Here is a 72,089-nt window from a genome sequence, read left to right as displayed (position 1 = left end):
ACTCAAACAATGCCCATATAAAAAAATAGACAACCACGTGGCCTAGCAAAACAGGTTGACACCACATTACGCAACTCTTACAGACACGCTTACGAATCGTGAGATAAAAGTAATCCAACTGGATATGCACTCGACGCGGCAAACGGACGCGTGTAAAACAGATTAAATAAAGACATATGGAATTGTAAATATGACAAAATACATGATAAAATCAATACAATTGTATATAAGAGAGTAACGTCATCAGACAATACGCAAACGAACGACATTGCTGTCAATACCTGCTCTTAAAATGAGATAACTTTGCACTACGAAAAAACGGATTTCCATCTCGGATGTTCAATTTTTGTTCTCTTTCAGCAAAAAATGACATTTTAAAACGACCGTCTGATCGCAGAATTTATTTGTTTACATTCATTGGTGTGTAAATTACATGGCACGTCGATCTTTACAATACACCAATAAATGAAAAACAGACAGAGAATGTATCTTACTCAATGTACAGTTTCCAGTATAGACCTCTATGTACAGCGCCAAAACTACTTCCGCTTTTACATTAACAATGTTTTTTTTCCCTCTTCTTCTTTTTTTCGTACTCAGATTTTGGCTCTATTTTCCTCTAGACGGTTGACATCAATGTTTAATTGTTTAACCAATTGAGCTCCTTTTGAATGAACGTATTTTGTTTCAATTATTAACTAGAAACTATCTGTACCCCACTAAACTTATATAATATACAGATTCGGGTTGTGAATCAGACACGGTTCCTCAAACTTCATATTTACAACTCTAGGTTTAGGGGCAGTTTTTGTTTGGTCCCCATTATAAGCTTATTGGGAAATATTCTATTTCCTTGTGGGATATGAAGGTAGTTGTGTATGGTAAAAAATTACTCATTAGTATGCCGTGTTGATTCAGTTTATCTGGAAGTTTTTCCATGATGCACGAAAATTCAAGAGTTGTCACTAAATAAATTAAGAATTTCTCATGTTATTCCTGATTTAGAATCAAAACAGGAAGATTTTTATATTTCTTTCGATCAATTTTAATTATTACTCAATTGCTTTGGTTCCAAATGTTACCATCACTGTCGAGTTATAAAAGGACGAAACAGCTGTATGATGTAATTTAATTATTTTACTGGACTGAGTAGATTGTACAAAACAACACACAAATAAATAGCGTCATTTCATTAAATTACACTAAAGACAAACAATTAATTAAACTGCATCATGCAGCTGTTCGTCCTTCTATGATTCATCAGTGATGCCAAGGACCTGAAATAATTTGGCTGAATTGAGTCTAAATCTAACTGAAAGGTATTCAAATGTATGTCTTTGAACAATCATTATCACTACGGCGGTTCCGTTCGCCTTTCAACACAGCTTCCTGTTTTATTTCTCCTTGGGGCAAACTACACGGTGCGGCATAGCTGTTTACCATAAAAATATTGTTTTCTATTTCCAGTTTCATTTCCTTATGCAACTTTAAAGAAAACAAGACGTCAATGACATCCGCAAAACAGCTCCTGTTTCCTTTCCTCCTTGTGTATTCTAAGAGGTCTTCTACACAATTTAATTTGTAATCCATAAAACCTGTTGTATTAGAGCAAGCATTCATAAGACTTTGCTCGGTTATATATTTCTCTTCCTGTTGATTAACGTTTGCTTCTCAATCACGTTTATAAATCTGTCTCAATCTGCGGTTGGTATTGATTTGTTACTTAAATTAAAAAAAAAAAAAAAAAACAAAAAAGAACAAAAAACTGAAGCGTTTATAAACATCATCTCCAGAGTTTCGTGTTGGAATCCAGATGTAATAAGTATATCCATCATTGATTAATATCTAGACATGATTTTAATAGTGGATGGCCTTCACAATCATTATGTACTGAATTAAGGTCACATCATGTAAAACAATTGTTTTCTATAATATATTAAATATAGAGAAGAATTAATTAATTTGGTTTCGATTCCTGCAGAGTCTATTTTAACAGTAATTTTTCTATGCAATAATAAATACCGAACTTTAGAACATTGAATCTAGGTGTCATTGCATTAGGAAAAAAAGAATTGAATGAAAAATGAAAATAACAGACATGTTCGAATTGGCAATTGTAACAGAGTTATAATTTCAAACATTATTGAAAATGATAATCTGGTCACAATAATCACACAACATATGCCACGCTTAACCTTTGGAAACTTAGGTAAGCTTAAAACAAAATATATCTAAAAAAATTAAGGTCAACATCCAACTGTTGTCCACGGAACGAGAAAAGACTCGGTTATATTAAATGCTATCTTCAATGATATGTATACCACATACCATGAAATGGGCCAATTTTATTTTTTAAATAGCATTAAATTGTTATGATAACGGCCAGTCAACACATTAAAGGTCATTAGGGCCATCAACACGTGAAAGATACAGCGACCCAAAAGGAAATAACAAATAACTAAAAGGTAAAAACCAAATGCTAAAATCTTAAATGGTTATAATATCACAAAAGATTAAAATGCTAAGTCAGTCTATATATAGACCAACATCTTTCAGGTATCCTAGAATTTTGTAATTGCATCAAAACTTACAATAATCGAAAGTTTCATATTCTAAAAACAAGTAAAAACATTGAACAAAACAAGCAACGCTGTTGTTACTATTGTATCCATTTAAGGACAAAATCTATTGAAGTGGAAACAATAAATACGTTAAAACGTTTATCTCGAACCTTATCATTGACGTTTAATGATATTTTGTTGTTCCAGTTTATAAACAATATTTTATCTATATCATGTTGCCGATTACATCCTGTTTATGTGTATGTTATTTTAGACGACTATCAACGGCTTAATGTCATTATTTGAATGACCTGTTTTGGTGTTTAAGATATATATATATGTTATCATGCAATGCTCACATAACATTGCTCATGGATTGTGGTGGTTTAAATGCTGTCGTCAACATGTGATAATGGGACGGAAGGCATGCCATTAAACTACATTCTATGAGCTGGGGGATTCACACCTTTACCACAAAGTTAAAAGCATAACGTTAATTCTTCTGACGTGCTCCGGTCTTCCTGTCAGATACACCTTATGTATATTTCTATATTCACGGTGCATCATTAAGTTTACAACTACATACATAAGAATTTGTGTTTGTTTGAATTGCTGTCTTTAAAAAAATTTGCAATGAAACCAATAAATGATGTAATTATTTGTGAAGTTGTTGCAATAAAAGTGTTTGTATTGTTTGTTTCATTCATGAGCATATATAACACTACAGCACCGACATCAGCTGATATATAACTACGACACGCTTTAAGATGATATTGCGAAATTTGAATCCTTACTCGAGAATTTTCTTAACGTAACGTTACAACTCTGAAACCATTTTTGAAGCTGATGAGATTTGTAAAATTCAAGGGTATCTGAAATATGTTGATTCATATTATAGAATATGACCTACCATGTAAATCCGTTGTGATAATTAATCATTTACGATTTTTAGCATATGGCTTTTAGTTTGGATGTTATTTCCTTTTGGGTAGCTGTGTGTTTCACCGGTTGATGGCCCTAATGACATTTTATGTGCTGGCGGGCCTTTAAGATAGTGGTAATAACAATAATAATATCCAGCATTTCAATTTCTACTTTTTGATTACAATTTACAGAAAATCGAAGTGTGCACACTAACTTAATAATTTTGAATTGATTTGATTTAATTTTCCTACTCATTTAATGATAATTAACCCTAAATGGATGTCAAGTCGGAGAAGAGAACCTATCAATTAAACCAAAAATATTCACACTTAATTAACAACGACTATAACTTGTGTGTCATGGATATCCCGCGAAAAGATTTGTTGTGTTGATTTATCTCCACAATAAGCAAACAGACTTCATTTTAAAAAAAATGTTTTTTTGGAATTATCTACAAAATACCTAGGTTGATATCAGATTATTTTTGGCGAGGGACAGTCTTCGTAATCTTCGAGGTAAATAGGAGTATCTGGTGCGATTATCTGCACAGACCCAGAGTGGCATAAAGCTCTATCTGGTGCCAACTATCATGTAAATAATGTATGACACGACGATGTGACTGCAGCAAAAGTACATCTTGATGTTGTTCAACCCTTAAGTTTCATTAACACTGCTCAAAGTGAAGTGTAGCAAACTACACATCATAAATTGTTCCTTATGGCTTGCACTTTTCTTCACGATGTATATAGACGTAGTCTGTATGAGAAAATGGTGATTACAAAATAAACAAAATGGAAGTATATATAACAAAATTAACTAACAAAGCAGAATGGCAGAAAAAAAATAAAATGTTAAGATAAAATGGAAAGACCAGAATAAATGGAAGAAGTGTCTCGCTCTCATAACAATACACTAGCAATGAAAATACCAGACATATTGTTCAATATCATCATAATGTCTCATTTCATTTGCCCTTCTGTGCCGCGCTGAAATTTTAATAATATTACCAATAGTCTTCACCTACCTGTACTGCATCTGTCGAAGACCTGTGTTGCACGTTTTTCTGTCAACATATAACATGACATTTGTGTTATTTCATATGAACTAGATATACTTACAATAGATATTCGTTACATAAGAATCTATCGCTATTTTTTTCGTGCCTAATTTGATTTAAAGCAGACTGTACAGATGATATTTCAGATTTTATGTGATTAATGTACTGTATATGTGACACTTATTGTGATTTAAAAAAAAATTAATATTAAACGTTAACGAATTCATTACCGTTAATGCAGTTTGACTTTCGTTCCTGTTTATTTGAACAAAAAGAATATTATCCTTAGTTTTTCATTGTACACAAAGCAAACAAAAGGTACACATTTATAGGAGTAGATTTCCAAGTCTATTTGCATATTGCATTACCTCCTCGTCCGGAATATACAATATTACAATTGAAATGTATCCGTGTTTGATAGTACTAAAATATCAGAGAAAAGATCGGTTAAAGATTTGTAAGTTTGTTTATAGATTTGCGTTACTGTATCTCTATCATATTCAGTTAATGCCATCAATTTTACAACGTGTAGTGAAGCATGATTATTTAGAATACCAACTTTGGACAGACGTGTAGCAATTCCATGGGTTTAGGAAGGATTTGATAACGTGTAGCGTTTCCGTGGGTTTAGGAAGGATTTGATAACGTGTAGCGTTTCCGTGGGTTTAGGAAGGATTTGATAACGTGTAGCGTTTCCGTGGGTTTAGGAAGGATTTGATAACGTGTAGCGTTTCCGTGGGTTTAGGAAGGATTTGATAACGTGTAGCGTTTCCGTGGGTTTAGAAAGGATTTGATAACGTGTAGCGTTTCCGTGGGTTTAGGAAGGATTTAATAACGTGTAGCGTTTCCCTGGGTTTAGGAAGGATTTAATAACGTGTAGCGTTTCCCTGGGTTTAGGAAGGATTTGATAACGATGGAATCTGATAGACTGCATGCGGAAATCTAGAGAGCGAAATAATTAAAACCGGGCAGAACGGATGCTAAGATACAAATGGAGAGGTGTATTTACATCGAAACTCATTCAGTAAATTGTTATCATAGCGTTAAATCATAACAACGCCACGTGAATGAGTATGTTTTTTAGCCATGCAATATATCATTAGAATGTAAAACTTGGAATACTGGCTTTTAGTAAACGTATCATGCATCAACAGAGTCTTCAGGTACGTTTCATTTTTTTATTTCCATCTGTATTGGCCCTAAGCATCACTGACGAGTCATAGAGGGACGGAATAGCTGTATCAAGCAGTGGAATTGATATGGCTCTATCATATCTTATTGAAATTTGCATTGAAGGGTGGTATTCATTTAAGCAGCTTTTCTACAATACGCAAGTGAATGACACCTGCTTGTTTTTTTACATAAAATCTATTCGATGTGAAATTTTAACGGATGTACACTTGCTCCATATGTCCATCCTAGCCGTTTCTATCGTCCATTGCTGACAATAAATTTAGCTGAAACTTTCCTTCCACTTTGTGGGAAATTTTCATAACGAGACCTCAACCTCAAGTCATCAACAAAAGCTTTACTATGAACAATTCTTCATACGTGTTTCTCATATCCCAGCAAGATCTTCCGCATGTGTTATATATATACTGAATTTAAATAACAAAAGTAGGTCCCATAATTGAATCTTAAATATGGGCGTGCATTCATTAAAAAGAACAGGAAAGTTTAGCTTGTCTTCTGTATAATCTACGACAACTTCTATTTACATTTAAGTAATAAGTTATATCAGGTCATAATACAACCAAATTGTTGACAAAGAAACTAACATGAAAGTATAGCGGTTCATATCACACATGGGAATATATTTTTAGATGAGGCCATCACTATGAGTAATTGTGGATAGGGTTATTAATGATACTGTCATGAGAGGTTGTCATTCCTGTTGGGTGTGTCATCAACGAAACCAGTATGTGCTTCAACAGCTGAATATAGGTAATCGTATCAATTGCGATACCGTGACCTATGTTCACTATTGTGCATGTAATCAATTGCATTTACATGAACAAATCTCCAATTGTCTTTATCTGTCAGTATTCCGTCTCAATAGTCAAATGTTAGTGGTTTTACGTTTTTAATATTTATGATCAGAACTTATCATGAAAACTCGATGATAAGTCAAATGTCATCAATTTAGCACAATGTACAAAGATCTCGCAAGTGAATGACACTTTTTAATGCAAATTTAGTATTAAAAGCAAGACATACCATGTACAGAGTTAGACATCATACTGACATTTCGCCCTCGTGCGACTGGTATGTGTTATTAGGGCCCAAATATAGAGCATATCTAAAATATTGAAAAGGTTAATGCATTACATGTAATCGATTTGTCCGATACTGGTCTGTCCTTGCACACATTTTGAAAACGTTACATTTCCCCCGTTTTGATTGTGATATAGAAGCATTACACTGAAGGCAATTAGAATTAATTCAGATAGACATAGGAAGTCCTCGTGTATCTGCTAAAGCAATGTTAAAGAATGAAATCTTACAGAAGTGTGTTTGCTTTTAAAACAAAAAGGTAATAACATAAAACTCATATTAATTAATGCTATTGGACTTTAAATGGAAACAAAATTGACAAATAGGACCATTCAATACGGTGTACGTTGTGCACCAGATTAAATATTGGCCCTTGACATAATTGACGAGTCCTACAAGGACAGAACAGATTTGTGTTGCAGTTTATCTCATTGTCTGGCTCTAAATTGTATTTAAAGGTGCTATTCACTTGTGTGTCTGTTGTACTAAGAATCTACAAATTTCCATTTTTCATCGACTCTTTCTGATTGCGGATTTCAAATCAAATTTCTTTCCGTCAAATATAAACTAGATTTTTCGCATACATAAGAATATTCAGGATTCAAAACAGCCCATAAAACACGACTGGATGTGTTCACATTTCTAAAAACAATAGTGTTTGTCATTCGACATGTCTACCTGGAATTCATTTCATAATGAAATTTGTTCGTTATAAGCAATACGATTGCTATGCTCTTTGTATTATAGTGAACTACGATAAAACAGACGTTTTCAGTATACAGGCTAGGTACACAAACCGCTGTAATTCGAGCATTTGAGATCCCCAAAATGTTTAACAATGATCTGTTCAGTGGACTCATTCTGTTTCATAGTTTCATAGAGAACGTGACATTACTTACTTGGATTGACCAAGGTTTACATGGCGGGTGTCGTCGATAAAGCAGAAGTCGCTGATTCGTCCGGAACACCTGGTCTTATTTTCGTTGTACTTTTCCGGGAATCTTCAATTTTTTTCACAGTTTTATTTAAGTTTGAGTCATGCTTATGTTGACATAATATTTTTCTTCAAACCATAAATCTTCGAACAATTTATTATTCATCAACAAAACTGTTCACCTATCAACATATTGGCGTTTAAGTTAAATTTCTCTACAACCAATAACGTCTTAAAATTTACCTCAAAAAACCATGACATATCTCACATTAAGAAAACGTTTTTCTAACGAATACGTGTATTTGATACATGTACGTAAGTTGACACAACGATATATAATCTAACTTGTTATCCATCCATCGGAATTCTTAATAATGATATACATTGTCCTAGATCAATAAAACGAAGATGAGATAGGTGATTTGTCTAGCAATCTCACGTCGTACACATTTCGATAACATTGATTTGATATGGGCTATGTAATACCGACATCGTCATTACGTTGTACTACTTGTTATTTCGTTTTATTAGATACTTGATTGCATTCTACATGTAATTGTTATTTTCTATCCATCAAAACTGCATCGAAGATATGTTTAACCATATAACAGCAGAAACGACACGTGTTTAGATTTTTAAAAGGACGCCACGCGCTTGCATCAACAAGATTGTACAAAAGACACACAAGTGGTATAGCACCATTTCATAATTTAGAGTGAGATACCGAAGCTAAAATCACAAGGCATATTACTAGATGTACTGTTCACCTGTGTGTCGTTTGTACAATCCTCTGTACATATGCTTAATTCACTTAACATGTGTGCCATCAACTATACAGACTTTAAGGCTTCTACAGAAACATTTAGATATACTTTTCATATCCTGAACATGTTGTACTAGTGATGATTCGTTCTCTCAAGCTGAAAAATATAAAGAGATATTACAAAGTGCTCTGCACAGAACCTTTCCATACTAAAGAATGAAAACTAGAAGAAAATACATTATGACCTAAAGTGTTGAAACCTAGGAGGTAGGAGGAGATTAAGAAAAACTGAAATCTGTCTACATGAATGTGGAAATGGGAAGGTACACTGTTGTCGGGTTTGTATTCTTTGTCGTTATGTCTGGAATATTCCAGATGACTATCAGAAATACTTGTTTATAACCCTGCTTTTTCTTATTAACCGTATCAACTACAACGAGATAACCTATCACAGAACTGGAATTGCTTGCAACAAGCTGAGTTTTTTTTGTAAAAATGTTAGTATATAAGAGTTTAGCAAAATGTGGATCAATGTATATCTATCTGGGCAACTTTCTGTATACTATTAATGAGGAAAATCTGGAACTCTGTCACACTGTTGTTTTTCCTGTTAAGAAACTCATCAAAGCAGAAGATTCTACGCTCAACTGAATTCTACACAATTCAAATTTAATGTATTTGGTCCATCAATCCGTCAACACAAGATAATGGCCGTTTAACGCGAACATGGAAATAAAGGTGTGAGGCATAAAGATCCAGGTAAAAATAATAAATAATTTGACAAAATTAAATTTATTCTGCTTTTTTAAAATACACATCAGGATATCATATAATTCCGCTGACACGAAGTAGAGGGGGCTGAGTTAGCGGAACCTAATGTTTATTCATTGTGTAGGTACTTCTAATGATACTTTCAATCTGGGGGCTGAGTTAGCGGAACCTAATGTTTATTGATTGTGTAGGTACTTCTAATGATACTTTCAATCTGAGGGCTGAGTTAGCGGAACCTAATGTTTATTCATTGTGTAGGTACTTCTAATGATACTTTCAATCTGGGGGCTGAGTTAGCGGAACCTAATGTTTATTAATTGTGTAGGTACTTCTAATGATACTTTCAATCTGTGGGCTGAGTTAGCGGAACCTAATGTTTATTCATTGTGTAGGTACTTCTAATGATACTTTCAATCTGGGGGCTGAGTAAGCGGAACCTAATGTTTATTGATTGTGTAGGTACTTCTAAAGATACTCTCAATCTGAGGGCTGAGTTAGCGGAACCTAATGTTTATTCATTGTGTAGGTACTTCTAAAGATACTCTCAATCTGGGGGCTGAGTTAGCGGAACCTAATGTTTATTCATTGTGTAGGTACTTCTAATGATACTCTCAATCTGGGGGCTGAGTTAGCGGAACCTAATGTTTATTCATTGTGTAGGTACTTCTAATGATACTTTCAATCTGAGGGCTGAGTTAGCGGAACCTAATGTTTATTCATTGTGTAGGTACTTCTAATGATACTTTCAATCTGGGGGCTGAGTTAGCGGAACCTAATGTTTATTCATTGTGTAGGTACTTCTAATGATACTTTCAATCTGGGGGCTGAGTTAGCGGAACCTAATGTTTAATCATTGTGTAGGTACTTCTAATGATACTTTCAATCTGGGGTCTGAGTTAGCGGAACCTAATGTTTATTAATTGTGTAGGTACTTCTAATGATACTTTCAATCTGATTCATGGTTTCTCAGATATTCGGTTTTTATATTATCTGTAGATTTCCCCCTCTTGTATCTACTTAACTTGATAGTGTTGTATTATATTTGTACATCACTCAGCTGATCGAAAACATGGTATATGAAACCCCTATAAGATATATCGATCTCCCCCGTCATCCATCCTGGACATTCAATTTAATAATGTTGAAAACCTAGTTAGAAATATAACACACGAATACAACAATGAATGCACCATCAGGTACACTCTGTCTGTGATAGCTCGCTATATACGTGAGAGCTACAAGTCAGATAGGGGAATCACTTGACAACACTGTTATGACAAACGTGTTCACAACCATTTTTTTCTCATCACTCTTCGCTATCAGTTTGGAATTTAAAGTGAGGCCATCTACCACAAGCGCTCAGCCTTCTGTGACAGGCATGCATACGCATGCATACCCGTCACTTTCACTTTCATCTGTCTACACAAGATAAGGGAATGACAAAAACAAATTCTGTGGGCAAATGACAAACAAGACAATAATACCTTTATATACAGCATGAGATACAACAGAGCAAACTATTTACTCAGCAGCGTCCTGAAGTCGTTTCGACTTCCTTTGACTGTTCAGTGATGTGACGTAAAGGATGTGATGTGCTGAAACCTAGAAGGCGGCTGAAGAATTTCAGAGTTGGTCACACAAAGCTTCGATAGAGGACATTGAACAGCGAACGATTTGCCCTATTTAAAAAGATATGTGCCAGGAAGTGGTCCATTGCTCCTTCCGATACACAATTAATAGTAAAAGCTGAGAAAAAGTTGTTGATCTATATCAACACTAGTCCATGAAAAACTGCAATGCTGTCATCTGAATGACAGAAAATATCTGTGTACTGATACACAGAACAGGGTTATGATAGGGGTACACATAGGGTAGTGGTACATATGGTACAGGGTGGTGGGACACAGAACTGATACACATAGGGTAGTGGTACATATGGTACAAGGTGGTGGGACACAGTACTGATACACATAGGTTAGTAGTACATATTGTACATGGTGCTGGGACACAGTACTGATACACATAGGGTAGTGGTACATATGGTACAGGGTGGTGGGACACAGTACTGATACACATAGGGTAGTGGTACATATGGTACAGGGTGCCGGGACACATTACTGGTACACATAGGGTAGTGGTACATATTGTACATGGTGCTGGGACACAGTACTGATACACATAGGGTGGTGGTATATATGATACAGGGTGATGGGACAGTACAGGTACTGATACATATAAGGTAGTAGTAAATATGGTACAGGGTGGTGGGACACACTACAGGTACTGATACACATAGGATAGTGGTACATATGGTACAGGGTGCTGGGACACAGTACTGATACACATAGGGTAGTAGTACATATTGTACATGGTGCTGGGACACAGTACTGATACACATAGGGTAGTGGTACATATGGTACAGGGTGGTGGGACACAGTACTGATACACATAGGGTAGTGGTACATATAGTACAGGGTGGTGGGACACAGTACTGATACACATAGGGTAGTGGTACGTATGGTACAGGGTGCTGGGACACAGTACAGTGTACTTGTGACAGGGTGCTGTGTTTTGACAAAGTATTGTATACTGTAGACATCATTAAGGAGATGTTACATCTAGGTATATATACTCGGCGTCAATGAAAACGCAACACCTTTAAATTACTGTCAAAATTTACCAGTTATAGTTTTGAATACAATATTTAATAAAATACCTAAAAGTTGATTATGTCCATAACAAAATTCACTCAATGCAGTCAGCACTACATCATGGGAATACTCTGATTTCCGGTAACTAATGTCCATACCCCCAAAATCAAAATTACCACGTTCAATATCTAATGTGGCCACCATTTGCAGCGACACAAGCGCGGCATCTTCGAGGCATTGACCGAATAAGGCGTTGAAATTTGATTTGAGGAATGTTCCTCCACTCTTCCTGAAGAGCGATTTCAAGCTGCCGACGCGTCTGGGGCTGTTGTGGTCGCTCTCTCACAGCTCTACCCAATTGGTCCCAAAGATGCTCGATCGGACTAAGATCCGGGGAAAACGCTGGCCACGGAAGGGTTGCGATGTTCTGATGTTGAAGGTAGTCTGTAGTGATACGAGCGGTATGTGGTCGTGCATTGTCCTGTTGTAATAACGCTACGTTTGGGTGTCCAGCAAAGAATGGAACAACAGCAAGAGTTGAGACCCCGTTGATGTAGCGCTGTGCTGTTAGATTGCCGTCAATAATTACTAGAGGGGTACGGTATGCAAAAGAGATACCTCCCCACACCATCACACTGCCCCCGCCCCACCTATCCGTTTCCGTTACACAGCAGTCCAAAAACCTTTCACCTCGACGTCGCCACACTGGAATTCTACCGTCATTTCCTCTGAGGCGGAATCTCGAACAGTTTGGCGTCGTCACTCTCTGTCGCCCCGGACGAGGTCGATCTCTCACGGATCCGGTTTGTCGCACTCGTTCTGCCAGTCGATTGATTGTGGAAGCAGAACAACCCATTCTCCTGGCAACTTCCCTCTGAGAAAGCTCTCCTGCCAGCATACCCCGAGCTTCGTGTCTTTCATTGTCTGTCAGTCGAGGCATTTGTAGCAAATAAGGATGATAATTTAAAAAATTGATGACGGAAAAATGTCTGCCTGTAACTACAGTGTTCACTAGTAGTGACTGAGCAAGGATATAATGCACTTTAGAGCGCCGACGTGCAAACTCATGCTTTTACGACAATTATTATTCTCTTTATTGCCTCCAGAGATGAAGATTACAGAAGAATGTTGAACATATATACAAAGCGTACGATACATATATAAATGATTACAGAATATGAATAACATAGATACACACTTTATGCTTTAGGAGTAGGCATATCAAGTGCAAATTAAGCGAAAGGGGGTATTTTAAGGTATACCCAAAGAGTTTCAAAATACAATTTTCTGACACAAATCAGGTAAATTATAATGAATTGTTAAGTCACATGACTCCTACAAAATGTACATGGACTATTTGTTATCCTTATCATTATATATATTAATTAGAATATAGTTTACACATCTTGAACACACAAATACAGGATTTTATCCTGAATTTAATCAGCTCTTCTACACTAATTTGATAGTTTACATTTCCTCCAATCAATATATGTAATAACTGAAGGTCTGGGAGAGAGTGTAAATAAACACTAAACAGTATAGCTGTGGTATTCATTATACAGCACCACAGTTGGTCCCTCAACTTGGAAGTATAAATACACTGTAGCACTAGATGTGTCATAGGGTCTTGATATAGAAACCCACATTTGTGACATAATTCCATGGTAGTCAAGCTACGAATGGTTACCACTATTTTCATTATGTAATGTATATATTTTCTGTATTGAGGAAATCGAAGTGCTAACTTCCATAAAATACTAGGTTTGGGTTGGTTATGTATTTCTCTAAACCTTGTAAAATCATCATCAAACTTTATACGTTCCTTTAGATTGTACTCTTCATATTTCATTACAGCATTATATACTGTTGTTTTCCAATGGCTTTTCTTTCGAAAAATTCCAGTTTCTACAAAAGTATCTAGATTTTGAAGCAGTGAATACTTTTTTAATATTTTGACTATGTCTGGGATGAAACCGATCTGGTATGGTCTACCTAGTCGAAACAAAAATAGTCTGGTAATGAAAACTTTATAAACAAAAGACATTGTTTTCAATCTACACAATCTTCCAAAAAATAACAACTTTCTAATGTCTATATATGCTTCGATAGAGGTCCAACCAAGTAAAGATGTACACATATCTGTTCTGGTTCTCTTTTCAAACCCTTGAATAGATTTAACAATAAAATGTTGCGCCCTTTCTAGCATTATTATTTCGGTTTTTGTCAATTGCCAAAGCTCACATCCGTATAAGGCTGATGGATAAACTTTAATTTTGATAAGCTTCGCCACTGTTAAAGGGTTTAGAGCACAAGGATGTGCACCAGAACGAACAAGGGACATCGTACCCGATCTTAACTTATTACATGCACGTGCTGTTCTCTCGAATGAGTTCTGTTTACAGTTTAATAAGATACCAACATGTGTAATGCCATCAGTCTGTGGTATAATACAATTGTACAGATAAAGCTCATTATACACAGTGCAAGTTCTACTATTAGGGTTTGTGAAGGTAACAATTTTGCTTTTTACAGCAGAGAATGAAAAACGCCATTTTTTACTATAATTTTCACTTATTGATATCATTTTCTGAAGACTTCTAAGACTCGTACTGACCAAACAGATGTCGTCTGCTTGAGTAGGAACATTAACATTTAAATCAACAATTACTGCTCCTAGGCCAGAATTCTCTATTTCATTTAGTAAATCGTTAATAAATACGAGGTACATTTTGGCAGACAATGCCCCTCTCTGTAATATTCCACGTTCCATTTTGAGCATGGAGGATTTTAACCCATTGAATAAAACACAACTTTCAACATTTGTATACATACATTTTAGTAAAATCCACGTCTTCGCATTTAATCCTAATTCATAAATTTTGTACAATAGTCCAGCGTGCCACACAGTATCGAACGCTTTGTTACTATCTAAGAAAGCAACATGGACGTTGGAACCAAATTCAATATTGTGACTTATACATTCTTGAAGACTGAATGATGTGCATAGACTACACAAATCTTTTTGATAGGCAGACTGTTGTCTATTTGGAAATACACGGGAATTTAAAACTCGTTGGATTCTTTGTGCTAAAACCATTTCAAACATTTTAAAAAATACAGGTAATAATGTGATCCCCCTGTAGCTGTTGGGGTCTTCTTTCTTTTTACCTTGACCTTTACACAATGTTATAATAATGCCTTTTTTCCAGTCTTTTGGAATGTATTCGTTTTTTATGACATTATTAAATAAGGTGGCGATATATTCAAAAAGTACTGTTCCACCATGTTTAATGTGTTCGTATACTATACCGTCCCACCTTTCTGCTTTTTTAGATTTGAGACCTCTAGACACCAAGGCAATTTCTGAAGTGGTAATGCATTCGTTCAGGTATATGTCTACCTCATTATGAACTTTCTTTTCAATTTCGTTCACGCGGTTTATGATTTCTCTTTGGAACGTGTTTTCCAATTCTTCATTCGGTTTATCATGGAACAAATTTTCGAAATGCGTCGCCCACGCTTCGACGATATTTTTGGGGTCTCGTAAAATTACATTGTTGTATTTCATTTCAGTCTGAAGTGTTTTGCTTTTACAAGATTTACCTTTGTATAAATGCCTGAATAAATTCTGGTCAAGTTCACTGGATTTTTCTATTTCATTAAATTGTTCAGACATATACCTATTAAATGCATCACGAAGGTTTCTTCTGAAAGAAGTTTTGCTCTCTTTATACTGCAGAAAACTATGAGAGAAATTTCTATGTTTTCCTTCATTTAGCCATTTTTGCCTTTTAATTTGCACCGAAGTGTGCATTTCTGACAATTCTTTAGACCAATATGGTTTTAAATAGCTTTTGTACTTTTTTATAGGCAAGGTAGAGTTGGAGGATTGCAATATAGCTGAAACAATATCTTTGGAGAACTGGTCTATGCATTCGTTAGACATTTGTCCGGCAGGCAATTCTATTAACTTTAAATTATTTCCCAACTCCAGCATATAATTATCAATATTACCGTTTTGCAGGACTTTTTTCCAGTTATATTTCACAAAATTTGATGTATTTGATGCATTACACCGATATAGCAACGATGAGACCTTTAGAGAACATACAATAGGGCTGTGCTCAGACACATTCATAGCTTCATCATCTAGTACTTCACATGAATCAACTAAGTCAATCTTATTTGACTGGACAAGAACATGGTCAATACAAGTACAGTTACCCGTCTGAGGCCAAAATGTATAAACAGGTCCCTTGCAGTCTGATTGTACGTTGGCAGACAGTAGGTTCATTCTATCTAAAAATGATCGGAAAATTGTGGATCTCTCGTCATCTTTAAATTGGTACCGGGGACCCTTAATTTTAACATTTAAGTCACCTATAACTATCACTAGTCCTTGTTCCGAATAAACAGAGACAAGCGATTCTAATAGGTCTATGTGGTCAGTGAACATTTCAATAGGTCTCGAGGAGGCTGGCATATAAGCCAGAAAACAATATATATGCTCCCCATTCTGAGTTTGAACCTCACTTCCAATAACTCTCGGACTATCCACGGGGATTTCTTGAACAATTAGCGATTTGTCTTTGTACAGAATACCAACACCACCTCTAATACTACATCTGTAACGTAGTGGGTCAATTTCATAGACTGGTTTTGCTATATAAGAGTAACCGCTACTTTTAAAAGTATCAAAAAAGGACATGCTATATTCTCTCAACCAGTGTTCGGAGACACCGCATATATCAATGCTGTGTGTATTGAGACAATTAAGAAGATACGGCGTGCCAGCCATTATCCCCTCGATGTTCCAACACATAATGTTCAGTTTTTCAGCCACGCCCATTCTCAGTTAGAAATACTTCGCGAGGTAGCCACGGGCGTACATATATGCCTTCTGGCCAGAAAGACCGGTTTCCAACAAAACATTTGCCGTCATCTACCACGTTTAGTTGTGCCGAGGCTGTTCGTTTGTAGTCCCTTTCGAAATATCGAAGATGTTTGTGAGGTGAACGTGTGACTTGCCTCATCAACAACAACGGCCATACAGGTGAGGAAAGGAGTAATAACACAGAAACAATAGCCATATCATCTTAAAACGTATCACGTGCATAAACATTATCTTTATGTTTGTATATCTTTATTCATTTGTCGAGACCCAGCGTTGGAAGCTTTGTCGGCAATCGTTGATATCATGTTACAAGGAACATTACATAGACGTTGAAATCAAAGCATTCTGTTGTAGAAATATTATGACTCTAAACGTTTTGAAAAAGTAGGATTTAATACATTTAAAAAAGAAGAATTAAATGCGTTTTAAAAGTTGAATTAAATACATGCCACTAAAAGTAACAATTCAACATTAGTTAAGGATACCAAATTACGTTGCATTTCAATATAGCTAACTGCTCATGCAATATCATTGCATACTTCACATAATTATCCCCTTTTAGCTATGGAATATATAGATATTTTGCTTGAATCCTTCTTTACGCACCTCGAAAGTGTTGAAAGATGCTCTGTATTATAGACACACATTATATATTCTTGTTTTGAAAACAAATATCAAAAGTCTTGGTAAACAAAAAAAAAAAAAAAAAAAACTAGCGACTAATGCAATTCCAAACATGTTACATTCGACGGCATCTGATAAGCTGTATGTATTGACTGTTTTCTACTTGGCATAACCTTTTGCAAGAGACGACCGTCGCTGTGACCTATGGCATATACCTGTTATGTCGATGATTTGTCAACAAATCAAAAATTACCATACAAGTTAATTCCTTGTTATCGGAATCCAGCTGATATCTTATATTCCAGATGCAATAGAATTAATTAAACAAGTTATAACGAGAAATTGAAACAAGTGTTAACGCGAAAATGAAATATGTTTTCTTGGGAAATTGAAACAAGCTATGATGGGGAAATGAAATGAGTTATAATGAAACAGACTATAACGGGAAATTGAAACAAGCTGTGATGGGGAAATGAAATGAGTTATAATGAAACAAACTATAACGGGAAAATGAAACAGACTATAACGGGAAAATGAAATAAGTTATTACGGGAAATTGAAACAAGCTATGATGGGGAAATGAAATGAGTTATAATGAAACAGACTATAACGGGAAATTGAAACAAGCTATGATGGGGAAATGAAATGAGTTATAATGAAACAAACTATAACGGGAAAATGAAACAGACTATAACGGGAAAATGAAATAAGTTATTACGGGAAATTGAAACAAGCTATGATGGAGAAATGAAATGAGTTATAATGAAACAAACTATAACGGGAAAATGAAACAGACTATAACGGGAAAATGAAATAAGTTATTGCGGGAAATTGAAACAAGCTATGATGGGGAAATGAAATGAGTTATAATGAAACAGACTATAACGGGAAAATGAAACAAACTATGATGGAAACTTGAAAAAAAATGATACTTGTCTATATGTATGATAGCATGGGAGTTTGATGTATTGACAATACATTGCCAAACCAGACTCAATATATTGTCAAATTAAGCTTAGGTTCCGTAATATTTCTTAAATAATAAAAATGTTGTTTGTGTGGGCAATGCATATTTACAGAGATCTCTCACTAGTTCTCATGATAACGTGATTTTGTAAAATCAAATCACGCTCATGGTTTCTTTAAAATGTTATTTTGTACAACCAGTTATGCTGCTTCTATCTTATATCTTATTCCGGGTGTTTGCTTTGGCGGGTTTTTGTCTTTTCGTTGTTTCATTTTTCCGCCTAGCGTTTTATGACGAACAACAAAGACGAATCGACAGGTAAAGTAGCCATTGGTATAAGGAAAACTACAGTGAACGATTAAGACACAAACACTCATCACGTGTACCTTTAACCCCGTGATAATTGCGTTACATATGTCACATATTACACCTGACCGAATACCTGACGTCACAGTACAGTGTACTCTAACCAGTGAACGTGGATACGAGTACCATCACGCTACAAACGAAAAGCAAACTAGTCTAAGGCTCCAACATCTACCCACGCCTGTGCTGGTATCTTGTTGTTGGAAAACACGGAAGCGATAAGAAACGTCATGATAAATGCATCAAAAGATGAAATTAGTGAGTAAATATTTTACAAAAATCTGCATTATGGCGTGCTTTTGATGTAGATTACATAGATAATAGAGGAGCGCAAGATTGTCCGTAATGCCGGAACTACCCACGAGTGGCGCCACCGTACGGAACGGGCAGACAACTTTGTATACCGGCAGGGAACCATTCAGGTTTACATATGGCTATACTATTCATAATATATATTCTCACGTCGCCTGAACAGACGTTCGTCGGTGAGATGATAACCAGCAATGAGAGGAGTCGCGGAAACGGAGAACCCGTCAACCAATCAACTAAACAGTTATATATTCTCACACATCCTGTTTTTTATTTAAACATATTTTATTGCACGTAAGAACGATAGGATTGGGTTGGGCACAAGTTTTACAAATTATATCAATCCTTTCCCAAACATATTCACGCACACATATTATATTTACAAGATGGCAGTAGAATAAAACAACAATGAAACAAATATTAACAAGATTAGAGAGAGAGAGAGAGAGAGAGAGAGAGAGAGAGAGAGAGAGAGAGAGAGAGAGAGAGAGAGAGAGAGAGAGAGAGAGAGAGAGAGGGGGGGGGGGGGTATTACACGTACATTGTAAACAAGATATGATAAACAGGAGACAATATTCTTGCTAACAAAATAGAACTTCTAAGTTTTCTAAAAAAAAAAAAAAAAAATGCGGGGGGGACATTCTGTGTTAGTAATAACACTCGCCATTGGTCATCTGGGTTACATTGAAGAAATGCCTCCACTGTCGAATGGGAATCAACTGCCCACGGTTTCGATAATAACCTTAATGAATGGACCGGTTCTTAATTAACAACCATCATCTTATCCATAAATCAGGGTACAATCTAGAATCAACCGTAATATATCTCAGGACATTCAATCTCAAACTGTCTTCGCTGACAACCGGAAATTGACCACCATGTAAAAATGGATCAGCAGAAAAAGAAATCTGTATCAAGCTTTAGGCGTCGTTACAGACATCGGTCCCTGTCGTTTTTCGTCTGAGGGCACTTCCAGTTGACTTAGCAGGAAATAATAGTGTACATGTCACATGGTTTCCTAGAGACATAGGATAGAACATAAAAATAGCGTTTACATTGTTCGAAAAATCAGAAAATGATATTACAAATTCAACAGGACAATCAGCAAACGTTATGAACATGATTCATTCAATGATTTAAGGATATCGAAATGTCATAGTTTCTCCAAAATATGTTCTGTTCTTGTGATGATTTTTTGAAAGGTGGGGTTTTGGAAAGTAATTGAAAAGCAAACAATATCTCGTTGTATTTGATTGCTACAAATAATGATAAATATTGAAATATCATTATCGATGTTTATCTTATCTCTTTATAATGGGATACTTGGCCGTTAAGAGGCAAAAACAGAGAGAATTCTCCAACAATCTTCTTATAATGGAATACTTGGCCGTTAAGAGGTAAAAACAGAGAAAATTCTCTAACAAGCTTTTCATGAGAATGCCTTTATTCTGTTCCGCCTTGGTCTGAAGCATACCTGGTTGAAATGAGACTGATATCAGACATCGTGCTCTAAACGGGAAATTTAAGTTCTTAAAAATCCTTCTTCCGTCCAAGGATATTGGTCTTAAGCAATTTTCATGTTTGTCCACAAGGCCGAGGTCAACTAGGGAAATTATTTTAGAAATCATTTGTCATATTTGAAATTCCTTGTTAAATGACTGAATAGCTGCATTAGCCATGTAAACGATACAGGCCCATAGGGCCTATTTGTTCTTGTTTTGTATATAGAGGAAAACTATCTATATCGGTGGTAATGTTAACAGATTTTATATCTAGCAATACAAACAGGCAGATCAATTTCTATATATCTTTATAGTTGAACTGCTCGTAATAAATGTTTATTTTTTTTAAATTGTAAGTGCAATTAGAACATTTTTTTATTTTCGTTTTAATGACAAGGTATATATTTTGAGAGTAGTATCTGGTCCTATATATGCTCAGGGATTTGTTGGAGTTTATGAAACAGGACAAACTAAATGTAAAAAAACATTTCCTAATAGATCGCTAAGTAATCCTATAAGCCTGACCAGACAGACAGCAGCGGAAATACTGTGCCACTGGGTTTATACATAACCAAACAGATCCGTCACTGCCCAGAGGAGATAATGAAATAATAAAACTCATCAAACAAACATCCTTTACAGGACTATATATTATTGAATTATAAAAGAAACAGGGAAGAAGTAATGGTTGTCCTCAGAACTGAGTTACCACCGCCGTAAACTGCATTAATACCAAGATCGTACATGTTTTGATAAATGTATGTTGGAGGTGTCCGTGCTTAATTGATACTTCACGCGTCAACACAATTGAATGAATGTACATGTAAATAAAAAGATCCACATTCATTATGGAGATGCGAAAATAGCAAGTATTCTTAAATTAATGATGGTCTTTGCATAAAATCCAACAAAGAGTGGGTTGGCTTTTTTTTTTTCTAGGAATGCAGTCTCACCCACTCTAGAGTAATCGGTTATGTATTGTCAACAGGAATATAGAAAGCAGTGTACAGAATATCTATGAGACGACGATAGGTAGGAATGAAGATAAAGAAATAATAGCACCAGCAGCAACTTAAGTAATATTTTCATTTTGTATAAACCGCCGAAAATAAAATACAAACGCACGGTCACCCTTCCGGTGCATCAGGATGGAAAGTGACCTCGTGAAGAAGCATTACCCAGGGGCACACTTATTGAAGATATAACCGTCGAGAAAAACATCTTTTGTTCGATCAATATATTGTTGTTTTATTGTTGATTTGTGATTAACACTGAAGGTTTAATAGTGAATTGGATCCTAAAACTCAAACGTCCTTGGGTTCATCAGTCAAACGCGGTGATTATTGTACTTAAAACTAAAAAACACGACTTAAAGTACCACAAATTATTACGATGAACGCATAACCTTGATGACACATGTTACATTAATTTTCCCATTTGAAGGAATATACAGTCGGTAATAAAAAACAGTGTTATTTTGATAAGACAAGCAATTGCCATATTATGATCTTTGTCTGCCTGCCAAGTTTTGTCATTTATAACGATCATAAATGCCACAACAATGATGTAGAAACATTTAGTTTGTACTCCAAACTGACGCGACGAAGGTAAATGTATATCGAGTCTTTGGGTTTACATTACAGAGAACCAATTATAATAAACAGTTATGTTTTTAAAAAGGTAAGATTTTCTGCTTCATCGGCAGCAAGCATTATACATATACCAGTCTTAGATAGCCTGAAGATGAGGCTGAAACTTGCTGTTAATAGTACAATTTTTTTATAAAAAACCTTTACCATCTCTATATATTTGTATTATACTGCAACATCAGCTAAAACAATTCTTTGACAACCTGCTATTGGCCAAACATGCTGACGGATTCTATTGTCGAGACAAACGAATTGATATGACAATATCAGTAAGCTCGGGAGCACTTTAACAGCGAGATGATATTCATATCATTGATATATCTATCATCGTAGTTTTATGCGCATTAATCCGAGGGTAATCAATACTGAGAATGTTGCGGTCCTCACCTGTTGGAGACAGATCACGCTCTATCATATAAGACCTCAGCATGGATGGTTGTATTTTACTGTTCAGTCGTCACTCCATCCTGTTAGTAGTGGACTTACTGAGACGAAGCCTTGTCAATGGTTTTCTTGTGTGGTGGTAGTGATTTCATTCTTGATCAACGTAGATTTGATAATGTATTTACCCAATGGAGATTGCGAGTAATGTTTGTAAAACGTCATATTAAGTAAATCCTACTTTCCAGTTTTTGTCAACATTTGCCGTGTTTCCTATGTTAAAGGATTTTCCATTTGTTGGACGTTCGAAACTTTTGATCATTCGTGCGACAAAAAGCAAGCATTGGAGCCACGAACACGTGTATCAAAATAGTTGTTGTTGACGCCGTCTTGTGATGTAAAGAACGTCGGAGGTCCCCGTTTCTTGTATTATGTGATACCGTTACGCCGCGAGGAGATTTAGAAGAGAAATACATTTGTCAAATTTGATGGATATGCTGTAGAGTTGTAATCGTATCTCTGCAAACATTCTATGCTTATTGTACAAATATCCTTTTAAATTCCAAGGACCAGGTAGGGATGTTGTGTTTAACGTTTCTTTTTTATCGTTAAACAAATATCACCTTTTACAGCATTGGAACATTTTATTACGTAACCCAAGGATATTTCTGGGTAGTGAACGTTACGTTATAACTTTGATTGTGATATTATCTGTGTGTTACAGTTTAAAAACTCATACGGACTAACATGCGTTGTATACACACCCAAATCTTATGATATTGACCTTGTTTAAAAATTCTCTAGCGAAATACAATTACGGAGCTTAAGTGGTTCGTTTTTCACTGAGTAAGAAATGAGGTTCAGGGGAAACAGAATGATAAAAGTAGTAACTCAATGAAACTGTGATTAGAAAATATAAACATATATACGCAGACTTTGAGTGCATTATAATTACTGTGTTAGGCCATCCAATCATTGACGTTATCTAGTGGTACATTGTGAACGGATTAAATCTTTATCTGAATTAAAATACGCCATTCATTAGAAATGAAATCGACGTTGAACCTGACTAACCAGACCCTGGATATGACAATGGATTTAATCACAAACCTGACAGAAGATTATTCAAAAGGTCGGGAAACTTACACTGACCATAAGGTAAGCAACATTTATCAATATTTCATAGAAAATATCCATTGCTTTTCGCAATTGTCAATTCCGATTTATTAGTATCCAGAAGTTTTTGTATCGGCGATATACCCTAATCCGATTAATGGCTGCTCAGAGTCCTAAATGTGAAGCCTCTGTCATTGAAAAGAAATATACCTCAACATGTATGATATGTGGATGTTGTGTTCCTGGGTGTAATTTCTTCTCCTATTGTTGGCAGATTCTTTGTGGAACTAATCCATCATGTCACAGTTATTCTTTAAGATTAAAAATTAAAATTAAATGATATTGACACCGCCCTTGAAAAACAAGCCTTAGTCTTACTTTGTTGTGGTAAGGGTCCCCATTAACGTATATAATCATATTTTCTTTGTTTCATGCATTTCATGTTCAAACTGATAATATTTCAGCGCTTCGTTTTTCTTTCGCCTATCCTGCTACTGTTTTTTCTGGTCAGTTGTTTTGTATATATGGTATGTGTACCAGCACTCCTCACTAGTAGAATTCTCACTCATATTGTTACATGAATTACTTTTGAAATGAATTAATTTATTGGTGCTACGGATAAACAACATGGACTATCTGACCTTCACCACATTTTCGATACTGAATTACAGAGATATATTCCATCGATAAAAAATCAATGCAACGAAAAACAAGAAAATACCAACATGTCAAGATAATCATAATTGATACTCAGATTCAGTAAAACTTGGGCAAAAATATTAAGAAAAGAAATATTCACAGGGATACTCAAGAAATAGGTACAATGAGAATAAGATCAGGTGTTCCGGAAAAACAAGCGTCTTCTGCTTCCTGCTACATTGACGATACCCGACATGTAATTTTTAGTCAATCCTAGTAAGTCATGATCTCACATGAGAACAAGATATATAACAACGGTACCATTAGGCAAACTCACGAGCATCAAACACGCCCAGTTTTATATCGTACAACGGTACCATCAGGCAAACTCACGAGCATCAAACACGCCCAGTTTTATATCGTACAACGGTACCATCAGGCAAACTAACGAGCATCAAACACGCTCAGCTTTATATCGTACAACTGAGCCAACAGACAAACTAACGAGCATCATACACGTCCAGCTTCAAATCTTTCAAAGAAATAGAATATGTTTCAATGAGAATAACATGACGACTGTAAAACGTAATTTTTTTTCATCAAACTACATTTTGTGAAATCCTGTATTCATTGGCGAAAAAATAACGTTTTACAACATTGATTATTGACTAATCAAAACACTGATACTAAAATAAACCAAAGTAATAATGTTTGGCTCTCTCGTAAAAGATACCAAAATATCAGCCACACTCGTTAAATATCATTTTTTATTACCGAAGACTGTTTAGAATCTTTTATTAATCAGATAACACGGTCGTTACAAAGTGTATTGTTTCATGCACAGCCGTCTAAAGCATCTTTTTCCAAAGTTACAAACAATTCAAATACAGTTTTCTCCGTCTAAAGTCAATCTTGCCTGTTGCCTCTTTAAAAATCAGGGTTTTTGATTTATTTTACTTTGTTGGATGGTTTTTGCCATGGTCATGAATTGATTATGTCAAAGACATATATTCTTTGATATTTTAGATTAATGTTTGATATGACATGCATAACATATTTGACAGAATTTCTAACAATTTGAAGCAAATATTTCGGTTAAGGAATTAATTTCGTTCCTTACAACCTGGTTTTGGTAAATATTTGATTTTAACGAATTCCCCTGTAAACTTCTGCTTTCTTTTCACATTGTCTTTGTTTGATTCTTTCTGAGACAGAATAACAACATTATTTACATATCGGTTCAGTCTTACAGTTTTAATTACACAGATATAAATACCACAATCAATCGTCGACAACTATATCATGACTAGGAACTGGATAGATACAAGTAAAAATACTACACCCAGTCATAAATGTTAGTCGAAGACATACAGGATTAAAAATTGATAGCGTTAACCAGGTTTACAGATATCACATTCACTTTGGCAGCATCTATCACACCAGGGGAAGTACCAGTCATTACGGCAAACTCAACAAATTTACTATTGTGATAGGAAAGAGATACTCATATTCTACAATGGATAAAAATGTCCCAACAACGATTTCTAAAAAATCAATAAATAAACAAATATCCCATAAAAAAAACAAAAAAAAAAAACAACAAAAAAAAAAAAAACAAAACAAAAAAACAAAAAAAAAACAAAAACAAAAACAAAACAAAACAAAAATAATAAAATAAAGTAAAATAACACGCGCAAACACACCACCACATACCCACCCACACCACCACCCACATACGCACGCTCAAATAATGTAAATAAAACATATCATTATTCTACTAGAAGTTTCATAGGAATTTACCACGGGGAAAAAGCAAATGACTGATCATGTAATTTGAACTTCCAGTTTAATTTGACACCAGCAGAATAATAATTTTGAAGATAAACATTGCTCTTTCATGAAGATTCCATTAGTTAACCAGTTAGCTATTTTTGCATTCGTTATTTGCTTATGCATCAACTGTAAACACGTATTCCATTTCAAATGACGTTATGGAAGTCTGTATATCATATTATTTCTGACACGTGTTTCTTATGGCTACGAATGTAACATCCGAAACAAGCCACGTTCGTTTGTTGTGCTATACAATGTGTATAATATAGGAGTCCTTAACGAGATAAAAATGGTTTATACTTTCTCAAACCAGCTTTATGTTTTGGCACACTCCACTGTTTGTGTTACGGCACCAAAAATGTTGAAAAAAATTTTTTTCTTCTGAGAATAAAAATACCCGAAAGACATTACATGTTATTGTAAAAAAATCATGAAACTCAAACGAACTACTTAAATATTTTATACAATTAGTGGAAATTTTGACCTCCGAATTTAATTACAATAGATAACAATCCATACTTTCCTGGTACGTATGTTTTATATCTATAACAAAGGTACGTCCGAAAGTATGACAACACATACTAGCTAAGATCGATAAACAAATGCTCTCTCTGATGGTATCTGAAAGACCATCACTATAGACAAAACTGTCTATAACAGCCTCTGACTCTCTTTGAAACACAATTCATAGTAATTAAACCTCTCTATAAAGGCCACCTAGGATGGTCTTTATAGACAGGTTTGACTCTACCATTATTGTCAGGCATCTCCGCCTCTAAGGGTTCAACACATTAGGTCCTTAGCACAGCAGGCGAATACTGAAAAGAGGAAACAGCTGTATAATAAATTGTCGATTTTACTACAAGGTATATCTAATTCTACATTTTCTAATCACTTTCGCGTCTTTTTTGCACGACCCAGAGCAAAAGGCGATGAATAGAAACATATTTTAATGGTGGATAAACAGATCTTATATACTCTATTGTTTAAAATTTTGTAAAAGACTAACAAGTGATTAGCAACTTTTAATACAAATTAAGACGTAGACACAGTAGAAAAAACAATGAATTAAAGTGCATCAGCTGTTACGTCCATCTAGGACCCATCAGTGATGCTACATTATACAGCTGTTACGTCATTCTAGGACCCGTCAGTGATGATAAAGGTTTAAATGTTGAAGGTTAGGAGGCGACTGAGAAAAATCCAAAGTGATCGATAGAAAAGTCAAACTCTAGACGGGAAGGTGCAGCAGCCCCATATTTAAATAAAATTCGTAATTTCAATATATCAAATAATTTTTAAACAACGTCAAGAACTATTTTTCAACTTGCCTTATTGAGCGTAAAACCACTTGTTGTGTAAAATGTACCGATACGTAAACTGTGTCATAGTTCAAACACAAATACGATGACACTATGGTAAATTAAGAATAATAACCATATCTCTATAATGAGACTTAACTGAATTTTGTATATATTGTTTACAATGATGGAACGTCCGATCCACTTTGTCACTAAACCTCCAACTCCGTCTCGCGTGTTTGAGGCTTTGATAGGGCTGACGCCAGTTACTGGACACAGGTCAGTGTTTTTTTCTGCGGCTTTCCCCTAACACTCAAACCTGCTTCGTCCTTAAATGACCTTAAATGACCCTGGTTGTTACTATAACGTACCCCAGCAATAAACCAAACAATGGTGGCAGCACATAAGAATCAATATACTTAAATAATGGACGTATTTATTTTCTATGGAGAATGTTAGAAATGATGAGGGCGTTATTTAATCACCATATTTCTCACACAAATCTGCCTACTCAGTTATTTCAAACGAGGATTGGTCCGTTCTTATTTATGACGATGACCTGATAACGACACACTACACAGAAATTCATTTAGATTGAAATCATCTAAGTGTATTTGTGTATAGAGACTGCTGCCTTAATATGGAGATAAATGGGTTTGTTTAGGATTAAGTGATTGATACTGGACGTTTTCACTCGATGATCACTACTTTGTATCAATACCACTCCCTCTCTATTGGTCATCTGTTAGGATTCGCCACAGATCTATTTGTCTAAAATGAAAGTGCGATCTTTTTTGTTCTGTGATCACATAGTGACAAGGCGATTGATAGTTTATCTGTATTTTATGGCACCGAAGGTTCCCATGCGAAACTCTATACCGTTCACATATCGTCTACGCAGCAGACCATGTTTGGTAAATGTAACATCATGAGTTGTTCCCCTTTAATGATAGGTTAGAGTAATTAGAGTTATCTCCCGGGCTCTTTGAAGTCCATGTGCTTGGTCGGCCATGTTGTGCGTCGAGAGTCATGCTTAAAATAAAAGTACATTAACAGCCTTCTGACTCCGCTTCGTGATGCAACTGTGGAAAGGCATGGAACTTTCCTAAATTCGTTTGGCTTTGAATTCTTAACTTTTTATATAGATATTTTTTACATAAATGAATTCGGACCTAATTTTCAACGCATAATCACATTTTGCCAAATAAACGCAATGATTAATTCGCGCATTCACTATACATGTTTTACGAACAACCAACAACAGTTGATACGATATGTTCCCACTATCTATTGACGGACAAACTCGTGACACAGGGTTTCAAAAGATGTAGGTTGATAATAATTATTGGGAAGTTTTACGGTCGTCATAGCGATCTCATTGAAAAATAGCCATTCTTTTGTGAAGTGAAGCTGGACGTGTTTGATTTCTTTGTTGAATACTTTGTTCTCATTTGAGAACCTGACATTACTTGGCTTGACCAAGGTTTGCATGGCGGGTGACGTCGATGAATCAGAAAACGCTAACTCTTCTGGAACACCTGGCCATATTCTCCTTGTACGTTTTCTGTGGTAATCGTTTAGATTTTTTTCGTTCACATTTTGTCCGAGTCTTGTTGAATTTGAGTTTGTATTATGATTATGGTGACATGTTGGTATTTTCTTTTTTTATAGATTTGATATAAACCTATACTTCATCGTCAAAATGTAGCGAAGTTCCGGTATTACATTTCATTTCATAAGTAATTTATATCATAGTTTCGATTAAAGACAACGCTACGTAGCCATTTTGAAAGTAAAAGCTATTTGAATTAAAACTGACTAGGGTATAGTGACTTTGTAGAATGATAATATCGTTAATGTGTCACATGTACGAGAGACATGCTATATAGCTAATTAACTTCAGTTCAAAGAACAAAGACTAAACAATCACATCTGTTACATCAATGCTGTTGCGACTTCTATTATCGTAAAACGTACGTAAACACATATCTATAGGATAAAATTGTTTCCTGGGGTTTTTTTGTACGAGATTGCCACGTCGCATTTATTGATATGAAAATGGGTCCCTGCAAAAATCAAGAATCGACACACAAGTGAATAAAAATAAAGATTAAGAATTAGATACAACATAGATAAATAATATCTATCAGCTATAAATAGCTTATATCACATGATACAACACTTATATATATCTATTACACAGAAAGTTAAAAAAGAACGATGTTTTATATAATAACAACTCATTTCTTTTTCTTAAGGAATAGGTCTTATTCACCTTGTGCATTATTGTGTACCTGTTAGTTCCGCTTTTGTTTACGGTTTTCCATTTGGGAACGTGACATTATTTGCTTGGATTGACCCAAATTTAAATGGCGAATGTGGTCGATGACGCCTTCGGAACGTCTCGTCTTACTTTCCTTACTTTTTCAAAAGTCTCCGTGTTAACATATCTTTTGTTAATGTTTTGTTTTGTCGAGGTTTTAAACTTGTCTAGTGATTCTCTATTCTCATATTCATGTATTTGTAAGGTCTGTTTATTTATATTGTTTCTATTGTAATCGTGCAGACATTTAAGATGCAAATATTGAAATTCATAAATATCAATAGCATTTAGCTTAAAATGGGCAATTGTTATTTTGTGCAAGTTTTGTATAGACTGAAGGTGATGGACAATATAACAGACGAAAATTGAAATGTCGAATTCAAAATGATGTTTATAAAATATATAACGTAGTTTACATTTCTTATTCATAGTAATTGTAGATTTTCAAAACAAATTCAAAACTTGAATCTGTACAAAATAAGAAAATATAGGAATTGTATTGTATCAGTATTGTAGTAAACATTCCATGTGTTAAATGTTGATATAATGTGAATATCACATGTAAATATAGAAACATTATTGTGTTGTTATTGTGCTGTACGAGTTGTTAATGTGTTGTTATTGTGTTGTTATTGTGTTGTTATTGTGTTGTTATTGTGCTGTACGAGTTGTTATTGTGTTGTTATTGTGTTGTTATTGTGTTGTTATTGTGTTGTTATTGTGTTGTTATTGTGTTGTTATTGTGTTGTTATTGTGTTGTTATTGTGTTGTTATTGTGTTGTTATTGTGTTGTTATTGTGTTGTTATTGTGTTGTTATTGTGTTGTTATTGTGCTGTACGAGTTGTTATTGTGTTGTTATTGTGTTGTTATTGTGTTGTTATTGTGCTGTACGAGTTGTTATTGTGCTGTACGAGTTGTTATTGTGTTGTTATTGTGTTGTTATTGTGCTGTACGAGTTGTTATTGTGTTGTTATTGTGTTGTTATTGTGCTGTACGAGTTGTTCGGTTTCTGTTTACTCCTTATCTTCCTGTTGCGATGATTCTCAGCAACGTGTTTTCATAAGACCACGATCTCATTTATTCTGATGTTGCTATATTGAGAACTTGTATGGTTGTAATCCAGATAAAGGATTTGACATCGCTATCCACTGAAGAAGGTTTTATTTGGATTTTATTTGATTATTTAAGGTTCTAGGCCTAGAAGCAGCTATTATTATAAAAAAACAACACCTACAAAGGATGGGCCACACAAAGACATCTTTTTATATATCATCACGCAGAATGTTTATAAACCAAACACTGTAGCACCAAACCATAACCTACACACGGTAGTATGACCCCCAACAATAACCTACACACGGTAGTATGACCCCCAACAATAACCTACACACGGTAGCATGACCCCCAATAATAATCTACACACGGTAGCATGACCCCCAACAATAACCTACACACGGTAGCATGGCACCCAACAATAACCTACACACGGTAGTATGACCCTCAACAATAACCTACACACGGTAGTATGACCCCCAACAATAACCTACACACGGTAGGATGACACCCAACAATAACCTACACACGGTAGTATGACCCCCCAACAATAAGCTACATACGGTAGTATGACCCCTCAACAATAACCTACATACGGTAGTATGACCCCCAACAATAACCTACACACGGTAGTATGACATCAAACAATAACCTACACACGGTAGCATTCCACCCAACAATAACCTACACACGGTAACATGACTCTCAACAATAACCTACACACGGTAGTATGACATCAAACAATAACCTACACACGGTAGTATGACTCCCAACAATAACCTACACACGGTAACATGACTCCCAACAATAACCTACACACGGTAGTATGACATCAAACAATAACTTACACACGGTAGTATGACTCCCAACAATAACCTACACACGGTAGTATGACCCCCAACAATAACCTCCACACGGTAGTATGACTCCCAACAATAACCTACACACGGTAGCATGACCCCCAATAATAATCTACACACGGTAGCATGACTCCCAACAATAACCTACACACGGTAACATGACTCCCAACAATAACCTACACACGGTAGTATGACATCAAACAATAACCTACACACGGTAGTATGACTCCCAACAATAACCTACACACGGTAGTATGACCCCCAACAATAACCTCCACACGGTAGTATGACTCCCAACAATAACCTACACACGGTAGCATGACCCCCAATAATAATCTACACACGGTAGCATGACTCCCAACAATAACCTACACACGGTAGCATGACACCCAATAATAACCAACACACGGTAGCATGACTCCCAATAATAACCTACTCACGGTAGTATGACCCTCAACAATAACCTACACACGGTAGCATGACACCCAAAAATAACCTACACACGGTAGTATGACTCCCAATAATAACCTACTCACGGTAGTATGACTCCCAACAATAACCTCCACATGGTAGTATCACCCCCAACAATATGTTAAAGAATGGGTTTTACTGTCTACTCCTTTGGCCAAGATTTAAGCGTTTGTGCCGTTTTTGCTGTTACCTTATGATAATCTAATGCCTGTTATTTTACAGCTTCTTTGGAACATCGCCACTGGCATTATCTGTGCGGAGTTTGTATTTGCCTTTGCCTTGAACGCGATAGTAATAGGACTACTGTTGAGGAACAAGAAGAGAAACCGAATGTCCTTCTTCGTACTTCATTTAGCAATATCAGGTAAGAATGTTACTCACGATGTTTCCGCCATTTGTTTAAAAAAGCCAAGTATGTATATCTTCACTTTTAAAAAGGTCTAGGAAACTAGAAAAGGGAAAAAACAATTAATAATGATTAATACTGTTTGATTAAAGAACCCATTGTTATGTAATTAATGTATGAAGGCCACGTTCGCCTTCATCTAGGCAACCGGGATCGCTGGGGTCACCTGACTCTGTGATCTTTTGGGTCTTCCCCAGGTTCTCAGGCCTCCGCACAAAATACAACAACAAAATACCAACGTGTCAACATAATCATAATCCGAACTCACATTCAATAAAACTAGGACAGAAACAACAAAATACCAACATGTCAACATAATCATAATCCAAACTCACATTCAATAAAACTAGGGCAGAGACAACAAAATACCAACATGTCAACACAATTATAATCCAAACTCACATTCAATAAAACTAGGACAGAAACAACAAAATACCAACATGTCAACACAATTATAATCCAAACTCACATTAAATAAAACTAGGACAGAAACAACAAAATACCAACATGTCTACATTATCATAATCCAAACTCACATTCAATAAAACTAGGACAGAAACAACAAAATACCAACATGTCAACATAATTATAATCCAAACTCACATTCAATAAAACTAGGACAGAAACAACAAAATACCAACATGTCAACATAATCATAATCCAAACTCACATTCAATAAAACTAGGGCAGAGACAACAAAATACCAACATGTCAACACAATTATAATCCAAACTCACATTAAATAAAACTAGGACAGAAACAACAAAATACCAACATGTCTACATTATCATAATCCAAACTCACATTCAATAAAACTAGGACAGAAACAACAAAATACCAACATGTCAACATAATTATAATCCAAACTCACATTCAATAAAACTAGGACAGAAACAACAAAATACCAACATGTCAACATAATCATAATCCAAACTCACATTCAATAAAACTAGGGCAAAATAAGAACAAAAGAAAACTTTACAGAGAGACTCCTGAAAAATTACAAGGAAATAAGACCAGTGTTTCATTGCAAGTAAATATCGATTGTTTAATGCGGCTAAATGTCATTGTCAGGTTAACACAGAGTCTATGACACACATATAAAGATAGAGGAAATGACCTTTAACCTTGTACCGGAAACTGACCTTGATTTCCAGTTTAATGGCTGTATAAGTAGACAAGTTCTGACATTTATGTAATTAAGGAACAAAATGTTATTATGATTCAAAATGAAAATGTAAGACATATCGAGATATTTCCATATATATGACTGTGTGACTTCCGTCATAACTATGTTATAAAACAGTGGGTTGTCTTTGTTCTGATTCACCATCAGCAGCGGCTTTTTCTATTTGACACAAACGTCTGTCTGATGTTGATTCAGAAGCCGGGACCATGACAATAACTTTGACACTTATTCTAAGAGCCTGTCAATACGAGTGTTGCTTGCTTTCATGTGTTTCATTTGTGCTATTTCTTATTTATCTCCTGGTGAGTTGATCTGACAATAGTTTAAATAACGAAATTAGATTGAAAAAAAAACCCAACAAAATACTTATATTTCAACATGATCATAATCCAAACTCAAATATTTACACGACGGGACTCCTGAAAAAGTACAATGAGAATAGTACCATGTGTTCCGGAAGAGTAAGCGTTCTGTATGTGATAGAGACGTGCAATAGTCAATTGACAGTAGGCCAATGGAAGACAAATCATATAATTCACTGAAGCCAAAGAAATCAGAAAAGCGGACATTGTTGTGCTTTTAGTAATTTATCAGCTTAGTTAGGACGTATTGAGGAACCTAACTGTTGGAGAAAACAAAGAAATTCGGAGTCAAAACCCGGATGACCGGGAAAGTAACTCAATTTATTTTCACCGCTAACCGATGAATATATGTAAATTGTATGAACATTTATGTGTAACAATGTATTTCAAAGTCAGAATATTGCATACAGTTGGCAATTATTTCATTTAGATTTCAACAACGTAATGTATATACTACATATCCTGTCTGTTTCAAGTTGTTATGATACACTGCAGTGTTCGTGTGAATAACCATTCTTGGTCATCTGTCTGGGTCGATAATTTTAGTTTGTTTTGTGTATGTTTTCTGTCTATTGAAGTGTCAGAACGTGTTTAGAATAAAAGGTGAATCGTATGTTGCTTATTCTAACAGGTGTGAGACAGAACAGCAGTGTGTCAGGGAAACCATTAACTAGTCGGAACATTATCTCTTTAATTTGTCTACTGTTTCACTTCTCTCATAACTCAGTAAGAACTCTACTCCTACACGTCGATAGAAAGTTAAAGAAACAAAAAAAGTGTATTGGGTATATTCACTCGTGATGTAAACTCGTCAAAGATTCCAAAATTTAGGACACATTCATGACATTTTTGGTATTGATGCAAATATCTTTTAAATCTACTGTTCATATTAAGTATCAAAAATCACCATTGTGACCCGGACTGGTGACATAGCACGGAAGGAAACTGGAATATCTAAAAAATATTTCATGGAGAATAAAAATAAAAATAAAAATCTATGACATGATTTTGTCATGGTTGTTGATGCAGTAAGAAGAAAGTTACCTTCTGCAACGCTTGACCTTATTGTCTTTAAACTTCTTGAATTGTTTCTATGTAATTGATTTTAATCAAACAATATCTTTTTTTATACCGGTTTTTGCTTCCTGTTGTTACCTGTTGTTGGTCTCCTTACATCTTTGACTTCCTAGTCACGATGGCTATTTTGTAGGACAATCTAATAATTATAACTTTGCTAAACATCATCAGATTTAAACGTCTGCTTTTTCAAGTATCAAAGTTGGGATTCAGCCCAATCTTGACTGAAATGATCTTGAGATGGTCCTAACAATTGTCGCTATTTCTCGGGTATGCACGAATTCCAATATAGCCACCATCACCACCATCTCTAAAAAACACAATTGAGCTTCTTGCCCAGTTCCACTAGTGCCTTTGAGCTGAATTGTGTTAGAACTGGCGAGAAACGAAATGTTTTTTTTTTATATACTTTTACTGCTAAAATGTAGGACAATTTTAAATATCTTATTGTTTTCTATAATATTACTGCTATAATTTTATTTGCAAGTCTTTACATTCAGCTGATTGTTGAGAACATTGTTTTATCATCAAGGTCACAACAAAAAACCCCACCCGAAATCATAGCTGAATAGGCGAAAGTTGTATCTTTCATGAAACAAACATCTGACTCGAAAAGGCCACTCGGGGGATTGAAGTACCATCGATAACCTTGACTAATTCACGTCCCAGAGGTCATTGCAAAGAAAGGGAATCTCTCAATTTGACTCACAAATGCAGACAGCGGCGAACAATCATATCAAGAACGTTAACAAGATTTTATCTTCCAGAAGACAAGTAATTATTGCAATGGAATACTATAATTTTCCTAGTGTCAGCTTTGAAGTCTACAATTATTTTCCTGGTGAGGAGTAATATAAAGATTTACTGGACCAGAAAGTCCACATATTACCAGAGGATTAGACCTTCGGGCAGTGTGACAACCAAGGGTTGATAAACTTCATATTAGTCTGAATTCATGGTCAAAATATATGATTAAACCAAAATGAAAAAAAAAATAATAAAAATAATGAGTGAATTCAACGATATAGCATTGTGTAATAAATCCTCTTTTACATCGCCGGTCTACTGTTTTGTAAACAGCGAGGCTATTTGAAATCTGCTTTACGGGGATATACCACCATTACATGTAGCAGTGTCTGTGACGTCATTGAGGACTTAACACGATACATAATTCTCAACAGTGATTGATATATAATAGTCATCTTCAGAACCACAATCGGTCACAACCCAGATCTGGTGCAGGACCTATTCCAAAACATCTATAGTTCATATACTATTCTGTATAGCATACCTTCAGCTAGACAACTAGACGTCGGTTAAATCAATTTTAACTTTTGTACAAACAGATATGTTATAACCATGTAAAACATGCCTTTAACTAGACGTCGGTTAAATCAATTTCAGCTGTTGTATAAACAGACATGTTATAACCATGTATAGCATGCCTTTAACTAAATGTCGGTTAAATCAATTTCTACTGTTGTACAAATAGATATGTTATAACCATGTATAGCGTGCCTTTACCTAAACGTCGGTTAAATCAATTTCTACTGTTGTACAAATAGACATGTTATAACCATGTATAGCGTGCCTTTAACTAGACGGCAGAAAAATCAATTTCAATTTTTGTATAAACAGACATGTTATAACCATGTATAGCGTGCCTTTAACTAGACGGCAGAAAAATCAATTTCAATTGTTGTACAAACAGACATGTTATAACATGTATAGCATGCCTTTAACTAGACGGTAAAAAATCAGTTTCAATTGTTGTACAAACAGACATGTTATAACCATGTATATCATGCCTTCACCTAGACGGCAGTAAAATCAATTTCAATTGTTGTACAAACAGACCTGTTATAACCATGTAAAGCATGCCTTTAACTAGACGGTAAAAAATCAATTTCAATTGTTGTACAAACAGATATGTTATAATCATGTATAGCATGCCTTCACCTAGACGGCAGAAAAATCAATTTCAATTGTTGTACAAACAGACCTGTTATAACCATGTAAAGCATGCCTTTAACTAGACGGTAAAAAATCAATTTCAATTGTTGTACAAACAGACATGTTATAATCATGTATAGCATGCCTTCACCTAGACGGCAGAAAAATCAATTTCTACTGTTGTACAAACAGACATGTTATAACCATGTATAGCATGCCTTTAACTAGACGTCAGTTAAATCAATTTCAATTGATGTACAAACAGACATGTTATAACCATGTGTTAATTGGCTGTCAGAAGGAACTTCGAACAAAACAGCGCTTCACGCACCGAAGAAAATTGTAGAATGCACAATAAGTGATTCATGGTTGATTTTGTAATAATGATTAGAGTTCTAATCTAACTTCTAATCCCCTTTTCTTTCATTTAATGAAAAACCAATTTATGTCCCATTATAGCTTGTAACAAGTTACGACATCTTCACGTAATTCGGTAATTCACTTAAGGCCATTTCATTACACCCGAACTGGTAACGTAAACAAACCACATTCGGTACAGAGCAGGTCAATTCAACTGTAGAATTGTTGTGGTAGAAACAGGTAACACAAACTTGTGGTTTTCAAAAGTTTCAAAAACACTCGCTTAAGTTCGTGTTTTTTTGGATTTTTTTTGTTTTTGTTTTTTTGCTTGTTTTTTTGTGGGGATTTTTTTTGTTTTGTTTTTGTGACTCTTAAAACTAACTATCTCGAGTGAAGGAAAAGACACCTAATTTTATTTGACATTTCATTACAAATTTAGAACGTCCTACATGAGAGTCAAATATCGAATTAAATGCATCATACACTAATCCTCTTTTTATTGACTGGTCAGAAAACACGTGACATGATGTGGTTTACTACTAAGATTTATCATCACTTTGCTGCCACATTTACGTTCAGCTATACCTCTAACAAAAGGCACCATTAACCATTGCTTGTAGGGAACATAAGTCTGAAAGTGATTTCTTTAATCCGGGTCCTTTTCTGTTACTGTTTACATTAGAGTATTTATCAATTTGAGTAAAACATGTGGCATGAACACTTGATTTTTAAAATGATGTAAAATAAATAATGATAACAATACCAGAGTAGTACCATGTAAGTATAACGAATTGTGAATGTCTGAGTGAAAAAATTACATAAAAAAGGCGTATATATAATCGTTTAATTAAGTTATATGTCTGAGAACATCGGAATTCACCTACTGATAGAGCATATGAAATATTATCATCAAATGAAGACTGAATCATGCTTTGCTAACACAACAAAAACCTGTATATATTTTTGTAACGTAATTTGTATTTTCCAGACTTCTTGATGGCTGTTTTCTACATCTTCCCCGCTGTAATTGACAGACTCTTGGACGCCTGGCTTGCTGGTCTGTTTATGTGTAAACTTATCAAGTATCTAAATTTGGTGGTGTGTTTCGCCTCGACTTATATGTTAGTGGTGTTAAGTATTGACAGATTATACGCTATCGCACGACCCTTGTCCGCGACCAGGAGAGGCATTGTCTACCAGTGGACGTTGGTCAGCTTTGCTTGGGTCATCGCTGCAATGCTGGGTATTTATGATCCAATATTCGCCGACATACTTACAGGAATACCCACTCCACGTCATGAAACACCATTCTGTGAGATAGCCTACCCAGAACATATGGTAAGTACACTTTTATCCAAAGGACAATAAACCGTCCCGCGAACTAACATAGAATTGTAAAAACACATGCTAATTAACACAGAAAACAACCCTGGGCACCACCACATCCGGAAACTATCAAGAGATTCCCGTACCCGTTTTACTAAACATCCTTTTGTGAAACAAGGTTTTAAAGAAAACATATAGTAAGTAATCCTGATACACCGCGGTTAACACCAATACGTGAAATAGTATATCTATAAAATAGTGAAAATCCTACCCCAAAATAAAGTATAGTGAAAATCCTAACCCAAAATAAAGTATAGTGAAAATCCTACCACAAAATAAAGCACAGTGAAAATCCTACCCAAAAATAAAGCACAGTGAAAATCCTACCCCAAAATAAAATATAGTGAAAATCCTACCCCAAAATAAAGTATAGTGAAAATCCTACCCCAAAATAAAGTATAGTGAAAATCCTACCACAAAATAAAGCACAGTGAAAATCCTACCCAAAAATAAAGTATAGTGAAAATCCTACCACAAAATAAAGCACAGTGAAAATCCTACCCAAAAATAAAGCACAGTGAAAATCCTACCCCAAAATAAAATATAGTGAAAATCCTACCCCAAAATAAAGTATAGTGAAAATCCTAACCCAAAATAAAGTATAGTGAAAATCCTACCACAAAATAAAGCACAGTGAAAATCCTACCCCAAAATAAAGCACAGTGAAAATCCTACCCCAAAATAAAGCACTATAAAAATCCTACCCCAAAAATAAAGTATAGTGAAAATCCTACCCCAAAATAAAGTATAGTGAAAATAAAGTGTAGTGAAAATCCCTACCCCAAAATAAAGTATAAAATAAAGAAAAAATCCTACCCCAAAATAAAGTGTAGTGAAAATCCTACCCCAAAATAAATTATAGTGAAAATTTTACCCAAAAATAAAGTATAGTGAAAATCCTTCACCAAAATAAAGTGTAGTGAAAATCCTACCCCAAGATAAAGTGTAGTGAAAATCCTACACCAAAATAAAGTGTAGCGAAAATCCTACCCCAAAATAAAGTATAGTGAAAATCTTACCCCAAAATAAAGTATAGTGAACATCATACCCCAAAATAAAACATAGTGAATATCCTACTCCAAAATAAAGCACAGTGAAAATCCTACCCCGAAATAAAGCACAGTGAAAATCCTATCCCGAAATAAAGCATAGTGAAAATCCTACCCCAAAATAAAGTATAGTGAAAATCCTAACCCAAAATAAAGTGTAGTGAAAATCCTACCCCAAAATAAAGTATAGTGAAAATCCTACCCCAAAATAAAGTGTAGTGAAAATCCTACCCCAAAATAAAGTATAGTGAAAATCCTACCCCAAAATAAAGTGTAGTGAAAATCCTACCCCAAAATAAAGTATAGTGAAAATCCTACCCCAAAATAAAGTATAGTGAAAATCCTACCCCAAAATAAAGTATAGTGAAAATCCTACCCCAAAATAAAGTATAGTGAAAATCCTACCCCAAAATAAAGTATAGTGAAAATCCTATCCCAAAATAAAGTATAGTGAAAATCCTAACCCAAAATAAAGTGTAGTGAAAATCCTACCATAAAATAAAGTATAGTGAAAATCCTACCCCAAAATAAAGTATAGTGAAAACCCTACCCCAAAATAAAGTGTAGTGAAAATCCTACCCCAAAATAAAGCACAGGGAAAGAAGTTTTTCGACGCCAAGGTTCATCTTTCAGTGTGAAAATGACCCACTTTTATATATATTTTCGTGGAGCTCAACTTTTTCAATAAAATGCTATCTCCTGTGTACCTCATTTATCCATACTAGATATAGTCACGAAACCTACGGAAACAAATTTGCACGGAAGTTGACGATTTTACCGTAAAAGTTGGTAAAGTTGTTCGAAGAACAAATCCCTTGTGTATTCATGACGAAACGTTTTCCTGAAATTCGACCAAAAACCACTGAAAGGAAATTTTGGACAATGCAGACAATTTCCATTTTTAAGATCAGGCGATTAATATCGGGTTTCAGTTCCGATTTCCTTCGTGTTTCATGATGTTATAACGATCAATATCCGTTTGTCAGAATAAATTGTTTCCTCTGATTGAGATGAGATTCTTAACGAACGACATCAAAGGGAAGGTCGTCAGTATATTCATGTCTGGACTTGATCACAACTGAAAACGACATTACAGGGACGTAAAACAACATGGAAACAGGGCTTAATGGGTTAGCGTTATGTTTGTCCTAACGAATCCGATTTCCCCAGCGACAAAATCTCATTGTAATTTCATTTTGCCATGGAGCCTATTTACTTAATAATTATGATTTAATGAATGTCTTTATCAACTCGTTATATGCAAGGGAATGACGTTGTTTGTAATGCAATTTATAAAAAATTACAAATTTTCTTGTCCATCTCAATCGGTTCCCATTCGCTCCTTCCCTATATATACAACAGTAAATTCTTTCCTTCTTTGAGTTTAAATTATAATTCTGTTGCCATATTAGTGTGTTTCATGTTTTTTTTATCTATTTCATCAGAATTGCAATAGCATATGTTGTCAGTTTACAGACACCAACTATCAACGTAATAGTTATATTGTGAGATAATTTCATAAGATTTTTCAGCTGTATAATGATATCATACAATACACAGTGTTGTTCACAGGCGAATAATGACCTAAATTTATCACCACCCAGTGCACTTTACACGTCAGTGCTAATAAGTGTCGCACAAGGTGTCATTTGTCTGATGAAATGATAATGTAACAGTTGGTTATGAAATGAACATTAATAACTAAAGGCCCCGTAACCTGATCGATCGGAGGATTAATACGAATTACAGAAATTACAAAAATTATATCACCAAATTACCACGAATAACGTAATTTAGGTGTCGTGAAAAATCCTGTTATACAATAACTGGCAATTTCGCAACAGTAAAATTGTAGTGTCATATGATAATAGGCTGGTCTCAACTGTACAACATTACAACTACACAACGCATCTGGATATGGGCGGCTCCATGCCCTTCAGCGATAGGCTAATCAGTGTCATGATGAATTCTACAAGTGTCGACCTTAGAACATAATGATATATTAGTGATGTAGTAGAGAAAATTCTATTCAAAAAGAAAATTAGACAATCCGTCGACAGTGAACAGTTAATTTAATGATGATCGAAACATTGGTAAAAGTTTTTAATTGGGCTAGTGGATGGGGTATTATTTTTAATCTAGAAAAGGCTGTGTCCTGAATCTTTTCTGGGCGGATCGATTCCAAGATGTTGCTTCCTGACTTGTATTTTAACAAATAAGTCATTAAATATGTTAGTAGTCCTACACATCTTGGTAACACATTTAACAGTGGCGCTAATTGGTTCAACCATATCAACCGTATGAGAAATCATACAAACGAATAAATATACTCAGGATGTTGGAATTTAAAACTGACAGAGAATCACTTGAGTTAATAAATAATGCATTTTGTCGTCCTATTCTGAAATACGCTGATATAGTATGAGCAAATTGTACGGAACGAGAATGCAGCATCAGGAAGTTAATCTAAATAGAGACAACACACATAACACCTGGTTTGAGGTACACGTCTATATAGTCTGGCCTGCTATCTCTAGTAAAACGGAGGCATGTAAATCAAAATATTCATTTTTTGTAATATTTAAAGACATAGAGGTTTATTGATTCAACCTAACGTTTTTTGATACTGATCATTATCCCCTTAGACACAACATACTCTTTGATGTGCCACTGACAAGAATTCAGCAATGCAACATAACTCCCCCACCCCCCCCCCCCCCAAAAAAAAAAAAAAAAAAAACCTTGTCCATTTTCCACGAGACATATATAAGTCAGTAAAAATACATTATGGAAACAGAAAGATAAACTTAATTCTTTGTCGACTAAGAACATAGTAATCTTAATTCGTATTTAGTTACTACTCACCTGGTAAATAGCGCTGCCTTTAATTGTGGACATCCTAAAGAGGGTTGTAATTATTTCTTCATCCGTTGTCCTCTCTCCTCTAATCAAAGACATCTCCTTAACTCTCTCTTTACTCTTAATGATGCCATAGCTCTGAATACACAAACATTTCTCAATGGTTCTCATGTACTTGATGCAAACTTGAATAAATGTTTAATCGTTTGTTTCTTATGTATGACAAACTATAGAACTGTGTTAAACATACATATATTAAGTAAAGTTTGCTCACTTCGAAACGCATGTATTAAAAGTTATGATTTTTTCTACTTTATTTTCAGAAAAAGCCCATGATTTTGCTATTTGCCATTGTGAACATGTTCGTGCCAGTGTTGATAATTGGACTTTGTTATTCAACTATCGTTGCTATGATATGGAGAAGAGGGAGACAAGGCGTGTTATTAAGGAAGCATGAACACACCGGTAAGATTATGATATTGTATGTTAACGCGAGTTTGAACTTTGATATTTAATAAATTGTCTTGCACGTGATGACGCAGATTAAACATCATTGACGATATCAGATGAAGGCCTTAAATAGTATATCATTATTCTTCCTGTGATTACACGGCAACCTTCTGCCGAACATGAATAACATTGATATTATTTTGGGCTTAACACACCCACATACAGCTTATTTTTCTAATACAGATCAAAACGGAAGATTAACATTGATCTGAAACAAGTATAATGGTATATATGTGTTTCGAATTTCTTCAAAAAGATAAGCAATAACAGAACATTACAGCATTGCCAGACAGAAGAAAATCAGACTTGTCCCTGTGTATTTTAGATCTATGGAATACGACCTTCTATCAAAACATTGACAAATGAGTCATCAGTCAAATCCTCAGTGCTTGATTAGTTATATATTTTATTTCAACACTAATTGCATAGCGTTACATGAAATAAAAGAAAAGCAAGGCCAAAACATGAACCATCGAAACACTTGATACCTTGAATGAGGCAAGGACAATGAGGTCGAATGTTTGATACAGGCAGGCGTAAGCAGACACATCCAATATGCAAATGTAGATCAATTCAATTATTGTCACGTGCCTAGTTGGAGATCGGAACTTAAACCAACGAAACTACTAGGCTTATTGAAGAATATAGTATAAACACATATCACTTTTAATCGCAATTAAAAATATATTGTGTCGTAAACTTTTCCGTCAGCTGTCGTAATTTCTCTTTGAGATTTCCATATACTGTAAAACGAGAACTTTTAACGCAGTTTTAATATTGGAGTTTTTCGCGCATAATAATTATATTGCTGAATTATCAAGAATGCTAAAATTTACATGTAGCATGTAAAGGCAACTGATTTCAAACTAACAACACTCATTGTCTATTGTGCAGAGAAATAATTTCAAAGTATTGGGAATTCTGTCATCTTGAACGATTTAGTGAATTGGTCATTGTTCTACCAGACTCTTATTCCTATATCGTGTTGAGGAAGAAATCATTCTCCTGTATGGGTCATTTCATTGTCAACAAGTAACAAGGGATATATTGAATCCAAGCGAAAATATGGGTGCAATAAGTCATGGATGACGAAAAATCATACAATAACAGATTAACTCCATACTTACCATCTCGAACACCAGTTTCTCAGTCGCCATACCCTATTCATTACTATCTGTAGAATTCACTGTTTCTGTTGAGTGAGTATTTCTCGATATTGGGAATTGACCCATTGTAGATATCAGTCTATCATTATCCACTATAGTGGACACAAGCATTATTTTTCTATGGAGATGATTTAAGGATTTTTAACTAAAAATCATCAAACTATAATATTGATATAAAAAGTCTGGTAACTTTATTTAATTTACGCACCATTGCTAGAGAAGAAATAAAAAATTGAGTACCAGAGAAAATCTTTGACTTATATTAGAGAAAAATTTTAAAAAGAAAAACCATAAGTGAATTGTAAATTCTGATTGAAAAAGTTTGAAGATGCAGGATATTAAAACCTGTTCATACACCAGATTTTTCCATCCCTAAGTGTATTGAATATGTATACTATTAAAACCATTCTATAAATGAAGCCTTTTCACCCAAATTATACTTCCAGTGTGTATTTTTCGAGGGATGTTTCTTTTTTAAAATGTCTCATATTGTGATAAGGAAATATAGAATTTAGTCACTGGAAATGAAATCTTTTCAAAGTAAAAGAGGTTTTACATTATCTTGGTAATAATGCTGCAATCTGTGTGAAATATGAGAAAAACAAGGATTTGAAATGACATTGTTATAAAGATAAAAAAAAACTATTGAGAGGGTATTGGTGTGTAGTCGACTATGGTAGCGAGTAATTTATAACCCACACCTTCCATTAGGTACAGGTGTGAAATATCCGGTACATGCTTTTACAACATGGTGACACATCTGAACAAAGAAGACAAAACAAGGATAACTATAGTTGTGATATTGTAATTTTACCTGTAAACCATGCAATCATGTCGAACTTATTGATCAAGTGTCACTAATAATAGATACCAGGATTTTCCCTACACACGCTAAATTTACATAGGCAAGACAACGTCCTCAACTCGCAGAACCCTAAATATCCACTGCGTCAAATCAAAGATTTTTACAGTAGGGATAGCTTCTCGAATATTTAAGGAACTGCGCGCATAAAAACAAAAGTTGAGCATAGAAGGATGTGCTTATCGGTAGATGGAGAGAATCTCGTCCGGAAATTGCATCAGCGGACCCTATTGAAAATAGTTACGACTGAAGAAGAAGTCTGTTGTGGCTTTGATTCCGAGATCTTTAGTTACTTTTCTGATGGAAACTATCAAACTCAAGGAAGACATTGTTTAGAAATTTAATCATCCCAGGATTGCATTTTCTGTGAAATACTAATCAGGTGGTAATGTTTGCTCCTTTTTTGCTAAGTGGCGACGGGGTTTGGTGCGGTTAGTTTGCTTAGAACGTTGGTTAGAGAGTACTTAACACTTATTTCAATATTTTGTTGGCATATGCTATAAGCTTTGCATTTGATTATTAATAAGGAGAATCGGTCGGACTGTCCTCCCTTTGAATTGGTAACTGCAGTTTTTAAAAGAAACATGATATGTGTCATGTAGTATTATACAGAACATGTTCATATTTTTGCCCTGTTTACATTGTGGTATATTTCAAGTCCAAATGATAATTATTTACATTTTAATATTTAAACTCCTGTGTACTACTTTCATCACAATGTCCGCCATTTTAATAATCTAACAGTTTTGTTCATGAATGGTATTTCGCATAAGAGACACTAGTCAGACGTCGATAATGAAACATATGAGACTTTTATTACATCAGAACTTGTATTCATATCCAAACAGTATAAGAAATCTTAACACGGTGATAACGTGTATCCAAATTTCTGCAAGCAACGTTTCCTGTGATCATGATTATTTCCAAATCCCAACAGACGGTCCTGTGTCAGGTACAAATGTGTCCTTTGCGCCGACTTCTCGTGAACTAATTGTCTCGATGGAGAAGTAAGACGTGAAATATATGATAAACATTCATATAATCTCCCATATGGCCTATTAATGGCATTCTCTTAATTCACATCTATCATTCGAGTTAGTGGTACTCCTGAAAACAGGGATTGTTAGATTGTCAGCTTCTTGACTGCTTTGACGTTCTTGTCGCTCTAAATATGCTCTTTCTGTTTTTGTTTAATCATATCCTGAAACTGATGTTCCATCAGTCTGACGACACTTTCTTTCTTCCTTGTTTGATTTTGATATTAAGTCTCATGAAGGGTTTTCCTATCCTACCCTTGATGTCCTTGAAGGTTATTCATAGGAATTAGAAAAAAACCAAAATCAGATGAACAAGATATGGCGAAGTCTAAGTGGTGTTGATTGCTATTACCTTGATTAGCAGTAAGAACAGGTTAGCCTCTTATCGGTTTACAGTTATCAGGTTTCGTATTATGCTTCTTTGTATGAATTATGATATTCCAGTGTGTTAGCGTTTTAGAATGGATCTAATAATATAGTGACACCATCATCAATTAACATTATGGTTTATTTTTATCAGTGTATTTGGTTCCATCACCAAAAGCTCAACTGGGTACCTTGTTACTTCTAGTTTTACTCTAAAACGATGCGCTATATATAGATAGCTACGTAAATAGTATTAGTCTGATTTATATAACAATCCATTCGACCCGATTCCATCATAACTGGACACATTTAAATAAGAAGAGTGTCAAGTAGCACTCTTCTTTCGTCAGCGACCCCAATTAGCTTGCAAAATATATGGCTTTCTTCCGACGATACTTGACAACGCCGGAATAGCAATACTTTCCATTAATCAGCACTTGTAACATATCATTCAGGTCATCATTATGGAGATATCTTTACACTGTAATAATAGAGAAACATTGGCTGTAAATATCAGAAATACACAATCGGATGCGGTACTCTGACATTTCCATTCTGGTAACCAACGAATGACAGGACATGTTTCAAACTATGTTGGCTGATATGAAATAATGCTCGTAGTCGATAACAAGTACGTCACGATTCATTCGCCGACAACAAGAGCATATTCTGTCAGTACTGAAAGCGAGATAGATAAAGGATAATTGTATTGACGTCAGATTTTGTAAAGCATTTTATTGCGTTGTTCCTTATTTTAGATTGGTGGACTGAACAACCTTAAACACATATTTGTATTTATACTGAAATGAGTGTAGAAAAGGAACACATATGAATACGTCAACAAAATAGTAATATTTCATATTTATAAGTTTTCAATGTCTTCTTAAATTCATGTTATATTGATTTTTTTATATTCAGAAAGAATTTTCAAAGCGAGTTTCGCTTTGTCTTAAAGTAATTTATTGTAGTCAAGACGGAACACAGATAAACCCTTATATTCATGATAAATTATATACATATTATTAATCATGAATTGTATTGAATATAATATTAAAGACATTGCATAAAGTCATTACCGTCACTAATTCAATAGTTGTGACTAGCCCTGTGGTATTTATATATATCATCTATGCTTTCGATCTCCTGTGGATGTGTCCTTGGTATCTAATACAGACTATCCGGCGAATGTACAAGAGTTTAAACAAAAGATGTAATCACTTTCGCATGAAATTTTCACCTGTCACATCTCATACTGAAAACATCAAAGATTAGTCACTTCACTAGCATAACCTGCTAGTTTCCCATGAGGTCTATAAGATCTTGCTTATAAAGTTCCAATTATCATGATTTTCGTGCAAGAAGTCGTCAACTGAAGGACAAACTCGTAATACAGGGTTTCAAAAGATGCAGATTGAGAAAAAAATTGCGGGTCAGTTTTACGATTGTGATCTCATTGAGAAATATTCTATTTCGGTGTATCATTTCAAGCTGCACGTGTTTGATGCTCGTTAGCTAGCCTGTTGGTCATGTTGCTGTATACCTTTACATCTGAGAAACATGAATCGACCAATGTTTACATGGCGGGTGTTGTGGATGAAGAAGAAGATGTTTACTATTACGGAACACCTGGTCTTAATGACCTTGTTTTTTCATGAATGTCCATGGAAATTTTTCTTTTGTTCATATTTTGCCTTATATTTATTGAATTTGAGTATGGATTACGATCATGTTGACATTCTGGTACTTTCTTGTTTTTCTTCTCTTTTGGTCTGGTCTTCACTCCCCTTCCTTTTCTTCTGACTCTACCTAAAGGAAACTTTGGTTTTGAGCCTGCATAGGATGTAACATGAGGGCCTATGGGCAACTTACTGATGGTAGAGCTCCATACTGTGCCTCAGTATTTACTCTGTAACTGAGATACCAGTTTACCTCAGTTTGTATTTCCTCCGTGCCTTTTTTCATCTTTAGATTTGGTCAACAGTCATTGTACAGCCATCCTGGTCTGGTCTGCAGTCAGGACCTCGACACTAAAGCTGTAATGTAATTCAATAATTTTTTCAGCTGAACACTCAACATCAACGATATCAGCAATAAACTCATTCAACAAAGCATATATGCAAATCAGACTAAAATAAAGAATATGCGTGAAATCCCTGTGCTGTTCTACATATGGCATACAACATTAAGCACGGGTTATATATAACAGAGATCACATACAACAGTTTTTTAAATCGGTCTCGTACACTCCACTTTTAGCAGATACAATTGTCACTATAAATTGCCTTAATAGCCTCGTCTCTGTCTGTCTAGCCCATCGAGCCAAAGAAATGTCAAATGCTACCATAAAGTTTGAAGGACAAGCTATGAAGAGGCCATATTACACGACTGCTTAGCAACTAACGACACAAATAAGAAGAAATACACATTAAACAATGAATATGGGTTTCAACTGTCAACGGGCAAATGGTATGGCGGCATATCTGTCAACACCAATAATAAACCAGTGTTAACAATAACCTCAATACTTTCGAGGTGAAAATATGCCATCAATTATCACTGATGTCACAGTACATGAAGATGTATCTCAAAGTCACGTCGGTAGTCGAATAACGAAATTACAAAATATAAACACGACGATGTTGAATGTTTACTCATCATTATTGTTCCGCGAAATAATCCATAACATTTATAGCCAAATTAATGTTATCATTTTCCAGGTGGAAAAACGTTAATCTTTCTATAGACAGATACAAATAACACAACAATAACGATGAAATAATTTTTATTTGCCATAAATACGTTTTTAAACTATCTTAAAATGGCGACCCTAAGAAGCCTGTGTGTAACATTACTGCTATTACTGCGAGTTCGTTTCATATGTGAAACAGACGTTAGTTGAAATAATGTGTTGTTGATTCCAGACTTATCCATCAGACAATTGTCAACACAACGTTATTTATGTTATACAAAATTTGGCGTAGCTATGGCCGATACTCTTCATTACATACTCCCGCGGACGAAGGAATAGAAATAGCAAGTGTCACGCTCTTCCGGCTTAGGTTACCCAGGTTCGTGTCTAGATGTACATCTTAATGTAGAAAATGTCGATGGTCGGACCCATGGCAATCCATTTCGCTGGATATATGGCTTCACTCATGTATCGTCGTGATCGCCATTTGTCACAGCAAATAAAGATTTAACTATATATACTGTAGAATTATTTAATGTCCTGAGCTGTTTGACGAGGTCAATTTACAATTTATACATACAAATTCACCGCTATTTTTTTCATCCCAGTGACAAATATACAACGTTACATGATTCCGCTTCAAAAGTACGAAATATTTTATAATTTTATTTCAATTTCACTGACTAGGCAAAACATAAGACACACACACATATATATATATGAATTCTGTGTGCGTTGTTAAAATTCTATTTAAGCTACATGTCAAAAATAAATATGATAATATATCATATAAAAGTTGTCTTGAATTATTACAATTATGTAGAAGAGATATCAATGCTATATGTTTTCCAGGGCAGAATCGCATGAATATATGTCTCGTTGGTGTTTTTGCAAAACTGAAAAAAAGTTTTCTGCATGTGAATAAACTTTGTTTTATAGTGACAAGGAAATATCATTATAACAAATTGAAAAATAACCGCCGATAGTATTGATGACGACACTTTTGTGTATACAGTACCTGCTCTCAACGATTGATATTATATGTTTCTCATTGTTTTTGTTTTGTCTGAAATTGTAATACGGCCAGTCGACAATGGTAGTAATATCAAAAAATGCGTTTGAAAATTAAAAAGTCATATCTAAACCTAATTTACAAACAATCGAATACGCAAAATCAATGACTAAACGTGTCCATAGCAAGCAAGTATATACGTACGTCTCGAAAGACCAAACAAAGGGTGTGCTTTCAGGTCCACTCTTCGGATGCAGCATGTTTCTCCTGAATTATATTTTTGTCAGTTGAAAAACGGTTTTATGTTGTTATTTGTATCTTTGCTGTAGATTTAAAATCGTTAGAAGATAGTGCTATATCTTCCAGATGTAAGGAATTGAAGCACATGATCTGTATTCACTTACTTGCAGCTTCATATCAGAAAAAACCTTTTAACGCATGTCATCAGCAGCGTTATACGGCAAGGAAATTCCACGAACAATTTCCATGTGTCACTAATTCATCCGTGATCGATGAGCGTATGAAAAGCACTTATGTATGGAAGATAATTGTATTAAAAAGGCTTTTCTGATATGAAGCGTAACAGGTACGTGATTTCTTACCTAACTTTTCTGGCAAATTAATGTCTCTTTTTTATAGCAATATTTCAAAGTAATTGAACAAGTTACATGATGGTCCCTGTTCCACTGTCAAAACTGAACGAGATTTTAATGACACCCAGCTCGTTGTTAGTATGATTTCCGAGAGAAGTTGATTCTTTTCACGCCAGTGTGCCTTCTATGCTTAATTTTAGAGAATTGGTGATATGAATCGGCTGTAAGATAAGCTCCATTAAAGTGGAAACCATTGTGAAATTATCTAATTGTGTCATTATGACAAAATAAACCTTGTTAAAATGTAGCCTAAAGCATTTAACTCGGGTTATATGGTTTAGATGAAATATTGAGTAAACATTTTGGGCTTTCATATTTTCTGTTAGCAGGAAGAGATAGGATATACAAAGGCTAGATTTATTTGTCCCAACATCGATGTGCACGGCTGATGCGAAAAGCTTACTGAACAAATGTATTTGTCATTGGGATAATCAGTTGATAAAATTATCATGGAACCTTAGTAAAGTTTTAAATAATCACATACAGGCATATAAATCACGATGTCTTCTTTAAATATGCGACAAATGATATTCGGAATGTTTCGATCTATTGGCATACGCCTAGTATATTTAGGATATTCATACAAAACAAAATATCGTGATTTTAAATAATAAACAGCCGTAACGTGTGACATTAAAACAATGATAAAACCTGTATATCTACAATGCAGCGTGGACTAGATAAATAATTAAATTAAGAAAGACGATGTCCCCGTTATAATCATTGTCATTTCATGAAAAAAAATGGCATGCCAGTTGTCTTATTAACACAATGTTATCTGCATTTCATTGGTGTGACACGATAATCTCATTAGTTGCTCTGCTTCAGCCCTCAGTCTGAGATTGATTAACAACACGCATAATGACGTAAAGATTTTATATTCTATGAATATTTTAATAGTGACAACACAATATTACAACGAATTTTCTGCATAAATGTAAATTTGGCGAAACGAATAATACGACCAGGTGTTCCGGTGGATAATGCTGCCTCAGATTCATCAGATTCATCAACAATATTCTTCATGTTAAGCAATGCCAGCTTCTCAAAAGTAAGAATGAGGTAAACTAGAACAGGACTTCAATGAAGACTGACGGGCACCATAATCGTTTGCGACATGTAAACACCAAAGATTGGGAATGAAGTGTCTCCTATTCAAATGTAAAATTAACGATAGGGAAATTGACCGCTTGGTAGAAAACTATTGCTGTGGGTTTCGTTGTAGGAAATGATCAAAGTAAATGGTTGTTATAGAAGTGTTTGTCGTGTCCTTTATTTCCTATTCTGGTGAAAATATATGATGGACATGATCAATAAATCTCTTGTTATTTAAAGGCTAAACGTTATCAATATATTTAAAAGTGAAATTGAAGGACTTTGCAAAGTCTACCTGTTTTGGTAAGCTCTTCTATAAGTTCAGCCCCGTAAAAACAGTCGAGGGGCAAAGCTTGAGTGCATAATTATCCCAGTAGTCTGTTAGACAACCAGCAAACCCGTCGAAGATGATGTCAAGTAAAAATTCGACCGAAAGCAGTTTCTTTCAATATACTCATCAGGAAATCAATACAAAAACACTCTTACGCTTTTAAACTATTTCTACTTATTTTGTCAATCTCTCACTTGTATCTACAGAAAATAGAAAATACAGAAAATTAAAAAAAAAAAAAACGAAAACAAAAAATCATAATCTAAACATACCCTGACAATATCGCATGCTTAAAGTATAGGCTAGTTTCATGTTTCTTGTGCCCTTCCAGAAAATCTGGTCAGCTTCATATGTTTTGCGCCTATGTATGACAAAAGCGGAGATAAACACGATTGTACCAGTTCCCTTTATAAAGTAGAGGTTAATTCGCTATCGAAATGAAAAAAAAAGATGACATTTATTATAACAGAAATGTTTGGCAAATGTGAACATTCTTTATAAGAAAACTTAATTAACACCCTGAATCATGAAGGACGGGGAAATAGGACGTCAACACAAAAATACACATTAATTCCTGACATTACTTATACTACAGATCGGGAACCATTTACTTCATAATGCAGAGCGTGATCATAAAACATTCAATTGAACTTCTCAGCATTAGCCCATAACGACTCTTGAGTTCGAAATCATGACGAGAAACATTTCAAACAAAAAATTAATCCAATTTTTTAACATCCAAAGATTTCACCGCTAAATATCAATATATTACATGTTTAAATATTTATCTATCTTTAGTGCTTGACAGAAAAGAAAAGTGATTTATCAATTCTTGTGTTGAAGCCATCCAAGTGAAGATTAATGTGTTATTTGGTATCAAGGTGTGGTTCGGTGAATGTTTCTGTAAACTAGTAACCAGTTTTACAAAAATATATGTGAATCACGGTTAAGTATTCAGTTTGTCTTAGGCTTTGTTGAACGTCTGTAAATATCAATATGATAACGTTATCAGACTCATCAAAATAATCCAATGCACGTCACAACGTATATAAAATATAAATAATTTAACGATATATATATGACTGTGTCACAAATCAACAGAGTAGTTAGTAAAAAAACATCAATTTTATCAATATATTGACGTTGTATTGCTATCTATGGGGGCTCTCGCCATTGTCGCTATCACACAGTACACATGCATGTGTTAGATCTGCCTACGCTTCTTCTCCAACACTATTTAGGTTACGTTATGTGCAGTGAATGTGATTTATAATCATCAGTTTATCATCCATCTTTCATATCATCATCATCATCATCATCGTCATCATCGTCATCATCATTATCATCATCATCATCGTGATCATCATCATCATCATCATCATCATCATCATCATCATCATCATCATCATCATCATCAATCATCATCATCATCATCATCATCATCATCATCATCATCATCATCATCATCATCATCATCATCGTCAGCATCATCATCATTATATATAAAAAAGCGGAAAAATGACACTGTACATGCATATAAAACGTTATAACTTTGAAAGTATATAAGAAATCGCCAAAAAGTTTTCAACAGGGTTTTATCTGATCTTTACTTAACACAAGCTTAATTGATATGGTTATTGCATCAGAAGTGTCTTGGATAGAGATCAGATTTCACAGACAATGTTAAGCTCATTGTTACGTGTGTATATACCATTGGAAACGATGCATGCATGGCAACGATTCATCATTGATGTGACAAGTTTGCCGAAATTAGCTGGTGAATACCATTCCATATTCTCACAAGCACACGTGACAGACCAGTTAAGGCAAAGGCTGATATTGGAGGCGGCGTGAGCAACGCTGTATCTCATCCTACAAATGTTCTATAGGCGACATATCCGGTGACAATGCCGCCAGGACAGCACATACACATTATTCTGGATCAAGAAGTCGATGACGGCCAGCGGGACGTTACGTTGCTGACAAATGGAAGGGCATGACGCCGGATGACTTCGTCAAGGTATCTGATAACTGAACTGTGCCGTCCACAACCAAAAGTGCTGCTCTGTCACGGGGTGAGATGCCATCCAATGGAAACGTTCACCAACACGACGGTACACTCTAGAACGACCATCGCTGCTCTCAAGATGAAACCTGGACTCATCCGTGAAAAGAACACGTGCCCAGTCCTGCCGCGTGAGGTGTATGTGTCGCCTACACCAAGCTAAAGGTGTTACAGAATGACGTTGCTGGATAACAGGACGTATGACTGTATGTTGTGGACGTAGGCCTCCTTCAAGTAATCGATAACGTACCGTTTGGGGACTTTTCTTCTAAGGCCAGGAATACTTTTAGCTGTCAAAGAAGCAGTTCTGAGTCGTTCGAGAAGATGAACGATCCAGACGTACGTATCCTGGCGATTAGGCATAAGGTGTGGACGCCCTGACGGGAGCCGATCTCTGGTGGTCCCACAAGGCGTATATAGTATTTTGGTGCACACCATCATTGTATGGCAACTTCAGTAAGACTTACACCATCTTCAAATTTGCTTACAGCGCGGCATCTGTCAGTTTCATTCAACCTTGACATGGCGTATCAAAGACGTTTTTCAAACGTTTTGTGTGTTACAAGTATTTACAGTAGCTTTTACACAGGGGTAGGCGACAAATGTGTTTACGATTGACTGCTGGTCGAAAACGAACATGAAAACGAAGACGTGGGTCAGACAGACAAACTGCCTGTGCAATTCATTCACTGACCAGTGTATATGACTGAGAAGCACACTCATCTTACCTGTGTAAAGTTTCACGCTTTAATCAATAAAAATGTCATCATGCACAGTTCTTTTCCCCTAGGGTATATTTATAAATCACCTCTTAACTTTATTAATTCACTAAATCACACTTGTCACATATTTTGCACAGAGAGACAGCACATAGAGCCCTAATTACCTAAAATGAGAGAGAGAGAGAGAGAGAGAGAGAGAGAGAGAGAGAGAGAGAGAGAGAGAGAGAGAGAGAGAGAGAGAGAGAGAGAGAGAGAGAGAGAGAGAGAGAGAGAGAGAGAGAGAGAGAGAGAGAGAGAGAGATATATTAACAAAACAAAGGGAAAGCAAAAGAATTACTAATGAACAACGAGTATTTTCCCAACGGAGTTTATTACGATCTCTTTTTCAGTTTTATTTTAGTTAGTTCAATGTGATGCTACATTCTTTGAGATACTTTAGTACAGATTTTACTAAATGATTTTACATTGTGACCAGACAGAAAGGTTAATAATCACTGTAATTTTCCATTTCAGTGAAATCGCACTGTGATGTATACACAGCCAATCGCCTGAAACCTAACTCAGGAATCATTCACAGGGCAAAGGTCAAGACTATCAAAATAACATTCGTCGTGGTCTCAGGTATGTTTATTAATCACTGAAAGTGCCAAGCATTTATGTCAAATGTATCATTTTAGCATGTTATATTTATCTTACTTTATATGACATGACAAAAGTATGTCCATGACGTAATGTGGACTCATAAGAAAAACAAACCCACACCACTGTTTGTACCCTCGCATAAAACTGTTTATTTCGCCCTAAAGATAAATATTTCATATCTAACACAAATCCTTAGGCTTTTGTTTTTTTCTGTTGGTTAAAGATTAATGTGCGTCAAAAGCTTCAAAGCTTCTTCGGTCTTGGAAGTTAAAAAATTGTTTTCTCGATGTTTTGAAAAAGTCCTCTTTTGATGGTATACTAGACTTACACCTGTAGATAATATGGACTGTCTTATCATAAAAATACAGCAACTTAGCGACAACGTCCATTTTACTTAAAACAATATCTATAATACATTTAATATTTAAATAAGTAAGTATAAAAAGTTCTCCAAATGGGATTCAGATCGGAACATTACCACCTAAGATGAGCGTAATTCCTTGGTATCGAGTAGTAAATTACCAATCTCTCAATTTTTAATAACTTGATACCATTTTCACGTTGGATTCTGGTTCATAGTAAGAATATAGTTGTTTTGAATAATATGTCTTAGTGGGCTTTATCAACGTTCGTATAAGTGTTATTTTCTAGTGATGTCTATTTGTATCGATAGTCATTTAGTTGATAAACCAAATTGGCTGCGAAAATTTATGTTATGCTTTTTCATGTTCAAAACTCTTCCTAACCAAAGCTAAAAACACATTTCTCCATTGGCCATTGAAGTATTGTGAGATTTTTGTCATGTTTTGTAACGTAAGAGATATGTTTAAGTTTCCATTTTTTTTTTTTTTTACATCATCAACAATTTTCAGGGAGGTGTATTTTGTAGATCGAGTGATTTCATCCTTAATACCAAGGAGTTTATTTTCCAGTTTTTCACTTTTTCTTCCTGCCTTGGTTTTATCTAAAATCTTATATAGTAAAAAAAAAGGAAATTTTATTTTCATTTCTTCTGCATTACTATAATTTTCGTAAACAAAAATATAAACTCAGAATTGACTTATTGACTGCTATTTATGAATGCAAGTCATACATCTTATCGAAAAATTTAATGTACGAGTTCAATAAATTCGAGATTTGCCCTATACTATGTATATGTTTTGGATAGAAGCATTGCCACAGTAGAGAAAAATGTCTTTTTCAAAATGTTGTGGTTAATCAATTTCTAATCACTGTCCTTTTAGCAAAATTGATTAGTTTAAGATATAGTTAACAGTAGATGTTGTAAATCCCTTCCGATTCGAATCTTTGATCAAGAGTTTTCAGAGGTAAATCTTCAAATTTTAATTGCTAAAGTAATAATCAAGTGTGTTAAATGTATTTTTTTCAAATTCTAGATCTTCTCGCAGTTTTATTTGTTTTAACCAATGTCAGTGATATCAGAAGATGTCTACGTATATTAACTGTAGTAATATATGAAATCATAAGACATAGAGTCGGACAATAAGAAATTAGCCCACTAAAGAGATGGCTAAAGTTCACACCTGTCCAGGTAAACTGCCTTCGAGATAACTGACCATATTCACTCATATTATAAAATGTTACGTTTTTTTCAACAGATATTGTTAAACTGAATTGTAAAACTCTGATTTTTATAATAATCATTGAAGGTGGTTATATTTGTTTGTGATTTTGAACAAGGATATTGATGCTATCACGGATTAAAATTCGATATGTACCGTAATATTACGGACTAGTAAATGTGTTACGTATATGTAGACTACAACAGATACCTATATAACTATGTTTGCACGGATCTCCGAGTAAAACAGTTCCTACAAAGTCCGTATTAGTACAGAGTGTAATTTGATAAAATCACTAATCCATGACTGTCCCATTGTTCTTGTGGGCTCTCGTGGCTACGACTCGATAAACGCTAAGGGGACGTAACCCAGGGTATCCCGTAGAAATAGCTCCATTTTGGTTTTCTTTTAATATTTCAAATCGTTTCGGATTTGTTTAAAATATTAATATCTCCATAAACAGGGACAGATGTTGAAATGTTCTATAATATTAATCGATGGTTATACACTAGAGGTCAGTATATCTATTCTATTTCGCACCAGTTTGACGGTTTTCTGGTTTCCTTTCTTGATATCTTGTCAGTAACTGTATATATTCCACTCATCAGACGAATAATAAAAAGTGGTTAAGTGCATTTGTAAAATGACCTGTTCTAACAACAGCAAGTGAATAACAGACAAATGGATAGATTTATGGAAAGTTGCAGGATATGTGAATGGGTGAGTTAAGTTGATGTGTTGGTGTGTAGAGGGGTGAATAGATAAGTGGATGGGTGAGTTACGTGGATGTGTGGGTGCGTTGAGTGGATGTATAGATAAGTGGATGGGTGAGTTAAGTGGATGTGTTGTCGCGTTGAGTGGGTGAATAGATAAGTGGATGGGTGAGTCTAGTGGATGTGTTGTCGCGTTGAGTGGATGTATAGATAGGTGGATGGGTGAGTTAAGTGGATGTGTGGGTGCGTTGAGTGGATGTATAGATAAGTGGATGGGTGAGTTAAGTGGATGTGTTGTCGCGTTGAGTGGGTGAATAGATAAGTGGATGGGTGAGTTAAGTGGATGTGTGGGTGCGTTGAGTGGATGTATAGATAAGTGGATGGGTGAGTTAAGTGGATGTGTTGTCGCGTTGATATGAATAGATAAGTGGATGGGTGAGTGTGTGGGTGCGTTGAAGTGGATGTGTGTTGTCGCGTTGAGTGGGTGAATAGATAAGTGGATGGGTGAGTTAAGTGGATGTGTTGTCGCGTTGAGTGAGTGAATAGATAAGTGGATGGGTGAGTTAAGTGAATGTGTTGTCGCGTTCAGTGAGTGAATAGATAAGTGGATGGGTGAGTTAAGTGGATGTGTGGGTGCGTTGAGTGGATGTATAGATAAGTGGATGGGTGAGTTAAGTGGATGTGTTGTCGCGTTGAGTGGGTGAATAGATAAGTGGATGGGTGAGTTAAGTGGATGTGTTGTCGCGTTGAGTGAGTGAATAGATAAGTGGATGGGTGACTTAAGTGGATGTGTTGGTGCGTTGAGTAGACGAATAGATAAGTGGATGGGTGAGTTAAGTGGAATGGGTGAGTTAAGTGGATATGTTGTCGCGTTGAGTGGGTGAATAGATAAGTGGATGGGTGAGTTAAGTGGATGTGTGGGTGCGTTGAGTGGATGTATAGATAAGTGGATGGGTGAGTTAAGTGGATGTGTTGTCGCGTTGAGTGGGTGAATAGATAAGTGTTGATGGGTGATTAAGTGGATGTGTTGTCGCGTTGAGTGGATGTATAGATAAGTGGATGGGTGAGTTAAGTGGATGTGTTGTCGCGTTGAGTGGGTGAATAGATAAGTGGATGGGTGAGTTAAGTGGATGTGTTGGTGCGTTGAGTGGATTTATAGATAAGCGGATGGGTGAGTAGCTAGGCTAGCAAAAGAAAGCAAATTGTAACATTCATTTCTTTAAATCACAAATGAAATTTTTAAAAACTTCATCTTAGGTCCTGTTATCATCAAACTGTTGGTATGCTTACACAATAATCTGAGAGTGGCATTAAAGCATACAGCTGTAAAAGTATGGTCTGTATTGTTCATTACATAGGAGAACTCAAAGAACCATCGAGGGATGCTAAAAGAATATTGTAATACCAAGAACGTATAAAATCTCTATTGGATTAAAACACAAATGACTCATCACATCAAAAGAGATATACAATTTATTGAAAGCTTAAGAGCATGACAAATAAATGACGGTGATTGATTATTGTTTTCTCTTTTCAATTTGTTTTTTGCCTTCTTTCAATTTATGATCAGACAGGATAGCATCAAACAATGTAGACATCTCCTATTGTTTTGTTCTCTTTATGTTTTAACATGCTTGATTACTTCTGTTCACTATTGTAAGCTACATTGCTCTATGGAAATTAAAGGCCTTCAGCAATGATACGCCAAACCAGTCGTGAAAAATAATACGTCTTTCGTTCCAAGCTAATTATGTTTCTGGTACATTAAACAGGATTCTTTTAGATATCAATGATATTCTAGAATAATCAAGTTCAGGTAAAAAGAAGCTTGTAAAAAGGTTTAAAGTTAAAGTTTGAATTTCATATATCATTTTTACTGTCCCGAATACATAAATTTAGATCAACACTAGCTTGAGAACAATGAATCCGGCAATAATAAAGTTCCTTTTATTGGAACAAGAAAGTGAAAACGTTTTATCTGTCATCTATCATTTTTTATTATTATTCTGGTGAACTCAGAGAACTTGTAGAGATAAAGACCTTCTACACATCATTATAATTACGACACTAACACACAAGATCATAATATAGTGTAATTTGTACATGGAATTGGATGTAATGCACTATACCGAATACCATAGGATAAGTGGATAAAACACAAACAAGTGAATATCACCTTTCAATACAATGGAAAAGTGTCAAACAATGAAGTAAACAGCATCATACAGTGTTTCATCCTTCTAGGACTTGGCAGTGATGTTATGAGCCTAAATTATGAAACCTTGGAAGAGAATGAGGAAAAACAAAATTGATTAAAAAAATGTGAATCTTTAGATAGGGGGTCACTTTTCCCAGAACTGAATCAATTTTACTTTTTATATATCTGGTAATTAACATTATTGTATTCTGAACATAAAAAACATAATTTCGATTGGATGCGTGAATTGCTGAATTCAATATTCATATTTCCATTCGTGATTCAAACACAATTCGATGAATGTATGGCAAAATAACAACAAAAGAGATAGTGTAATGAAAATAAGACCAGGTGTTCAACAAGGGTAACAGTTTATTACTTTGTCGATGAAACACGCCGCGTGAACCTAGGCCAATCCAAGTAATGTCACGTTCGCAAATGATAACCTTCCATAACCTGCATCTCTCTTAACTCTTTATTATTAGTTTTCTAATCATAGGTCCGCTTACATATTTACTCGAATCTTATGTGAAGAGTTTGACATGTGATAGACTGACCTTTACACACAGGTCGGGTGGCGTCAATAAAGCTGAAGAATGATATCCCTCAGGAAAACCTGATGTTGCTTTCCTTGTACTTTCTCAAACAGTTAAAATTGAATCTTCTTTTTGTTTAAACATGTATTATAGTTTTGTTTTATTAGGCTTGAGATTGAATAAATCTAATGCGTTGTTAATAAGTACACACATGCTAAATCTGCGTATAAAATAGCTTAACAAGTGTTAAATATGTCTTCAACAAAAACCTAATGTTTTCCTTACCAACCTCACAAAAATAGCACGATATGGCTATTCTATGTTCATCAAGGTGCGGTTGTAGTTATTTTCTGTCTTGAAATTCAGTGCACATCAATTAGTACTAATTAATATCTTCACCTGTCTCTGATACAACATTCGGTGTTAAGACATATCCACTGCCGAGCTAGATCGCAATTAACAACTTTGTAGAAAATCACAACAAAATGACATTATCTCAACTAAATTATAATTCAAATTTTAAATTGAGAAAAATGAGGGTAAATTATCAAAGAAATACAGATTTACACGGAGGTACTTGAAAAACAAATCGAGAATAAGAACAAATTTTCCTGAAGGGATAGCGTTTTGCACTGTATAAACACGAGAAAAGTATATGTTTCAAACGAGAAACAAAATTTTCACAACCACATCGGAAGTAACACGAATGACGTATAGATAAATATGACGTCATTTCATTATTATAGATTAATATTTCTTCGTGTGATTCCTGACTTATATTATATCCATTCCTGTGTCTGTGTGTTAGGATGTGAATGAGGATTTATCTGTTACATATTGGTAATTGTGAGTTACCTCCCTTGTTTGTATTCTGTACAAATATGTTCTTTTCTTTTTTCACGGAACGTTTTCTTTATATAGATTAGTATTCTTCTACTCCGTTTGTCATCCATGGAGAGAATTGATATAGGTTTTGTCTGTCATTCGATCCATTTGACCATAACATCTAACAATAAAATTCATCGAAACGAACAAAAAACAACAAACAAACAAACAAAATATATAAACCTTATCCTTATGATAAGACGCTAATAAATTTATTTTGAAAAAAAAAAACCCCAAACAAACAGATCTGCTTTGATGATAAAGTGTAAATGAGGATTTAATTTTTTCCTCTGACTCATCAATAAAGAATTAAGCATTACAACAAATATACAAATGTTCGATCAGTCAGTTAAAACCTATTGTTTTAACTTTTCCGTCTTACTTCATTGAATTACTTTTTTTATGGGGATATGTGTTAAAGTTGAAAGAAGCTACTTCTTACTTGTACGACACGTCAGTGACCAAAGGACAGTCGAGGATAACCAACGCGGTTATTCTAAACTATTTCTACACCTTTTTACAGTTATATCTTAATGTATTAATTGATACATAAAATGTTGAAAAAAAAACTTCCAATACTTTGTTTTAATCGAGTTTTCCTTTTCTATTTTCAGTTTTCCTTGTTTCCTGGGGACCATTTACGATCTACACAATATTGATGGTATATCACGTGATCAACTTGAATGGATCATTTTTCATCTTTATGACACTTGCACCACTCAACAGTGTGGCTAATCCCATAGTTTACCTCTTTTTTAACCACCGACTTTTAAGAAAAGGAAAGCAGCCACGAGATACAAATGGTATCAGTATTAAAGCAACATTCATCACACATATCCGACGTGACTCGGAATGGTCAAAAACAATGCAGATGTCTCGGTTGAACTGACTGTCAATCAATTTTCTCAAATATTGTTTTACCTCGATTTCCCGTAAATGCTTTAATTTGTTTGAGTATTGATTAATGTTTTAAAAATTGTCATCGCTCTATTACATGTTAAAGTCGTTTGAAATGATTCCGATTTTCCATGATGTCATCATCCTTGTATTAATGTTTTTGAGAACATTGTACACGTATTTGATTGAATTATAAATTTGATATATCTTAGTTTAACATGTATGCCTTATTTATTGACATGAATTCATCATTTGTATCACTTGCTCAATCATAAAGGACGTTGTATGAATTAGCTTCATGTACTTTTCTGTTGTCTCCGCCATATCGGTGTTCTTAAAATATATTCTAGAAACCGATGTATAATTAAATGTATCAACATGTAACATCTGGAAAATACCAATATGGAAACAGAATCATGATTTAAATTCAAATTCCATAAAACTAGAGCAAAATATGAATAAAAGAAAAATTTACACGGAGACATCTGAAGAGTACAACAAGAATAAGTGTGGTGTCTCAAATCTTTTATTCGTTCATTGAAGTTTTCATTGCGGTCAGTATCGCCAAACTCTGGTACATTGGTGCGTCACATCACAGAACCTCCGGAGAGGGTAAGAAATCACTGGTTAGCACTAGATCGAAATGACACATGAAGATAATTGAGTAAAACAGCTCCTAGCTGTGCTGCAAAACACATGTAAACAAGCTGGAGATCACAACAAGTCCGATAACTCTTGCCGAACTTTAAAGATGCGCGTTCCGTAATACAGCAGAAAATATTTTTTATAACATTACACTCCCCTCCTGGCGTGTGAAACACGTCACTAGTATATTGTCATACTATTGTATCTATTAATTCACAAATATGATGAACATGTCTTTCGATAAACACAACCACAATAAAATTCAAATGTTGCTCGCTCGTATCACTGATCTTGCATAATCCATGTTGAGAGATCAATGAAACACCTCACTCTGTGGAAATTAGTGGTACCAACTGGGTAATCGGCCTTATGTAGGTTGTTCTTACACCATCACGACACACGGCTACTTCGACTTTGCGAACCTTGCCGTCATCACTTAGAAATGTTCTTTGCACAAAAGCCAGAGGCCACTCAACACGAGGGCTCTGATCAACCCGCATCAATGCTATGTCCCCCATTTGGAAGTTCGGAAGTCCCTGATGCCATTTAGGTCTCACCTGCAAACCGACAAGGTACTCTTTTTCCCAACTATCCCAGAAGTTGTTGGCAAGATTTTGAACCTGTTTCCATTGGATCCTGTAAGAATCCTTCAACTTGACATCCGTGAGTTGACATGTGGGTAATTCTGGTGATTTTTGTGTCAACAACATGGAAGGTGAGAGTACATGCGGATCCTCTGGATCCGTTGAAACAGCGACAATGGGTCTAGAGTTTATGATAGCTGTGACTTCTGCCATGAGTGTTGTCAGTACCTCGTGCGTGAGCTCCTTTCATTTCACATCGAGTAACATGGAGTCAAGTATTCTGTGCGAAATACCAATCATCCTCTCCCAGATGCAACCCATATGTGAAGCATGAGGTGAGTTGAACCGCCAAACAGTGCCGCTGTTGACAAGATGATTAGACATCTCCATGTCTTTGACGTTGATAGATTGGATTCCGACAGCATCGGTGGATCCGACGAAATTTGTCCCCGTCCGACCGAAAAACACTGACAGGTCCGCGAATCGAATAGAACCTGCGAAGGGCATTGATAAACGAGGACGACGACATATCTTCAATGACCTCGATATGTACCGCCCGTATGACTAGGCATGTAAATAGCGCAGCCCATCTTTTCTGCTGGGAATTGGCCCCTCTGGTTCGACGAAAGGAGATATACCATGGTCCAAAAATGTCCACTCCAACATATGTAAATGGAGGCGAAGGAGTGAGGCGATCTGCTGGCAGATCAGCCATGAGCTGAACAGCGGTCTTTCCACGTAAACGAAGACAACGAACGCACTTCTGGATGAGAGATGAGATTAACCTCTTGGACCCGGTGATCCAGAAACCGGCCGCAGTGAAGTGTCGACCTTGATGATGAACCTTGCCATGGAAGTGAAGAACGATCAACTTCGCTGTATGGAGTTTGCCAGGAAGAATAACTGGGTTCTTCTCCAATGAATGGTATCCAGATTTATTCAGTCGACCTCCTACCCTCAAAATCCCTTCATCGTCTAAGTAAGGTGAAAGTGAAGAAATGTGACTGTCTTTAGGAATAGGTTTTGAATTTTGAAGGTTCTGGATTTCCTTTGGGAAAGCCTCTCTCTAAGTATGACTCATTTTGCTCTCTCCAGATTCGGAAGTTTTCCAGTTCCCGCGCTCCCCTCCTTGGAATCGAAACTCCCCACCTTAGTTTTGAAACGCTGAACAAACGAGAGCAGATTCCCTATGGCACAGGTAATGGATGTCCAGCCAGAAAACCTCTGGAATCTCTCTGAACCAAGACTATCGTGGCTGGTAGAAGTCGACGACTTAAGCGCGACAACATTCCGAACTTCGGCGTCTGAGGACTGATAAGAGGAAAATCCTATTTGCCAAGGATTTCACAGTCAAGAAGAAGTGAAGGGCCCCTCAACCAAGAATTTTGATCAAGTTGACATGCATCACTACATCTGGTTCCGATATACGCCGGATTCATGTTGGTAGGAACATGTTGCCATTGTGTTGGTTTGCTGACGTTCAAAATTCTGTCAATGCGGTTGGCCACATACGTGTAGAAGCGACGAACTCTCTTATTTATGTAGCCGAGGACGACATTACTATCAGAGTGGTAACGGATATCTGCTGGGTTGACATCTAATTGATCAGCGATGATCTGTCCAAGCTCTGTAGCAAGGACAGCGGAACAAAGTTCTAATCGTCGAATAGTATGCCCATGATGAGGGGCTACTTTGGCCTTTCCTAGAACAAAGCACACGTGAGAGTTTCCATCGTCTTCCGTGATCTTAAAATACGCTACTGCTGCAATGGCGTCCTTGGACGCGTCACAAAATATATGCAGACGTTGTTTCATTCCTTGATGAAGTCGTACCTCATAGTATGGCCTACGGACCTTACAGTAGTTTAACTCCTTCAGGGACCTTTTCCACTATTCCCAGTCACGTCGACTGTCTTCGGGAAGCGGATCATCCCAACCCACTGTTGATGAAATGAGATCCCTAAAGAGCAGCTTCCTTTTGAGGACAACAGGAGCTGCAAAGCCGAGTGGATCATATAGACCGTTTACCGTTGCTGAGATTCCACGTCTGGTATATGGCTTATCCTCAAGATGTGAATTGAATGTAAAGAAGTCCCCTGCCAGGTTCCAGGAGAGACCTAGACTTCTCTGTACAGGTGGGGAGTCAACGCTCAGGTTCAAGTTCTTGATATCTCCCGCAAGATCGTCTGGGCCGAAAGCCTCAAGCACATCCCTCCTGTTGGATGCAACTTTGTGAAATCTTATATTACCATTTGTTCGTAATGTATGCTGAGTGCGTTTCATCAAGGATGCAGCTGTAACGGCGTCATAAGTCGACGTCAGACCATCATCGACATAAAGTTACGATGAACAAATTCCGTCACATCAGCTTCCGCTCCCTCGACAGCTTGTCTGAGACCATAAGTGGCCACTGCAGGTGATGGCGAATTCCCAAAGACATGTGCTGTCATACGGTATTCGATCAGCTGTTTTGACGTGTTATTGTCTTCATGCCAGAAGAACCGAAGAAAATTCCGATGTGATTTATCTACCTTGAAACAGTAGAACATTTGCTCGACGTCACCTGTAATGGCTACAGGCTTAGTGCGGAACCTCAAAAGTACACCAAGTAAACTGTTCACCAAGTCTGGCCCTGCCATAAGTACGCTGTTGAGCAGATGAGTCAAATACTGCTCTTATCTTATCAGGATTTTTGGGGTAGTATATGCCGAAGAGAGGAAGGTACCAACGTTCTTCACCATCCTTCAGAGGAGGAGCAACTTCGGCATGCCAATTGTTCAATATCTTGGCCATAAACTCATGTGAGCACGCTTTACAGCGTCTCTGTGAAGGCTCCTGTCCAAGGACATTGCTCTTTGTAAGGCCTGAGATCTGTTGTCGGGAAGTCTAGGTCGATCTGGCTTGAACGGAAGGGGCGCTGACCAGTTTCCCTCTGAATTCTTTTTCATGCAGGAATCCATTATATGAAGAAACTCCTTGTCCTCCACTGATAAGCCTGGCACATCATCGTTTGGTCCTTTGAGGTAGACGGGGAAACAGGGCTCTGGGCTATCCGCCTTTACCTCAAAGCAATTAGGACAGGGCTCCATCAAGGAAGGACGTCCATTTCTCAGGGTGTAAGTCTTGTTGCTAGTGACGAAAGGTGTCTGATGAGCACTTCCAAGACAGACCAATAATTACCCATCCAAGTTTGAGTCTTTGCCCATAAGGCCCATCAGGTGGATCAATCTTCTGGTCTTCCACATGGTGTGCAGTGGGGAGGTCTCGCCCTATGAGCATCATAATATCGGCTTTAGGATATAATGCAGGAAGGTAATCTGCTATCTCACGTAAATGGGGGTGATGAAAGGCAGCCTCCGGAGTCGGTATCTCATCCCGAGCATCTGGTATCATGTCTCACTCAATCAAATCTGGTAGGTCAAGAGCCGCTGTGCCATCAACAACATATCCTCTTGCTTTTCGTCCTGAAGCTGAAATGTAGCCTGAGCATGAGGATAGTGTATACTCGGTGTGGTTGCCTTCTTCACCAAAGTAGTCAAAGAAACTAGTCCTAGCAAGTGTTTGGTTAGTCTGATCATCAATGATGGCATAGAGTCTGAGAGCTTGGTCTGACTGGCCAGTAGGGTACACCTTCACAAGGACAGTCTTCGCGCAGGATTTACTCATGCCCAAGGGATTCTTGCACACCTGTGTACATGTTGAATTAACAGGATTTGTAGGAGTTGTATTAGCTTGTTCCTTATCTGGAACTGATGACTTGCTGAGAGGAGTTGTAATGTGTAGAGCTGACGGATGTCGGTTACTGTTGCAAATTTCACATTTCATGGCTACATCACAATCCTTGGCCAAGTGTTTTCCAGGGCCACAGCACCTAAAGCAGAGAGAGTTCTCACGAAGAAACTTCTTCCTTTCCTCAATAGGCTTCGATCTGAAACCTCTACATTTGTTGAGCGTGTGTTTTGTCTTATGTAAAGGACGGGACAGGGCAGGCTCTGATGTTTTTTTTTCACCTCAGTTTTTCTTGCAGACACCAAAGCCTTGGGAGGTCTGTTTCCTGTTTTGACAGGTTTTGACATAGTGGTAGACGCATCTGGCTGGTCATATTTGAACCCAGGGTCATTTCTCGCCCTTGCAATGTCGCGCAGGAATTCTATGTAAACAGTGAAAGGAGGGTATGACGCACCATGGTTTTTCTTGTACTTGATACCATGTGTAGTCCACTTTTGCTGTATACTAACAGGTAACTTGGCCACTATAGGGTTTACTCCAGAAGATGAGTCATAGTATGCCAACAAGGTAGAGTATTGTTTGTCTGCTTTCCTAGCAGCAATCTCGGATACAAGGTCAACAAGTTCAAACAATCGACTATTGTCTTTGTTCGAAATATTGGGGAAAGCAGCGACATGGGCTTTCAGACAAGCCTCCACCATCTCTGGACCAGCATAACGATCCTCTAATCTTTCCCAGATTCTTGCCACCCCTACCTTTGGGTCCTCAGGGTATACAGATCTTGTATTCAGGGCTTGCCTGCTGGAATCTGCACCCAGCCATTTTACCAGGAGGTCCATTTCCGCTGTAGCAGAAGCTCCAAGCTCTGTTATAATACCTCTGAAACTAGATTTCCATACGGCATAGGTCTCTGGGCAGTCTGTGAACTTAGTAAGTCTAGACAGGAGTAAATCCTTTTTCAAGAGGTACTTTGAGAACTCAGCACATATATCAAAGTGATGGTTTGTAGGTGGTGGGTGAAATTCTTGCGCATCCGGGCTCAAAGCATTTGTCGTTGGTGAGGTAATTGCACATGGTATATTGTTGGTTGAAACGACTAGTGATATGTCTAACAATGGCAATTGACCCGGAGTGGACGACATTTGTTGACTTTGTTTCGAAGGCTGTGGCATGCGTGGTTCGGGGTTTTCAAGCAACGTATTGGCATTGGAGGTACATGTAGGTAACTCAAAATGAGGTAAGTATCCTCGGGAGGATTGTAACAAAGTGGGTGAGCAGTCAAACCTGACCTGAGTTAAAGGTGTATGGCTATAACACCCTGATGCTTCATCGATACATGACTCAGATTCCTTGTGAGACGACACGCTACTCCCTCTGACAAACTTCCTTACTGGTTCAGGTTCTGAGGAGAGATTAAGCCTCAAGTTCTGTTCCTCCACAAATCGTGTCACTCTAGTTGACTCATACGACAAACTGCTGTCATCACTGTCACTTTGTTGTTCTATCATAGTTCTCAGCTTGGCCTCAGCTTCCTTAACTTCCCTTTTTAGCGCCAATACATCAAGTTCCGCTTGGAGCACAGCTTGTTGTTTTTTAATTGAAGCCTCTTCCTCTGCGAGCTTTAGTCGCTCCCTCTTAATCTCGGTGTCAGCCCTCTGTTGTTTAACCATGGACGTTGTAGATGAGGTTGAGGTCCTTAACCTATGTTTTGATGATACATGTGTGTTCACAGATCCCTGTGTTGATATCATAGACTTATGTTTTGATGACACATGTGTGTTAACAGACCCTTGTGCTGATAAAGTTGGTTTACTTTCTGCTAATTCAGCGTTGATCATTGATAAGGCCCTTTGGTACTTATCTGTCAAAACATTTAGGATAAGTAACTGTGATGAGTATTACCTGCTACTCTGATTACATGGGTTTCTGGACTGGAAGCATATGAACTCTGTCGAGACCTTTTTATAATCTGCGAAGGTGCTGGTGAGGTCATCCTTAATGTTGCTGATGTCGGCCAGTGGGCTGGTGGCTGCGTTAAACAACGCAGATAATACTGATTCTAGATTTTTTCGTTTGTTTGACATGTTTCTATGATATTTAAGAACAGCATGCTCAAATTGTTCCATACCTTTGGTGCTTTTCGTCCGGGGACGGGTGCCTGTGACTGATGACGTCATTTGCATGCAGGTGGTTGATTTCTTACTCTGGTGTCTCAAATCTTTTATTCGTTCATTGAAGTTTTCATTGCGGTCAGTATCACCAAACTCTGGTACATTGGTGCGTCACATCACAGAACCTCCGGAGAGGGTAAGAAATCACTGGTGAGCACTAGATCTAAATGACACATGAAGATAATTGAGTAAAACGGCTCCTAGCTGTACTGCAAAACACATGTAAACAAACTGGAGATCACAACAAGTCCGATAACTCTTGCCGAACTTTAAAGATGCGCGTTCCGTAATACAGCAGAAAATATTTTTTTATAACATCACAATAAGACCAGGTGCCCGGAAGGGTAAGCGTCTTCTTCTTCATTGCAACTCCCGCCATGTAAACCTTGGTTAAACCAATTAATTAATGTCATGTTCTCAAATGAGAACAACGTATACAACAACAGAACCAACAGACAAAGTGCTGATGATCAGACACGTCCAACTTCATATCTCACAAAGAAATAAAAACACGTTTACGCTTTCCATTCAGGCCTACAAATCTTTGTCGATCCAAATAGGTGATCAGTAGATAAATTTTAATTATAATTTTAGTTACTGCATAAAAGAGATTACCAAATGAAAACTTGAAGTATGAATATTTTTATCCTGCAAATGTGCATTTATGTTCGCAGAAAGGGACAGTCTCTACACATACATGCCCATAGGCCATATCCATTTCCTGATTCTACTATTAGAACATGAAATATACCCGTATTATTTATTTTTCTAACATATTAATGTTATATTAAAATATTGATTTAAGATATTCATAGAAATGAAAATTTTTTTTCTATGGTTTGTTGTGTCTATTTTAACATTTATTGATGGCGCTGCTTTAAAGGAGATCAAATGTTTTAATAAATCGACCATTTGACGTGCAATAGAACAGTGTAATTGTGTAATTTTTCCGGTCGTTCAGAATTAAATGATTACGAAATTGATACCAATTTTACAGTATCAAATATTTTTCCGTCTAAAAGTTTCACGTACAGCAAACAAAATTTTGAAGTTTTTGAATGAATTTCCATAACATAAACCTTGATATCAAAGTTGGATATTCTCGATATAGAAGACACTTAGATTACAGAACGATTTAGTATCAATATCATCAGCATCAGCCGTGTTATATCTTAAATCATTATCATTACATTCATAACGGCCCGTCAACACATAAAATGTCATTAGGGCCATCAACCGGTGAAAACGGAAATAACATCAAACAAACTAAAAGGTAAAAGACAAATGCTGAAAATCTTAAATTGCTATATTATCACAAAGGATTAAAATGTTCAGTCATAATCCGTAATAAGGACAAACATCTTTCAGATAACCTAGACATTAATCACTAGTTTCAAAAAGAGTTTTTAGACCTACACATTATAATAAAAAATTATCTGGTAGACAGAAATTCAATGAAGCACAGGGGATTATCTAGTCCCCTTCCTTTAACGAACGTGTTATTTGATTGGAACTAATATCCACAAATGAACTCTAATCAGCGAATTCATTTTTCCATGAACGAATTAGTTCAAAATGCTTATTTATTCCACGGTACTTTTTCATCCAGGAGATCAAATGCCGAAGCTTGTGTTTGATTTAAACATATTTTATTGTCATCAAACAACCGGGATTAGGCACAAGTTACAACAACTTAGTGACACCTTCTCCCGAAAACAGTACATTAATCAACATATTTACAATATAGTAGACTTAAAGTTTGGTAATCAAAATAAATATATATCAAAACAGAGGAGAGATGAAAAATGGAAAAGAACAGAATAGAGAAAGATTAACAGAGCCTGGGAAGAAGCATAGATGATAATGTGATTATGGACAACCTATAAGCATATATTTTTATCTGCCATTAACTTTAAACCGATTAGTGTTTTTAATGAAACTGACCGAAAGATGATTCCGTTTTGTTCATCAGACAGGTTTGGAGAACCGTTAAGAAGAATATTAATTGTGACATTACAATAACGAGATACATCATTAAATAAGACTACAAGTTGTCTTAAGTACAACATACATTAAACAATAATGCATTACATTTTCACAGACATTGCCACGTGCGCAAGCTGGATAATTTA

The 72,089-nt window shown here is 35.8% G+C and overlaps 2 protein-coding genes across 2 annotated transcripts; one reads left to right on the top strand and one right to left on the bottom strand.

Moving 5' to 3' along the window:
* Positions 1 to 23,677: 23,677 nt before the first annotated feature.
* On the top strand, positions 23,678 to 62,821 carry LOC132555430 (cardioacceleratory peptide receptor-like). The gene is made up of 6 exons (XM_060219778.1): positions 23,678 to 23,788; positions 32,450 to 32,591; positions 38,563 to 38,912; positions 43,192 to 43,333; positions 55,890 to 55,997; positions 62,547 to 62,821. The coding sequence occupies exons 1-6, from the start codon at positions 23,678 to 23,680 to the stop codon at positions 62,819 to 62,821; spliced, it is 1,128 nt and encodes a 375-aa protein (XP_060075761.1).
* Positions 62,822 to 65,947: 3,126 nt separating this feature from the next.
* On the bottom strand, positions 65,948 to 66,340 carry LOC132555429 (uncharacterized). Its single transcript, XM_060219777.1, has one exon. It carries the CDS (start codon positions 66,338 to 66,340, stop codon positions 65,948 to 65,950), a length of 393 nt encoding a protein of 130 aa, XP_060075760.1.
* Positions 66,341 to 72,089: the final 5,749 nt, after the last annotated feature.

This window comes from Ylistrum balloti, unplaced genomic scaffold (assembly GCF_031769215.1).
Source record: "Ylistrum balloti isolate Yb309-2 unplaced genomic scaffold, AGI_CSIRO_Ybal_v1 Utg370488, whole genome shotgun sequence".
Classification (NCBI taxonomy): Eukaryota; Metazoa; Mollusca; class Bivalvia; order Pectinida; family Pectinidae; genus Ylistrum; species Ylistrum balloti.
This window is presented reverse-complemented; position numbering and strand designations above follow the sequence as displayed.

Coding starts and splice junctions, on each gene's coding strand:
- LOC132555429 (XM_060219777.1), bottom strand. CDS start 66,340: ATGAAACGCACTCAGCATACATTACGAACAAATGGTAATATAAGATTT.
- LOC132555430 (XM_060219778.1), top strand. CDS start 23,678: ATGAAATCGACGTTGAACCTGACTAACCAGACCCTGGATATGACAATG. Junction 23,789..32,449: donor AAACTTACACTGACCATAAG/GTAAGCAACATT, acceptor GTTATTTTACAG/CTTCTTTGGAACATCGCCAC. Junction 55,998..62,546: donor AACATTCGTCGTGGTCTCAG/GTATGTTTATTA, acceptor TTCTATTTTCAG/TTTTCCTTGTTTCCTGGGGA.